At 44.1% G+C, this 72,089-nt stretch overlaps 2 protein-coding genes across 7 annotated transcripts; both read right to left on the bottom strand.

The window, feature by feature from the left end:
• Positions 1 to 33,203: 33,203 nt before the first annotated feature.
• On the bottom strand, positions 33,204 to 48,642 carry ZNF653 (zinc finger protein 653). Of its 4 annotated transcripts, none has more exons than XM_075859052.1 (9): positions 48,349 to 48,642; positions 47,803 to 47,846; positions 47,382 to 47,579; positions 46,745 to 47,164; positions 44,902 to 45,073; positions 44,340 to 44,448; positions 43,149 to 43,263; positions 42,973 to 43,072; positions 33,204 to 38,030 (listed from the first exon to the last, which is right to left on the bottom strand). In XM_075859052.1, exons 1-9 carry the CDS (start codon positions 48,627 to 48,629, stop codon positions 37,853 to 37,855), a joined length of 1,617 nt encoding a protein of 538 aa, XP_075715167.1. In that variant the 5' UTR covers positions 48,630 to 48,642; the 3' UTR covers positions 33,204 to 37,852. The 4 variants fall into 4 exon arrangements, with proteins under 4 accessions (XP_075715167.1, XP_075715168.1, XP_075715169.1 ...); XM_075859053.1 differs by having other exon boundaries at positions 48,496 to 48,642; XM_075859054.1 differs by having other exon boundaries at positions 48,525 to 48,642.
• A 5,360-nt stretch (positions 48,643 to 54,002) lies between these two features.
• On the bottom strand, positions 54,003 to 64,174 carry ECSIT (ECSIT signaling integrator). Of its 3 annotated transcripts, none has more exons than XM_075855466.1 (8): positions 64,087 to 64,174; positions 59,004 to 59,107; positions 58,114 to 58,486; positions 57,411 to 57,634; positions 56,104 to 56,161; positions 55,656 to 55,801; positions 55,472 to 55,571; positions 54,003 to 55,084 (listed from the first exon to the last, which is right to left on the bottom strand). In XM_075855466.1, the coding sequence occupies exons 2-8, from the start codon at positions 59,088 to 59,090 to the stop codon at positions 54,846 to 54,848; spliced, it is 1,227 nt and encodes a 408-aa protein (XP_075711581.1). In that variant the 5' UTR covers positions 59,091 to 59,107; positions 64,087 to 64,174; the 3' UTR covers positions 54,003 to 54,845. The 3 variants fall into 3 exon arrangements, with proteins under 3 accessions (XP_075711581.1, XP_075711580.1, XP_075711579.1); XM_075855465.1 differs by lacking the exon at positions 64,087 to 64,174 and adding an exon at positions 62,443 to 62,534; XM_075855464.1 differs by lacking the exon at positions 64,087 to 64,174 and adding an exon at positions 62,381 to 62,487.
• Between the last annotated feature and the right edge of the window lie 7,915 nt (positions 64,175 to 72,089).

The raw sequence follows: 72,089 nt of genomic DNA, 5'->3' as shown, positions 1-72,089 counted from the left end.
AGCATAGAAGAATCACAGGCAAAGGAGGAACAGGAAAGGCAGGTATAAATAGACAGTGGGCGGGAGCTAGCTCCATCTGGCCAGGCTGTGATAGGCTCTCCCACTCCTAAGCCTGCCATCCTGAGTGGTGGAAGATGGAGTAAGTCTCACAGACATAGGGGCAGGTGCAGACTGATTGCCCACGGGTGTCGACACAGAAGCTGTGTCTGGCAAATCCTTTACAGTATGATAGTGGTTATATTCTTGAACATAGAAGACAGTATTATAGTAGTTATATTCTTGTATATATGGGACAGCATTATAGTAGTTATAATCCTGTACATAGGAGCAGTATTATAGTAGTTATATTCTTGTTCATAGGGTGGCAGTATTATAGTAGTTATACTCTTGTACATAGGGGCAGTATTATAGTAGTTATATTCTTGTACATAGGGGCAGTATTATAGTAGTTATATTCTTGTACATAAGAGGCAGTGTTATAGTAGTTATATTCTTGTACATAGAGGGTAGTATTATAGTACCTATATTCTTGTACATAGGGGGCAGTATTATACTGGTTATATTCTTGTATATAGGAGCAGTATTATAGTAGTTATATTCTTGTATATAGGGGGAAGTATTATAGTAGCTATATTCTTGTATATAGGGGCAGTATTATAGTAGTTATATTCTTGTATATAGGGAGCAGTATTATAGTAGTTATATTCTTGTATATAGGGAGCAGTATTATAGTAGTTATATTATTGTACATAGGAGGCAGTACTATAGTAATTATATTCTTGTATATAGGGGCAGTATTATAGTAGTTATATTCTTGTACATAGGGGGCAGTATTATAATAGTTATATTCTTGTATATATGTAAGCGCAGGAAGGAGGTGAAGGGAAAGTGAGCCCTAATCTACCCACCGCCCTGTCCCTGCCTACTTGCAACGACCCACCCTAGGCGACGAGGTACAACTGGGCGGCGGTCCCTACGCTGTCTAAGTGCACAGGAAGACAAACAGGGAACACGCAAGGGAAGGGGCAGTAGCCACGGAACGCCACGAGGAAACGGAGCGGCGAACGAACAGTCAGGACCAGGACGAAGTGAGTACACCCGAGCGGGCACGGAGACAGAAGCAAGCCAGGGGCAAAGCAAAGCAGGACAAGCAGAACTGCAGCAAGGCAGAAGCACGGCAGAAGCAGGCTGGAGCAAGCAGCAGTGGGGCCAGGAATCCAAAAGAATTACAAGCACTGAGGGAGAGAACAGGGCAGGTAATAAAGGGCAGGGGGCGGAGCTAACTCCGACAGACCAGGCCGCGATAGGCTCTCCCACTCCTGAGCCTGCCACCCTGGTTGGTGGGAGATGGTGTCAGTCGAACAGGTCTGGCCTCAGGTGTGGATTGATTAATCCCAGGAGTATACCTAGATGAAGTACCTGGCAGATCCCTAACAGTACTCCCCCTTTTATGAGGGGCCACCGGACCCTTACTAAGGGGACCCGGTTTAGTGGGGAAGAGAAGGTGGAACCTCCTGATCAATACCCCAGCGTGAACATCACGGGCAGGTACCCAAGTCCTCTCCTCCGGCCCGTATCCTCTCCAATGGACCAGGTACTGGAGGGAGCCCTGGACCATCCTACTGTCCATAATCTTGGCCACCTCGAATTCCACCCCCTCAGGGGTGAGAACGGGAACAGGAGGTATCCTCAAGGGGGACCAGGACGGGGAGCAGCGTTTAAGGAGGGAGGCATGGAAGACGTCATGTATGCGAAAGGATGGGGGGAGCTCCAGACGGAAGGATACAGGGTTGAGGACTTCAATGATCTTATAAGGTCCAATAAATCGGGGAGCAAACTTCCTGGACGGGACCTTAAGGCGCAAGTTCCTGGACGACAACCAGACCAAATCCCCGACGACAAACCGGGGGTTAGCAGAACGTCTACTATCCGCCTGAATCTTTTGTGCGCTCTGGGACGCCTCTAGGTTCTTCTGAACCTGGGCCCAGACAGTGCACAGTTCCCGATGAACCTCCTCTACCTCAGGATTATTGGAACAACCAGGGGAGACGGAGGAGAACCTTGGGTTAAACCCGAAATTACAGAAAAACGGGGAGACCCCTGACGAGTTACTGACCCGGTTATTCAGGGAAAATTCAGCAAGGGGAAGGAATGAGACCCAATCGAATTGACAGTCAGAGATGAAACACCTTAAATATTGTTCCAGGGATTGGTTGGTCCTTTCCGTTTGGCCATTAGTTTCGGGATGGAAGGCGGAGGAGAAGGACAGATCAATCTCCAACTTTTTACAAAAAGCTCTCCAAAATAAGGAAACAAATTGTACCCCTCTGTCAGAAACGATATTGACTGGGGCCCCATGGAGACGCAGGATGTGTTTCACAAACAAAGAAGCTAACGTCTTGGCGTTAGGTAGCTTCTTAAGGGGCACAAAGTGGCACATCTGGCTGAAGGGGTCGACTACCACCCACACCACCGACTTGCCCTGAGATGGAGGCAAATTGGTGATAAAATCCATGGAGATATGGGTCCAAGGTCTCTGGGGAATGGGCAAGGAACGTAGTAGCCCCGCAGGTCGGGACCTAGGGGTTTTGGACCTAGCGCAAACCTCACAAGCGGCGACGTAAGCCCTAACATCTTTAGGCAACCCAGGCCACCAATAGTTTCTGGTAATGAGGTGTTTGGTGCCCAAGATGCCAGGATGACCAGATAGAGCGGAGTCATGGTTTTCCCTGAGTACCCTCAGCCGGTATTGCAGGGGAACAAACAGTTTGTCCCCAGGGACGTTCCCGGGAGCTGCACCCTGATCAGCCGCGATATCTGAAGCTAAATCAGAATCCGTGGCAGAGACGATTATACCAGGGGGTAAAATACAAGCAGGATCCTTCTCGGAAGGAGGATTGGCCATGAAACTACGTGACAGAGCATCAGCCTTAATATTCTTGGACCCAGCCCTATAGGTAACCAAGAAATTAAATCTGGTAAAGAATAGTGCCCACCGAGCTTGTCTAGGATTAAGCCTCCGGGCCGATTCTAGGAAAACCAGATTCTTGTGATCCGTAAGGACCGTTACCTGGTGTCTGGCCCCCTCCAGGAAGTGCCGCCACTCCTCAAAAGCCCATTTAATGGCTAGAAGTTCGCGGTTGCCAATATCATAGTTACTCTCCGTGGGCGAAAACTTCCTAGAGAAGTAAGCACAGGGGCGGAGATGGGTGAGGGAGCTGGTACCCTGGGACAAGACGGCCCCCACTCCCACCTCGGAAGCGTCAACCTCCACAATAAATGGCTCCTCTTGGTTGGGCTGAATCAGCACGGGGGCCGAGATAAAGCACTTCTTGAGAGTCTCAAAGGCCTGGACGGCCTCAGGGGGCCAATGGAGGACATCAGCACCCTTGCGGGTAAGGTCCGTAAGAGGCTTAGCGACGACCGAGAAGTTGGCGATAAATCTCCTGTAATAGTTGGCGAACCCTAAAAAACACTGTAACGCCTTAAGGGAGGCAGGTTGGACCCATTCCGCCACAGCTTGAACCTTGGCAGGGTCCATGCGGAATTCATGAGGAGTGAGGATTTGCCCTAAAAATGGTATCTCCTGTACCCCAAAGACACATTTTTCAGTCTTAGCAAACAGATTATTCTCCCGAAGGACCTGGAGCACCTTCCTGACATGCTCCACGTGGGAGGACCAGTCCTTGGAAAACACCAGTATGTCATCAAGGTACACAACAAGAAAATTACCCAGGTACTCTCTCAGGATTTCATTAATAAAATTCTGGAAGACAGCAGGGGCATTACACAACCCAAAGGGCATGACCAGGTATTCGAAATGACCCTCGGGTGTGTTGAACGCAGTTTTCCACTCATCCCCCTCTTTGATGCGGATAAGGTTATATGCCCCCCGTAGATCGAACTTAGAAAACCATTGGGCTCCCTGAACCTGATTAAAAAGATCCGGAATCAAAGGAAGTGGGTACTGGTTCCTTACGGTGACCTTATTCAGGTTACGATAATCAATGCACGGCCTAAGACCACCATCCTTCTTCCCCACGAAGAAGAAGCCAGCACCTACAGGAGAAGTCGAGGGGCGAATGAAACCCTTGGCCAGGCATTCTTGGATATACACCCTCATCGCTTCACGTTCAGGACATGAAAGATTAAATATCCTACCCTTAGGAAGCTTGGCACCAGGCACCAAATCGATAGCGCAATCGTAATCTCTATGGGGGGGCAACACCTCGGAGGCCTCCTTGGAAAACACATCGGCGAAGTCCTGAACAAACTCAGGAAGCGTGTTTACCTCCTCCCGGGGAGAAATAGAGTTAACAGAAAGACATGACATAAGACATTCATTACCCCATTTGGTGAGATCCCCAGTATTCCAATCAAACATGGGATTATGCAACTGCAACCAGGGAAGGCCTAAAACCAGATCAGACGATAATCCCTGCATCACCAGTACAGAGCACTGCTCCAAATGCATGGAGCCAACCAGGAGTTCAAAAACAGGAGTATGCTGAGTAAAATAACCATTAGCAAGGGGGGTTGAGTCGATTCCTACTACAGGGATAGGATAAGGTAAATCAATACAAGGCATCTTTAGAGACATAGCAAATTCCACAGACATGATATTAGCAGATGAGCCAGAATCCACGAAAGCACTGCCCGTGGCAGACCGGCCAGCAAACGAGACCTGAAAGGGAAGCAAAATTTTATTGCGTTTCACATTAACGGGAAATACCTGTGCGCCCAAGTGACCTCCCCGATGATCACTTAGGCGCGGAAGTTTTCCGGCTTCTTATTCTTGCGCCTGGGACAGGTGTTCAGTAGATGCTTGTCGTCCCCACAGTAGAAGCAGAGACCATTCATTCTGCGAAACTCCCTACGTTGTCGAGGGGACATGGAGGCCCCGAGTTGCATAGGTACCTCCGAGTCCTCCGTGGAGGGGCGAGGAGACGGGACCTCGGGGGGGATCGCAGAAAAGTCAGAGGGGAGCACACTGAAGCGTTCTAGCTGACGTTCCCTGAGACGTCGGTCAAGTCGTACTGCTAGGGCCATAACCTGGTCAAGGGAGTCAGGCGAGGGGTAGCTAACCAGCAGATCCTTCAGGGCGTCAGATAATCCTAACCTAAACTGGCACCTTAGGGCCGGATCGTTCCACTGAGAAGCTACGCACCACTTCAGAACAGTATTCCTCAATCGGTCTCCTACCCTGACGTAAGGTCACCAGCTGACTCTCGGCTAAAGCAGTCCTGTCAGTCTCGTCGTAAATGAGTCCGAGGGCAGAGAAAAAACGATCAACAGAGGAAAGTTCAGGGGCGTCAGGAGCCAAGGAGAAGGCCCACTCTTGGGGCCCTTCCTGGAGTCGGGATATGATGATACCCACTCGCTGGTTCTCGGAACCTGAGGAGTGGGGCTTTAGGCGGAAATACAGTCTGCAACTCTCCCGGAAGGAGAGAAACGTCTTACGGTCCCCTGAAAACCGGTCAGGTAACTTGAGGTCGGGTTCTAGAGGTGAGGTGAGGGGTACTACTAAAGCAGCGTCACCCTGATTGACCCTTTGGGCCAGGGCCTGGACCTGTAGGGAGAGGCCCTGCATCTGCTGGGTCAGGGTCTCAAGGGGGTCCATGATAGCGTCAGCGTAGGAGAAATGGTAGACTAGGTAACGGCTTGTAATTATGTAAGCGCAGGAAGGAGGTGAAGGGAAAGTGAGCCCTAATCTACCCACCGCCCTGTCCCTGCCTACTTGCAACGACCCGCCCTAGGCGACGAGGTACAACTGGGCGGCGGTCCCTACGCTGTCTAAGTGCACAGGAAGACAAACAGGGAACACGCAAGGGAAGGGGCAGTAGCCACGGAACGCCACGAGGAAACGGAGCGGCGAACGAACAGTCAGGACCAGGACGAAGTGAGTACACCCGAGCGGGCACGGAGACAGAAGCAAGCCAGGGGCAAAGCAAAGCAGGACAAGCAGAACTGCAGCAAGGCAGAAGCACGGCAGAAGCAGGCTGGAGCAAGCAGCAGTGGGGCCAGGAATCCAAAAGAATTACAAGCACTGAGGGAGAGAACAGGGCAGGTAATAAAGGGCAGGGGGCGGAGCTAACTCCGACAGACCAGGCCGCGATAGGCTCTCCCACTCCTGAGCCTGCCACCCTGGTTGGTGGGAGATGGTGTCAGTCGAACAGGTCTGGCCTCAGGTGTGGATTGATTAATCCCAGGAGTATACCTAGATGAAGTACCTGGCAGATCCCTAACAATATAGGAGGCAGTATTATAGTAGTTATATTCTTGTATATAGGGGCAGTATTATAGTAGTTATATTTTTGTACATAGGGGGCAGTATTAAAGTAGTTATATTCTTGTACATAGGAGCAGTATTATAGTGGTTATATTCCTGTATATAGGAGCAGTATTATAGTGGTTATATTCTTGTACATAGGAGCAGTTTTATAGTGGTTATATTCTTGGTCATAGAGGGCAGTATTATAGTAGTTATATTCTTGTATATAGGAGCAGTATTATAGTAGTTATATTCTTGTACATAGTGGGCAGTTTTATAGTAGTCATATTCTTGTATATAGGGGCAGTATTATAGTAGTTATATTCTTGTATATAGGGAGCAGTATTATAGTAGTTATATTCTTGTACATAGTGGCCAGTTTTATAGTAGTCATATTCTTGTATATAGGGGCAGTATTATAGTAGTTATATTCTTGTATATAGGGAGCAGTATTATAGTAGTTATATTCTTGTACATAGGGGCAGTATTATAGTAGCTATATTCTTGTATATAGGGAGCAGTATTATAGTAGTTATATTCTTGTACATAGGAGCAGTATTATCGTGGTTATATTCTTGTACATAGGGGGCAGTAATATAGTAGTTAAAAACCAAAAGTAGATGGTTCATACCGGTCACTGTTGCTAGGTCCCTACAATAAAGACACTCATGTAGTTGCTGCATTAGGAAGGGCCTCTGTCTATGTTCATATATTAACTCCCAGATAGAAATCCAATCTTAGGTTGAGTTACTGTAAATCTTCCTGAACCATTTGTCTGGGGTTCCAAGGTATAAGAAATCTGAGAGGAAAATAATAGAGGTCATTACATAAATCTATTACCCATTGCATGGTTGCCAAGCCAATAATATTTTTACCCATAATGTTATGGAATCGCAAGTGTCAGTGTATCATTATCCTGTATCCCAAGTGTCAGTGTGCCATTGTTTTGTACCCCAAGTGTCAGAGTGCCATTGTTCTACACTCCAAGTACAAGTGTTCTAGATAGATAGATAGATAGATAGATAGATAGATAGATAGATAGATAGATAGATAGATAGATAGATAGATTAGATAGATAGAAAATCATGTAACAATATATATCCTAAATCCTAACCCCTCTGTGTAAAGTATTGCCTCAATAGAAAACTATTGCAATGTTTTAAAAAAAGTTAATGTTTTATCATCGTCGCTTAGAATCAAAACGGCAACGTTTTCTATTTTAGGATTTTAATTCCGCAACCAAATACGCTGGGATTATAAGAGATGACAACTTGTGGGTTAATAATGTTCCCCTGAGTAACCCTGTCACTACTGAGCCAAGACAGAGGCCACCAAGCAAACTGGGAAGTCAGAGGATCCTCCGGGGGTGCGATCAGGTGGGTATAAAGTGAATCAAGTAACAACTACTACAATAGCAATACAGTCATCGTCTTCGGTGCTGGCAAAGTTACTTTTAGAATATTTGTGTACATTTTAATTTCTATATAATTGTATATATATTTTTTTAGCCTAACTGATTATTGCACACTTCAGGCCACACTGTAACCCTGTCTGTTTCATCATGTGTTTTACTCAAAGTATTTTACGGTTGCCATCTGTCAGGAAATGTACCAAAATTCATTAAAAATTCAGTGAACAATTATTACAAAATCTTCACCCTATCCTTTCTTTGAAATCCAAAATTTGTACGAATAAAAAAAACTTAGAAATAATATTTATCTTTTTTTCACTATACAAATTGTTGATTTTAGAGGTTGGATGGTGCAAAGATAATTTGAATAGATGGGTGGATAAATAGCTATAAAAATATATCTTTGTAATATTTTATTGAAGCTGGTAAATCTAAAAAACATTTTAGAAATTTTACAACTATGCAATGAAAAAAGAGGGAAAAAAAGAAAACAATTATATATTCAAGGTTAAAATATCATAACATTTTTGATAAATATGGAAAAATATAAAATGAAATACAAAAAAATATAAAAAAGAGATAAAAAATTATATAGAATTACACATGTAAAAATTTGCTACAGTTTAATTTTATTTTCTCTAATTTCCGCAGCTGGTTTGCTTAGGTTATGATTCGATATATAAAGTTGGACATAGCATTAGTCAGTGTGTAATCTGATTAGTCGTACAGAACAGATCCCTGTATCTACTGTATGGGTGCCTGATTGTGGTCACAGTAAGGGTTTCGTCCTCTCGTCTTCTATGGGATCAGATGGCCGGGTCTTGCCCACACCCCTTACAAGGTTGTGGTTAGAACCATATGCCACTAATTACCTATAGTTCCTTACATCTGTCAACCCAGCCCCCTGCCTCTCCATCTTCTGCAATCTGCCCACCCTGAACAACTCCCTGAGACCAGAGGGCTGAGGAGGAACTGTGTAAAAAATCAGTATAAAACAAAAATAAAAAGATTCAAAAATAAAAAAACAAACAAATCTAGAAAGTATAAAATGTAAAAGAAATTCATATTTTTTTTTACCACAATTAAGTTTCATAATTTTGTCTTTGTCTATCAAAAAGACAAAAAACAGAAAAATAAGGAAAAAAAATATGTAAATAACAGACGAAATTTCATCTCCACATATAGACAAAGTTTCACAATTTTAAAGATTGCCTTACAAGTTACTTAATTAAAAATAATATAACATTTTCGTTTTTTCCTCTAGCTTCTATAAAAAAATAGAATTAAACACCAAATTTATTTAAATGATCAAATATTAGATATTGATGGAATTGTAAAAATTATATTGTGTTGCCCTTAAAAGTAATTATCAGTAATGCTATGTATTAATATTTTCCTCTACATTAAAGGCGATGTCCAGCTTTAAATTGACTTTTTTCTAATGGAATCCATGTTTTTTGTGTTTTTAATCACTTTTATAAATTGCTTTTATTCAACTTTTTTTACTTTTTACGATACAGCGTCTATGTATCCTGAACAAATAGACGCTGTATCGTTCTCTTTCAGCCAATTCCGTCAGTTCAGCTGAATTGATGGCTGGGCTGAGAGCGGGTCCTGTGTGTCTCTGATACACAGAATCCAGCTAATATCGATTATATCTAAGTTGATGTACTGTACATGTGATCAATATTAGGTGGATTCTGTGTGTCAGAGACACACAGGACTAGCTCATAGCTGAGCCATCAGTTCAGCTGAACTGACAGAATTGGCTGAGAGAATGATACAGCTTCTATGTATACAGGATACATAAAGTCAATTAAAGTCAATTAGAAAATGGATTAAAAACACAAAAAACATTGACTTAATGAAAAAAAAATGCTTACAAAGGTGTACATTGCCTTTCAATAACTTTTTTATTTCTTAAAACTTTACAAATATATTATCAATCTTTCATAATTTAAAAAATTAAAATGAAAATAGATCCGTCATTAAGGCCCCCATTGTATTAACCAGAGAGGAGAATGGCTACAAAGAAAGTCTCTATCTCTGTAGGACCTGGTATGTCCATGCATTACAAGGAAAAATTTCCCCTGTGGTGGTGCTGTAGGGAAATTGAACACTTTCTGCTTGGATCCACCACAGATAACTGATGATCACTGGGGGTCTCAGCAGTGGGACATCCTGTGATCAGCTTCTTGTCAGGAGACCCTTCTAACAAAAGGGTATTGGCCAAACAGGAGTTTGGACAATCCCTACATATAGGAGGAATGGGAACAAATGAAAGTTGACAGACACAGAGATATGAGTGATGCTAACAGTTTGAGACATCCGCCAATCAGATCTTTCCTCATACAGAAGTGAAGAGATTTACCAACGTATAACACAGTATCAAGTGTCTCCATCTCCCTGTACATAGTCCCAATACTCACCGTTGTAATGAGAACCATGTGGGGGTCTGGCATTCCAAATACAAAAAGTTAACAAGGCAGTCCCCCTATTACCATTGTTCAGGGGTGCCAAGCGACAGGGATGCTAAGTGTCAGTGTGTCATTACCCTGTACCCCAAGTGTCAGTGTATCATTATACTGTGCCCCAAGTGTCAGTGTATCATTATCATGTACCCCAAGTGTCAGTGTATCATTATCATGTACCTCAAGTGTCAGTGTACCACTGTTACATCAATCACAGTTTGATCTTTCTTGCTCCCTGGACATCTGGGCTCCTGGGAATAATGGTCATTTGGTGGTTTCCTCCTGTCTAAATTCTGCTGCAGAGATAACTTGACATGATGTTCCCTCCCGAGTCCTTGTGGCCTTGGCAGATGTCTGGAGGTCAGAGGTGACCGGCTCCGGCATCTGTATTTGTTAGTGTCTATATGCAAATGTGAATTAGTGCTGAGACGTAACAGATTTCTAATGGGAGAGATAAGAGGATAAGAGAAGCAGAGGTGTCGGTGTGTGTGATGGGAGAACGCTAGTCACAGCTTCCTGAGGATAAAGACCCCAAATATAAATAAAAGCCGCACCCTGAGCTGACCAACGTGCACATCCAAACTGCAAAATTAGTAGGACCACATGGTATGAAATCTAGATTAATGACATACAAAGGAAGCACAGAGATGATACAAGAACATCTTAGGCTTCGTTCACATCTGCGCTAGAGCTCCGTTCCAAAGTTCCATCCGAGCTTTCCGTCGGAACGGAGCCCTGACAGACACAAACGGAAACCATAGGTTTCCGTTTGCATCCCCATTGCTTTTAATGGTGACGGATCTGGTGCCAATGGTTTCCGTTTGTCTCCATTGTGCAAGGGTTCAATTGTTTTCACAGAATCAATACCGTAGTCGACTACGCTATACGACGGAACCCTTACACAGCAGAGACAAACGAAAACCATTAGCATCGGATCCGTTACCATAGAAATCAATGGTGATACAAACGAAAACCTATAGTTTCCGATTGTGTCTGTCAGGGCTCCGTTCTGACGGAAAGCTCAGACGGAACGTTGGAACGGAGCCCTAGCGCAGGTGTGAACGAAGCCTAAGATGTCTAATATCTGTACTGAACCTTGGGCAATATGCAGAGACAGCAGAAGAAATGTCATTTCCAAAGACAAAACTTAAAGCTGCTGGGCACTAGTACCAAGTTTTCCAAGTCAAGTGTGTGGTTGAATAAGGGCCCCACACTGACTCATTGCCCATATATAAATTATGCCAGTCCTGCCATCCAAACTACCTATGACTTTATACACACCGCATACACTGTTCAGCCATGACATTATATATTTTTTTTTATTATCTCATTACAATGGCGCCTGACAAGGGGGAGGGGGGATATATTAGGCAGAAAGTGATCAATTAGTTCTTGAAGTTGATGTGTTGGAAGCAGAAAAGAAGAGCAAGTGTAAGAATCTGAGCAACTGAGGCCAAATTGTGATGACTAGACGATTGGGTCAGAGCGTCTCAAAAACAGCAGGTCTTGTGGGGTATTCCCGGCATGTAGTTGTTAGTACCGAAGTGGTCCGATGAAGGACAACCGGCGACATGGTCATAAGTGCCCAAGGCTTATTGATACGTGTCGGGAGTGAATGCTAGCCCGTCTGAATAGATACTGTAGCACAAATTGCTAAAAAAAAGTTACTACTGGCTATATTCGAAAGAGGTCAGAACATCGCAGTTTGCTGCATTTAGGGCCGCATAGCCGCAGACCGGTCAGAGAGCTAATGCCAATACTAACCCATGTCCACCGCCAAAAGCGCCTACAATGGGCACGTGAGCACCAGAGCTGTGGAGGCAATGTGATGCTCTGAGCAATATTCTGCTGGTAAGTCTTGGGTTTTCCTGACATTCACGTGGATGTTACTTTGACACGTACCACCTACCTAAACGTTGCTGCAGACAAGTACCCCCTTCATGGCAATGGTATTTCCTAATGTTAGTTCCCTCTTTCAGCAGGATAATGCCCCCGCCACACTGCAAACATTGTTCAGGACTGGTTTGAGGAACACGACAATTAGATCACGGTGTTGACTTGTCCCCAAATTCCCCAGATCTCAATCCGATCGATCATCTGTGGGATGTGCTGGAAAAAAAAGTCCGATCCATGGAGGCCCCACCTACAATCTGAAGTGAAAGACTCTGTGCCAAATACCACAGGACACCTTCAGAGGTCTTGTTGAGTCCATGCCTTGAATGTTTAGGGTATGTTCACACGCACTAATTACGGACGTAATTCGGGCGTTTTTGCCCCGAATTACGTCCGAAAATAGCGCCTCAATAGCGTTGACAAACATCTGCCCATTGAAAGCAATGGGCAGACGTTTTTCTGTTCAAACGAGGCGTATATTTACGCGCCGCTGTCAAATGACGGCGCGTAAATAGACGCCCGCGTCAAAGAAGTGACCTGTCACTTCTTTGGCCGTAATTGGAGCCGTTATTCATTGACTCCAATGAATAGCAGCGCCAATTACGTCCGTAATGGACGCGGCGTTCAAGTGCCTGCACATGCCGTTACGGCTGATATTACGGAGATGTTTTCAGGCGGAAACATCCCCGTAATTTCAGCCGTTACGGACGCCCTCGTGTGAACATACCCTTAGAGCTGCTTTGGCGGCACATGGGGTCTGCACAATATTAGGCAGGTGGTTATTATTTTATGGCTGAACAATGTATGTTACAAATACATCATTGTACGGTAAGTATGATGTCCTCACAAATTTGCTCCACCTACTAAAAGCACCAGAGTCTCAGGGTATGTTCACACGCAAACTCAAAAACGTCTCGAAATACGGAGCTGTTTTCAAGGGAAAACAGCTCCTGATTTTCAGACGTTTTTTAGCAACTTGAGTTTTTTGCGGCGTTTTCACAGCGTTTTTTACGTCCGTTTTTGGAGCTGTTTTCAATAGAGTCTATGAAAAACGGCTCCAAAAACGGCCCAAGAAGTGTCCTGCACTTCTTTTGACGAGCCGTCATTTTACGCGCCGTATTTTGACAGCGACGCGTAAAATTAAGCCTCATGGGAACAGAACACCATAAGACCTATTGAAAGCAATGGGCAGATGTTTGTAGGCGTATTAGGGGCGTTTTTTCAGGCGTACTTCAAGGCGTAAAATGCCCGAATTACGTCTGAAAACACTGCGTGTGAACATACCCTTAGTGTGCTGAGGTGGGGAACCAAGACTTTTAGGTGCAGTTGCAACTACTACTAACTCAGTAACCCCGTACTTACCTAAACTGAAATCCCAAATAGTGTTTTATTTGTATGCACCACCCTGTTCCTCCTGGGAATGCCCCCAAAACGGACAGAATCAGCCCTCTGTATCACACATGGCGGTCAATTTGCAGTTTTTGCTGTGATTTTTGCAAAGTGTTGGAGTCAGCAGTTCAGCTGCTGCTCCGTGGTGGGGAGGGACAAAGATGTATTTTCAGGGACTCAAATGAAAGGAACGGAGTAATGATTTAAAAAGCAAAAATTTTTGATAATTTGTCAAAACTTCAAAAATTTCCAATTTTTATAAAAAAAATTGTCTTTGCCCTATTTTTCCAGATTTCCTGCATCCCGGCTGTGAATTTCGACAAATTTTAAATTTGAAGAACAAAATGTATGTCCTAAGGGTGCATATTATTATAACAGGAAGTGATTGGTTGATATTGGCAACAACACTGAAACTCAGGAAGCAACAAAGGGTTAAGTCGTCTCATAGTCTTGATCAATCAATCAATGGATTGATCAAACTGAGTGCAGCAGATACTGCTCCCACCCACCCACCCACCAGCAGGGTCATTCATTATTGATCACAGCTAATGGCTGGTAATTGAGAGCGGAGCAGAGGTGGATACATTAATTATTTATGGAAAAGTGCAAAGAACTGATTTTTCTCCTCTACTACGCTGAGTGTATATAGACTTCCCAAAAATAATGACACCCTATGTTCTTTTACAATACTGTCATCAGATAACAAGTCCGGCGTATAAACTTACAGCGGAGAACTATTGGGTTGTTCATAATATGAGTGCCGATCATATGGGAAACAAACACTCTCATCATTCAAGTAGATGGGGGTTATGTAATAGACATGGACCAAGTGTCCCAACCCAGGAACAGATTACTGACAAGGCAATAGAGGCAGGTTCTATAAGACCTCCAGGCATAGGGAGTCTGACAGCAGGAACCTCTGTACTGACCTTCTGGTGTATAGCTATATATTAACAGTTGGTATAAGTTATATATCTTCTTGTATATAGTGATATGGAGCATGCTGGTATAACCTGGGTATCTTCTGTATATAATTATATATGTACAGCAGGTATAAGTTATACATCTTGTATATAGTGATATGGACCATGCTGGTATATACTGGACATCTGCGGTATATATTTATATATGTACAGCTGGTATAAGTTATACATCTTCTTGTATATAGTGATATGGAGCATGCTGGTATAACCTGGGTATCTTCTGTATATAATTATATATGTACAGCTGGTATAAGTTATACATCTTCTTGTATATTGTGATATGGAGCATGCTGGTATAACCTGGGTATCTTCTGTATATAATTATATATGTACAGCAGGTATAAGTTATAGTTCTTCCTGTATATAGTGATATGGAGCATGCTGGTATAACCTGGGCATCTTCTGTATATAATTATATATGTACAGCTGGTATAAGTTATACATCTTCTTGTATATAGTGATATGGAGCATGCTGGTATAACCTGGGTATATTCTGTATATAATTATATATGTACAGCTGGTATAAGTTATACATCTTCTTGTATATAATGATATGGAGCATGCTGGTATAACCTGGGTATATTCTGTATATAATTATATATGTACAGCTGGTATAAGTTATACATCTTCTTTTATATAGTGATATGGAGCATGCTGGTATAACCTGGGTATATTCTGTATATAATTATATATGTACAGCTGGTATAAGTTATACATCTTCTTTTATATAGTGATATGGAGCATGCTGGTATAACCTGGGCATCTTCTGTATATAATTATATATGTATAGCGGGTATAAGTTATACATCTTCTTGGATATAGTGATATGGAGCATGCTGGTATAACCTGGGTATCTTCTGTATAGAATTATATATGTACAGCTGGTATAAGTTATACATCTTCTTGTATATAGTGATATGGAGCATGCTGGTATAACCTGGGCATCTTCTGTATATAATTATATATGTATAGCGGGTATAAGTTATACATCTTCTAGTATATAGTGATATGGAGCATGCTGGTATAACCTGGGCATCTTCTGTATATAATTATATATGTATAGCGGGTATAAGTTATACATCTTCTTGTATATAGTGATATGGAGCATGCTGGTATAACCTGGGTATCTTCTGTATATAATTATATATGTACATCCGGTATAAGTTATAGTTCTTCCTGTATATAGTGATATGGAGCATGCTGGTATAACCTGGGCATCTTCTGTATATAATTATATATGTATAGCGGGTATAAGTTATACATCTTCTTGTATATAGTGATATGGAGCATGCTGGTATTACCTGGGTATCTTCTGTATATAATTATATATGTATAGCGGGTATAAGTTATACATCTTCTTGTATATAGTGATATGGAGCATGCTGGTATAACCTGGGTATCTTCTGTATATAATTATATATGTACATCCGGTATACGTTATACATCTTCTTGTATATAGTGATATGGAGCATGCTGGTATAACCTGGGCATCTTCTGTATAGAATTATATATGTGCAGCTGGTATAAATTATATATCTTCTTGTATATAGTGCTATGGAGCATGCTGGTATAACCTGGGTATCCTCTGTATATAATTATATATGAACAGCTGGTATAAGTTATACATCTTCTTGTATATAGTGATATGGAGCATGCTGGTATAACCTGGGTATCTTCTGTATATAATTATATATGTACAGCTGGTATAAGTTATACATCTTCTTGTATATAGTGATATGAAGCATGCTGGTATAATCTGGGCATCTTCTGTATATAATTATATATGAACAGCTGGTATAAGTTATGCATCTTCTTGTATATAGTGATATGGACCATGTTAGTATAACCTGGGTATCTTCTGTATATAACTATATATGAACAGCTGGTACGTTATACATCTTCTTGTATGTAGTGATATGGAGCATGCTGGTATAACCTGGGTATATTCTGTATATAATTATATATGTACAGCTGGTATAAGTTATACATCTTCTTGTATATAATGATATGGAGCATGCTGGTATAACCTGGGTATATTCTGTATATAATTATATATGTACAGCTGGTATAAGTTATACATCTTCTTTTATATAGTGATATGGAGCATGCTGGTATAACCTGGGTATATTCTGTATATAATTATATATGTACAGCTGGTATAAGTTATACATCTTCTTTTATATAGTGATATGGAGCATGCTGGTATAACCTGGGCATCTTCTGTATATAATTATATATGTATAGCGGGTATAAGTTATACATCTTCTTGGATATAGTGATATGGAGCATGCTGGTATAACCTGGGTATCTTCTGTATAGAATTATATATGTACAGCTGGTATAAGTTATACATCTTCTTGTATATAGTGATATGGAGCATGCTGGTATAACCTGGGCATCTTCTGTATATAATTATATATGTATAGCGGGTATAAGTTATACATCTTCTAGTATATAGTGATATGGAGCATGCTGGTATAACCTGGGCATCTTCTGTATATAATTATATATGTATAGCGGGTATAAGTTATACATCTTCTTGTATATAGTGATATGGAGCATGCTGGTATAACCTGGGTATCTTCTGTATATAATTATATATGTACATCCGGAATAAGTTATAGTTCTTCCTGTATATAGTGATATGGAGCATGCTGGTATAACCTGGGCATCTTCTGTATATAATTATATATGTATAGCGGGTATAAGTTATACATCTTCTTGTATATAGTGATATGGAGCATGCTGGTATTACCTGGGTATCTTCTGTATATAATTATATATGTATAGCGGGTATAAGTTATACATCTTCTTGTATATAGTGATATGGAGCATGCTGGTATAACCTGGGTATCTTCTGTATATAATTATATATGTACATCCGGTATACGTTATACATCTTCTTGTATATAGTGATATGGAGCATGCTGGTATAACCTGGGCATCTTCTGTATAGAATTATATATGTGCAGCTGGTATAAATTATACATCTTCTTGTATATAGTGATATGGAGCATGCCGGTATAACCTGGGTATCTTCTGTATGTAATTATATATGTACAGCTGGTATAAGTTATACATATTCTTGTATATAGTGATATGGAGCATGCCGGTGTAACCTGGGCATCTTCTGTATATAATTATATACAGTGAAGGAAACAAGTATTTGATCCCTTGCTGATTTTGTAAGTTTGCCCACTGTCAAAGTCATGAACAGTCTAGAATTTTTAGGCTAGGTTAATTTTACCAGTGAGAGATAGATTATATATAAAAAAAAACAGAAAATCACATAGTCAAAATGATATATATTTATTTGCATTGTGCACAGAGAAATAAGTATTAGATCCCCTACCAACCATTAAGAGTTCAGCCTCCTCCAGGCCAGTTACACGCTCCAAATCAACTTGGTGCCTGCATTAAAGACAGCTCTTACATGGTCACCTGTATAAAAGACTCCTGTCCACAGACTCAATTAATCAGTCTGACTCTAACCTCTACAACATGGGCAAGACCAAAGAGCTTTCTAAGGATGTCAGGGACAAGATCATAGACCTGCACAAGGCTGGAATGGGCTACAAAACCATAAGTAAGACGCTGGGTGAGAAGGAGACAACTGTTGGTGCAATAGTAAGAAAATGGAAGACATACAAAATGACTGTCAATCGACATCGATCTGGGGCTCCATGCAAAATCTCACCTCGTGGGGTATCCTTGATCCTGAGGAAGGTGAGAGCTCAGCCGAAAACTACACGAGGGGGAACTTGTTAATGATCTCAAGGCAGCTGGGACCACAGTCACCAAGAAAACCATTGGTAACACATTACGCCGTAATGGATTAAAATCCTGCAGTGCCCGCAAGGTCCCCCTGCTCAAGAAGGCACATGTACAGGCCCGTCTGAAGTTTGCAAATGAACATCTGGATGATTCTGAGAGTGATTGGGAGAAGGTGCTGTGGTCAGATGAGACTAAAATTGAGCTCTTTGGCATTAACTCAACTCGCCGTGTTTGGAGGAAGAGAAATGCTGCCTATGACCCAAAGAACACCGTCCCCACTGTCAAGCATGGAGGTGGAAACATTATGTTTTGGGGGTGTTTCTCTGCTAAGGGCACAGGACTACTTCGCCGCATCAATGGGAGAATGGATGGAGCCATGTACCGTCAAATCCTGAGTGACAACCTCCTTCCCTCCACCAGGACATTAAAAATGGCTCGTGGCTGGGTCTTCCAGCACGACAATGACCCGAAACATACAGCCAAGGCAACAAAGGAGTGGCTCAAAAAGAAGCACATTAAGGTCATGGAGTGGCCTAGCCAGTCTCCAGACCTTAATCCCATCGAAAACTTATGGAGGGAGCTGAAGATCTGAGTTGCCAAGCGACAGCCTCGAAATCTTACTGATTTACAGATGATCTGCAAAGAGGAGTGGGCCAAAATTCCATCTAACATGTGTGCAAACCTCATCATCAACTACAAAAAACGTCTGACTGCTGTGTTTGCCAACAAGGGTTTTGCCACCAAGTATTAAGTCTTGTTTGCCAAAGGGATCAAATACTTATTTCTTTGTGCACAATGCAAATAAATATATATAATTTTGACAATGTGATTTTCTTTATTTTTTTTTATATAATCTATCTCTCACTGGTAAAATTAACCTAGCCTAAAAATTCTAGACTGTTCATGTCTTTGACAGTGGGCAAACTTACAAAATCAGCAAGGGATCAAATACTTATTTCCTTCACTGTATGTACAGCTGGTATAAGTTATATATCTTCTTGTATATAGTGATATGGAGCATGCTGGTATAACCTGGGCATCTTCTGTATATAATTATATATGTACAGCTGGTATAAATTATACATCTTCTTGTATATAGTTATATGGACCATGCTGGTATAACCTGGGCATCTTCTGTATATAATTATACATGTACAGCTGGTATAAGTTATACATCTTCTTGTATATAGTTATATGGAGCATGCTGGTATAATCTGGGTATCTTCTGTATATAATTATATATGTACAGCTGGTATGAGTTATACATCTTCTTGTATATAGTGATATGGAGCATGCTGGTATAACCTGGGTATCTTCTGTATATAATTATATATGTACAGCTGGTATAAGTTATACATCTCCTTGTATATAGTGATATGGAGCATGCTGGTATAACCTGGGTATCTTCTGTATATAATTATATATGTACAGCTGGTATAAGTTATATATCTTCTTGTATATAGTTATTGTAGCGCCCATGGCCGCGGGCCGTCGGGTCCACTCACCTCCCGACGCCCGCAGCCATGGATCTGTGAGCGCTGGCCTCCGTCTCCCTCCTAGGAGATGCCAGCGCTCACTTCCGCTCCGTCCGGCCGGGTCCCGTAGGGTGCGCGCGCACGCTCGCGCCCGCTCTTAAAGGGCCAGCGTGCGTACATGAAATCAATGATTAATTAACCCACGTGATTCCCTGCTCTATAAGAATGCTCCAGCCCTTCTGATCCTTGCCTGAGCGTTGTTAGTCTTTCCCTGTCTGTCTCGCAAATGGTCCCTTAGTGTCTCCCGTTCCTGCTGTTACCCGTGCCCTGTTACCGTTCCTGCATTCCGCATTGTTCCTGTGCCTACCCGTGTTCAAGTGTTATCTGCCACGTCAAGTGCCATCTGCCACGTCAAGTGCCATCTGCCACGTCAAGTGTCATCTGCCACGCCAAGTGTCATCTGCCACATCAAGTGCCATCTGCCACGTCAAGTGTCATCTGCCACGTCAAGTGCCATAGGCTCATCGGATACTGCCCGCCACGTCTGGCGCCACTTTCCGCACCTGTCTCCATCCGTGCTGAGGCCACAGTCATCACCCGGACTATTGCAGGTACCTAAACATTACTGTCTGCTATCTCCTTTCACATAGACTGTGACCTGGTCAGCTGCCTCCCCGCTACGGCGGAGCGGCCTAGTGGGTCCACAAACCCAGTGTCCGTGACAGTACGCTCAGGCCATGGAACCCGCTGGCCAACCCAAGACCCCAGTACAGAAAATTCAGACGGAGATGCATGACCTACGCACTCGTCAGGATCAACTCCTTGAGGCGGTGAATTCTATTCTGGTCCGCCTGGATCTACTCGCTGTTCCACCCCCGGATCTTCCTCCAGAAGCTGTTGCCGTGCCACTGCCTGTTGCTCCCCCTGTTTGTTCCGGATCCTCAGTTCCTCTGCCTCTTCCTCCTCGCTATGACGGTGATCCCAGAGCATGCAGAGGATTTCTTAATCAATGCACGGTGCATTTTAGGCTACGGCCTCATCTCTTCCCCTCCGAGGAGGCTAAAGTAGCATTTATTATCTCCTTCCTCGCTGGCAAGGCCCTCGCATGGGCAAACCCAATCTTGGAGCAACAAGGAGCTGTATCCGCGGACCTAGCCTTGTTCCTGCAGTCCTTCCGTGCCGTGTTCGAGGAGCCGGGTCGAACATCCTCTGCCGCAGCCACTCTGTTTACCCTCAAGCAAGAAGGCTCCACAGTAGGGGAGTATGCGATCTCCTTCCGTACCCTAGCAGCCGAGCTGGCATGGAACAATGAGGCACTGGTGGCGACCTTCTGGCAGGGACTGTCCTCTCACATCAAGGACGAACTGGCAGCCCGTGACCTTCCTTCTACCTTGGATGCCCTCATCCTGTTAGCCACCCGGGTTGATATGAGGATCCGGGAGTGCTCTCAAGTGGTTCGTCATGAGAGCCGGGTCCACAGACCAGCACCCCCTGCCCAGAGACCACAATTGTTCACTCCTAGTGCGCTACCTGAGGAACTCATGCAGGTAGACAGAGTCCGGTTATCTGAACAGGAGAAGCAGCGCAGACGCTCCTCTGGACTTTGCATGTATTGCGGCCTCAAGAGTCATTTTGTGCGTCAATGCCCACAGAAACCGGGAAACTCCAGTACCTAGGGTTGGTTGGAGAGGCAACTCTAGGTGGAACGTCTCCAAACGTTAAAACCTCTTCCAAATTATCGATACCTGTGGCCATCGTCACCGGGCAGGCATCACATCCTTCCTCCGCCTATCTTGACTCTGGAGCGGCTGCTAATTTTATCCACCAAGATCTAGTGGATCGGTTTCAACTACCCACAGTCCGTCTGGAGAGACCCCTGGCAGTTGCCTCTGTGAATGGTCTACCGCTGCCTGATCCAATCATGCTCATCACTGAGCCGGTGACATTACGGGTCGGAGCTCTTCACTCAGAACAGATCTCCTTCCTGGTACTACCCAAGGCTATCAATCCTATCCTGCTGGGTCTGCCATGGCTCCGTCTACACGCCCCGACACTCGACTGGAGTTCTGGAGAGGTTCTTCAATGGGGTTCCAGATGCCATAGCCATTGCCTGTCACAAGTCCGTCCTGTTGTGCCCCCTCTGCCTCAGTCACTCTCCGATCTACCTTCTCAGTATGCCAGTTTTGCGGATGTCTTCTGCAAACGAGAGGCTGAGACGTTGCCTCCTCATCGGAGTTATGACTGTCCCATTGAACTGGTGCCCAATGCTTCTCTTCCCCGTGGACGAGTATATCCTCTCTCCTTGCCAGAGACATTATCTATGTCAGCCTATATCAAGGAGAACTTGGAGAGGGGTTTTATTCGAAAATCTTCCTCCCCGGCTGGGGCAGGATTCTTCTTCGTTAAAAAGAAAGATGGATCTCTCCGACCCTGCATTGACTACCGTGGTCTCAATCAGATCACGGTCAAGAACAAATACCCGTTGCCACTCATTTCCGAGCTGTTTGATCGCATACGAGGAGCCAAAATTTTTTCCAAGCTAGACCTGCGAGGGGCCTATAATCTAATCCGGATTCGCCGAGTGACGAATGGAAGACGGCATTTAACACCCGCGATGGGCACTACGAATACCGAGTGATGCCCTTCGGACTGTGTAACGCTCCCGCAGTATTTCAGGAGTTCGTTAATGACATCTTCCGAGATCTCCTCTATACATGTGTTGTAGTTTATCTCGATGATATTCTAATCTTCTCCCCAGATCTAATGACCCTTCGGAGGCACGTTCGTCAAGTTCCTCTGCGACTAAGAGAGAATCACTTGTATGCCAAGTTAGAGAAATGCACATTTGAAAAGAGGTCTCTGCCCTTCCTGGGCTATGTAATCTCGGATCAAAGCCTTAAGATGGACCCTGAGAAGCTAAAGTCTGTCCTGGAATGGCCACGTCCTCAAGGCCTAAGGGCCATACAGCGGTTCCTGGGTTTCGCCAATTTCTACCGGCAGTTTATTCCGAACTTTTCTTCTCTGACGGCCCCCATCTCTACCCTTACCAAGAAGGGTGTGAACGCCAAGGTGTGGACTCCGGAGGCAGAGTCCGCATTCATTAGCCTCAAGAAAGCCTTCACTTCAGCTTCGATCCTCCATCACCCTGACATATCTCGGCAGTTCTCACTGGAGGTGGACGCTTCCTCTGTTGGTGCAGGCGCACTTCTGTTCCAGAGGAGCTCCAAAGGAAAGGCAGTAGTGTGTGGATACTACTCAAGACTGTTTTCCTCTGCTGAGCGCAATTATTCCATTGGAGATCGGGAGCTACTGGCTATCAAATTGGCCCTGGAGGAGTGGAGACATCTCCTGGAGGGCGCTGCTCATCCCATCCTGATCTTCACCGACCACAAGAATCTCACTTACCTTCAGTCCCCTCAAAGACTGAACCCTCGTCAAGCCAGGTGGTCACTGTTCTTCACCCGTTTCCAATTTCTGCTCTACTACCGTCCCGCGGACAAGAACGTGAGGGCCGATGCCCTGTCCAGATCATTCGAAACGGAAGACACGGTGGAGTCCCTTCAGACGATCATAGACCCATCCTGCGTTGTCACCGCCAATCCTCTGCAGCTTAGAGATATTCCTCCAGGGAGAACTTTTGTTCGGTTGGCTGACAGAAAAAGAATTCTCCGCTGGGGACACAGTTCTAAACTGGCTGGGCACGCTGGTGTCAGTAAAACCCAAGACCTGGTCGCCCGTCACTTCTGGTGGCCCACGCTACCTAAAGATGTTCTGGACGGACTTTGTCTCTGCTTGCACGGTGTGTGCCTCTAACAAGGTGGCTCACAGCAAGCCTGCCGGCCTGCTTCAACCCCTGCCTGTACCCAGTGCCCCCTGGCAGCACATCGCTATGGACTTCGTCACGGACCTTCCTCTCTCAGCAGGATGCAACACCATCTGGGTGGTGGTGGACCGGTTCTCTAAGATGGCACATTTTATCCCGCTAACCGGCCTACCCTCTGCTCCTCGACTAGCAAGCTTCTTCATTCAGCACATCTTCCGCTTGCATGGCTTGCCTCTTCACATTGTGTCCGACCGGGGGGTTCAGTTTACCTCCAAGTTCTGGAGAGCCCTCTGTAAACTCCTGGATGTGAGTTTGGACTTTTCCTCTGCCTATCACCCCCAGTCCAATGGGCAAGTTGAGAGGATCAACCAGATCATGGAAAATTACCTCCGCCACTTCATCTCTTCACAGCACGATAACTGGGTACAGCTTCTTCCATGGGCGGAGTTTTCATATAACAACCACACAAGTGAGTCCACCACCTCCACTCCGTTTCACATCGTGTACAGTCAACATCCCAGAGTTCCTCTTCCAGTGTCGACTTCATCTCAGGTACCCGCTGCTGACTCTGCATATGGGTACTTCCTGCAAATCTGGCAACAGACCCGGTCCTCTATTTTGCAGGCGGTCGAACGCATGAAGCGTAAGGCAGATACCAAAAGAAGAGAGCCGCCTCAGTATCTTCCTGGGACTAAAGTCTGGCTGTCCTCTCGAAACATTCGCTTGAGGGTGCCTTCATACAAGTTTGCTCCCAGGTTCCTTGGTCCCTTCGAGATCCTGCAACAGATTAACCCTGTTTCCTATAAGCTGCGGCTGCCCCCTACCCTCAGAATCCCTAACTCCTTCCATGTGTCCCTCCTGAAACCAGTGGTCCTGAACCGCTACAGCAAGACCTCTAGTTCCACAGTTGCTTCCAGCGGCCCTTCTGATGTATTCGAGGTAAAGGAGATCCTGGACCGCAAGAGGGTAGGAGGAAGGACTTTCTATCTGGTGGACTGGAGAGGGTTTGGTCCTGAGGAGAGGTCCTGGGAGCCAGAAGAGAACCTCAGTGCTCCTGCTCTTATTAAAAAGTTCCTCTCTCACTCTGGCCCCAAGAAGAGGGGGTGTAAGAGGGGGGATACTGTAGCGCCCATGGCCGCGGGCCGTCGGGTCCACTCACCTCCCGACGCCCGCAGCCATGGATCTGTGAGCGTTGGCCTCCGTCTCCCTCCTAGGAGATGCCAGCGCTCACTTCCGCTCCGTCCGTCCGCGTCCCGTAGGGTGCGCGCGCACGCTCGCGCCCGCACTTAAAGGGCCAGCGTGCGCACATGAAATCAATGATTAATTAACCCACGTGATTCCCTGCTCTATAAGAATGCCCCAGCCCTTCTGATCCTTGCCTGAGCGTTGTTAGTCTTTCCCTGTCTGTCTCGTAAATGGTCCCTTAGTGTCTCCCGTTCCTGCTGTTACCCGTGCCCTGTTACCGTTCCTGCATTCCGCATTGTTCCTGTGCCTACCCGTGTTCAAGTGCCATCTGCCACGTCAAGTGCCATCTGCCACGTCAAGTGTCATCTGCCACGTCAAGTGCCATCTGCCACGTCAAGTGCCATAGGCTCATCGGATACTGCCCGCCACGTCTGGCGCCACTTTCCGCACCTGTCTCCATCCGTGCTGAGGCCACAGTCATCACCCGGACTATTGCAGGTACCTAAACATTACTGTCTGCTATCTCCTTTCACATAGACTGTGACCTGGTCAGCTGCCTCCCCGCTACGGCGGAGCGGCCTATTGGGTCCACAAACCCAGTGTCCGTGACAGTTATATGGACCATGCTGGTATAACCTGGGCATCTTCTGTATATAATTATACATGTACAGCGGGTATAAGTTATACATCTTCTTGTATATTGTGATATGGAGCATGCTGGTATAACCTGGGCATCTTCTGTATATAACTATATATGTTCAGCTGGTATAAGTTATATATCTTCTTGTATATAGTGCTATGGAGCATGCTGGTATAACCTGGGTATCCTCTGTATATAATTATATATGAACAGCTGGTATAAGTTATACATCTTCTTGTATATAGTGATATGGAGCATGCTGGTATAACCTGGGTATCTTCTGTATATAATTATATATGTACAGCTGGTATAAGTTATACATCTTCTTGTATATAGTGATATGAAGCATGCTGGTATAATCTGGGCATCTTCTGTATATAATTATATATGAACAGCTGGTATAAGTTATGCATCTTCTTGTATATAGTGATATGGACCATGTTAGTATAACCTGGGTATCTTCTGTATATAACTATATATGAACAGCTGGTACGTTATACATCTTCTTGTATGTAGTGATATGGAGCATGCTGGTATAACCTGGGTATCTTCTGTTAATAATTATATATGTACAGCTGGTATAAGTTATACATCTTCTTGTATATAGTGATGTGGACCATGCTGGTATAACCTGGGTATCTTCTGTTAATAATTATATATGAACAGCTGGTATAAGTTATACATCTTCTTGTATATAGTGATCTGGAGCATGCTGGTATAACCTGGGTATCTTCTGTATATAATTATATATGTACAGCTGGTATAAGTTATATATCTTCTTGTATATAGTGATGTGGACCATGCTGGTATAATCTGGGTATCTTCTGTATATAACTATATATGTTCAGCTGGTATAAGTTATATATCTTCTTGTATATAGTGATATGGAGCATGCCGGTATAACCTGGGTATCTTCTGTATATAATTATATATGTACAGCTGGTATAAGTTATACATCTTCTTGTATATAGTGATATGGAGCATGCTGGTATAATCTGGGCATCATCTGATATATAATTATATATGTACAGCTGGTATAAGTTATACATCTTCTTGTATATAGTGATATGGATCATGCTGGTATAACCTGGGTATCCTCTGTATATAATTATATATGTCCAGCCGGTGTATATTATACATCTTCTTGTATATAGTGATATGGAGCATGCTGGTATAACCTGGGTATCTTCTGTATATAATTATATATGTACAGCTGGTATAAGTTATACATCTTCTTGTATATAGTGATGTGGACCATGCTGGTATAACCTGGGTATCTTCTGTTAATAATTATATATGAACAGCTGGTATAAGTTATACATCTTCTTGTATATAGTGATCTGGAGCATGCTGGTATAACCTGGGTATCTTCTGTATATAATTATATATGTACAGCTGGTATAAGTTATATATCTTCTTGTATATAATGATATGGACCATGCTGGTATAACCTGGGTATCTTCTGTTAATAATTATATATGAACAGCTGGTATAAGTTATACATCTTCTTGTATATAGTGATATGGACCATGCTGGTATAATCTGGGCATCTTCTGTATATAATTATGTATGTACAGCTGGTATAAGTTATATATCTTCTTGTATATAGTGATATGGAGCATGCTGGTATAACCTGGGTATCTCCTGTATATAATTATATATGAACAGCTGGTACATGTTATACATCTTCTTGTATATAGTGATATGGAGCATGCTGGTATAACCTGGGCATCTTCTGAGATTAAAAAACAGTTGAAAATTAGGAGCTGATTCCGCTTGAAAACAGCTCCGTATTTTCAGCCGTATTTTGTTAAGCGTGTGAACATGCCCTTAGATGTCAGGTCTTCTCAAATAAACCTATGGAAAAACTTAATGTGTGATTCTGTCTCTAGGAAACTAAGTAACTCATTTATAAGAAAAAGTAATTGTATTGGTACAAGCCAGAGAGAAGACTTGAACTAAGGAGACAATTGAATGATAAAGATTTGGGACGGGGGACGGCAGGAGTAATAAGGAAAGGCTGGGAGTATACAGTGTGGGAAGGAGAGAGAAGTCTTTAAGAATGCCCTTGGCTGCAGGGAATTCTGGGAGTAGCTCAGTTGCGCCGTTTTCATCCCCCTCCATTTCCGTCTTCCTTGCATTATTAATAATGCTAAATTATTTATACTGATTATTCAATCTCTGCTATTTAAAGAGACGGCTGAGATGGGGAGTGGCAGCAGGGGGTGGGTAACAAAGTGGTTAAGGACCAGCAGCTATTGGGCTTGAAACTTGTATAAAAAAGCTGCCACACATATTGAAGGTGTTTAATGATTTAATATGGAGTAAAGCAGTGCATGAGATGTATTCTGGTTAGAGGGACATTGGACGCTGTGCCTTTAAGAACATCAAAAACTAATATTTATTGATTAGTATATCTATTATTTAACAATGAATCCTTGTCCCGAAACGGTCAAGGGTTAATCTAAAATTACTGCCATCCTTGTCTACAACTACGTGTTCTCTATGACTTTATCAACAAATGGTTTCGACTCTACTGGCTCAGTGGTTAAATGTTCCCACAGTGACATATTGACCTCAGCAGGTTTTTAATTTGTCTGAGGTCCCCCATCTGCTTGTGCCCCAGCTCTTAGACGTTGAATTGGAAGCTCAGAAGGACAGAGTTCTCCTTGCATCTGCTTGAACCTCCTTTTGTATCGAGGTGGAGACAATGACGCGCTTCGCAAATTTTCCATTGACTTGGCTTAGAAGGTAAATAAACAGCAGAAATACAAACACTACGATTCACGGCTTCCCTGAAGGAGGATACGCAATGAGAATAGGGCTTACAATCAAGTGGAGCAGCTGCCACCCCAATGGTTAGTGGCTCTGCAGGCCCTCAAGAATATGTAGGTGCATGTACTATGGAAACAGCACCTTCTATGGAGATGGGATAACCTAGATGACCCCATGAACAAAGCCTGAAATTATCTTGCTGTATACCCAGGCGGGTGCCTGGGCGTCTTTGTCTAAGGGAAGTTGTGACCAAAAACTTGGCGAGTCTTGCCTTGCCACCCAACATTACTGGGAAGGGAAGACGTATCTTCTCAGGTCATCCAGGCCAACATGTCTGCTGCTGGATTGATAAAAATAATCTACCGTATTTTTGGGTCATCTTGGCTATGGGCACATTACTTCTGTGGGATCGATGGGACGACCCATCACGTTTTTGGGTTATCTGAACCCCCAAAGTCAACATCACTGGAATAAGACCTACTATGTTCTGAGGTTAATCAGACCTCCTCACAATTTACCTAGGCAGGTACCTGGGCAACTTTGTCTTAGTTATGTTGTGCCCATGGGCAGGATGATCTGAATACTTTGACCTAATTAAAATAGCCATGATGGCCCACCATGTTTTGCTGGTATAACCTGGGTATCTTCTGTTAATAATTATATATGAACAGCTGGTATAAGTTATACATCTTCTTGTATATAGTGATATGGACCATGCTGGTATAATCTGGGCATCTTCTGTATATAATTATGTATGTACAGCTGGTATAAGTTATATATCTTCTTGTATATAGTGATATGGAGCATGCTGGTATAACCTGGGTATCTCCTGTATATAATTATATATGAACAGCTGGTACATGTTATACATCTTCTTGTATATAGTGATATGGAGCATGCTGGTATAACCTGGGCATCTTCTGAGATTAAAAAACAGTTGAAAATTAGGAGCTGATTCCGCTTGAAAACAGCTCCGTATTTTCAGCCGTATTTTGTTAAGCGTGTGAACATGCCCTTAGATGTCAGGTCTTCTCAAATAAACCTATGGAAAAACTTAATGTGTGATTCTGTCTCTAGGAAACTAAGTAACTCATTTATAAGAAAAAGTAATTGTATTGGTACAAGCCAGAGAGAAGACTTGAACTAAGGAGACAATTGAATGATAAAGATTTGGGACGGGGGACGGCAGGAGTAATAAGGAAAGGCTGGGAGTATACAGTGTGGGAAGGAGAGAGAAGTCTTTAAGAATGCCCTTGGCTGCAGGGAATTCTGGGAGTAGCTCAGTTGCGCCGTTTTCATCCCCCTCCATTTCCGTCTTCCTTGCATTATTAATAATGCTAAATTATTTATACTGATTATTCAATCTCTGCTATTTAAAGAGACGGCTGAGATGGGGAGTGGCAGCAGGGGGTGGGTAACAAAGTGGTTAAGGACCAGCAGCTATTGGGCTTGAAACTTGTATAAAAAAGCTGCCACACATATTGAAGGTGTTTAATGATTTAATATGGAGTAAAGCAGTGCATGAGATGTATTCTGGTTAGAGGGACATTGGACGCTGTGCCTTTAAGAACATCAAAAACTAATATTTATTGATTAGTATATCTATTATTTAACAATGAATCCTTGTCCCGAAACGGTCAAGGGTTAATCTAAAATTACTGCCATCCTTGTCTACAACTACGTGTTCTCTATGACTTTATCAACAAATGGTTTCGACTCTACTGGCTCAGTGGTTAAATGTTCCCACAGTGACATATTGACCTCAGCAGGTTTTTAATTTGTCTGAGGTCCCCCATCTGCTTGTGCCCCAGCTCTTAGACGTTGAATTGGAAGCTCAGAAGGACAGAGTTCTCCTTGCATCTGCTTGAACCTCCTTTTGTATCGAGGTGGAGACAATGACGCGCTTCGCAAATTTTCCATTGACTTGGCTTAGAAGGTAAATAAACAGCAGAAATACAAACACTACGATTCACGGCTTCCCTGAAGGAGGATACGCAATGAGAATAGGGCTTACAATCAAGTGGAGCAGCTGCCACCCCAATGGTTAGTGGCTCTGCAGGCCCTCAAGAATATGTAGGTGCATGTACTATGGAAACAGCACCTTCTATGGAGATGGGATAACCTAGATGACCCCATGAACAAAGCCTGAAATTATCTTGCTGTATACCCAGGCGGGTGCCTGGGCGTCTTTGTCTAAGGGAAGTTGTGACCAAAAACTTGGCGAGTCTTGCCTTGCCACCCAACATTACTGGGAAGGGAAGACGTATCTTCTCAGGTCATCCAGGCCAACATGTCTGCTGCTGGATTGATAAAAATAATCTACCGTATTTTTGGGTCATCTTGGCTATGGGCACATTACTTCTGTGGGATCGATGGGACGACCCATCACGTTTTTGGGTTATCTGAACCCCCAAAGTCAACATCACTGGAATAAGACCTACTATGTTCTGAGGTTAATCAGACCTCCTCACAATTTACCTAGGCAGGTACCTGGGCAACTTTGTCTTAGTTATGTTGTGCCCATGGGCAGGATGATCTGAATACTTTGACCTAATTAAAATAGCCATGATGGCCCACCATGTTTTGGGTTATCTTGTCCCAAAAAGTGAAAGTGATAAGAAAACCTACTATATTCTCAGGTCATCGAGGCCACAGGGTGAATTCACTATATATCTACCTCATTTTTGGGTCATCTCTTTCTGCTTTTGCTGGATTTATGGGATGTCCCACCAAGTTTTTGGGTTATCTAGTCCTCCAAAGTCAACATCGCTGGCATGAGTAGACCTACTATGTTCTGAAGTCATCCAGGCCACAGGGGGCAATATCTCTGCTGCTGTATTGGTAAAATAAGCTACCATTTTTTTGGGTCATCTTGCCTATAGGCCCAGCATTGCTTCTGTTTGTATTGGTGGCATGACCCTCTATGTTTTTGGGTTACCTGGTCTGCAAATTCAAGATCAGTGTGATGAGTAGACCTACTATGTTCTCTGGTCATGCAGACCATGGAGAAAACATCTCTACTGCTGAATTGACGCGACACGCTACCGTGTTTTTAGGTCATCTTATCGGCTTTTGCTGGTTGATGGGATGACCCACCATGTTTTTTTTTAGATGTTCTGGCACAACACTGCTACGCCAAAGTTACCCATGTATCAAAGGTGCAGCCGTCAAACACGTTCTGAACACTTCTGGATCCGGCAATTTAGGGGCTTACGCATTACTACTTTTAGCAATTTGCTGCCGTCCAGACATCGCTGAGGCATGGAATACTTTTGTGCCTCATGCCTCAGTGCTGCTAGTGGCTCCTATTGACGTTACACTATAATCAAGAGTAGATCAAGCGACGCAATGGCTGCCTCTAGCGCACGCATCAAATGGCAATGGCTTAAAGAAAAAGTAACACGTCAGGGACCATATACCTCAATACAAATACTCAATATCCTACGTATGTTCTAGGTAATTTACAGTGCGACTACAAAGAAACTGAGGTTTATGAAATCCTATATTCCAATACGGAAATGTGTCACCGATAGGCAAACCAATGAGAGAACGAGAAGAACGGCACGGCTCCTTCTTTTCTTTGTCTTTTGTTACCTGACCCTTTGTATGTTATCGATGCAATGCTGACATGAGTTCTTGTAGAGTTACAGCACCCTCCACTGGATGACATATATAACTGCAATAAGAGATTGGATCCTGACACTGGGAATAAGGAAAAGCCCTTCCATTTCAGCTTGAATTACAAATTAGAAAGAGTTGTGGCTGAAAAAACAACTAACTTGCTAAGTTAAAGCTCAATTTTGAATACCCTATTAGTGAATTATAAGTTAATAGAAGAGGGGTGTTTTTCCCGTTTAGGACCCTTATTCATTATCCAGAGTGGAGAGTAGCTTCAAAGAGTGTTCTTAACTCTGGAGGACCTGAGTTTAATGGGCACTGTGTAATGCTTAATTTCTCCTGTGGTGGCACTGCAGGTAAATTGTACACTTGCTGCTGATTCACCCATAGATCACAGCTGATCAGAACACCCAGTCGTCAGCTTATCTAAATTAAATGAGTTTTCAAACCCAATGACATTTTTTTTACAAGTTGACAATGGTATAAAACAACTAAAGGCGTGATACTCACCTGACCAATCCACTCTGGTGCCGATGCTTCCCTGGTCCCCCACTGGTGTTTTTTTCACCTGGCTCCAGCGATGCTGTGTCACCAGTGAACAAAGTCTAGTGGGGGACTAGGGTAGCATCGGAGCAGGGGATTGGTAAGGTGAGTTCTTGCCTATCCAGGGGAGATGTCAAACAATGCTGGTCTATGGAAAAAGGATGAATTTTCCGTGTATCATGTGTTGAGGGATCACAGCACTGCCATCAGAGCTTCACTACATTTTCACAGGCAACATCTATCTATCTGTAAAATAGGTTTTACTATGCTGATGGCTTTGTGCTGTGATCTCCCCATACAGGACTGTGATTTCAGAGTCACAGATATACACACTTGTCCAGCCCTCTTAGAATATAGGATTTAGCAGCTGATTGGTTGACCAAGTCACCTGACAATCTACTGATTCTGATTGGTCATAGCCCTCATGGCCAGATCACATCTATCAGAAGCTAGTTACATAAATTATTCCAAATTGTGAGCAAGATCCTGGAGAGACACAGGAGAGGCAGCTGACTGCACTTTGTGCAGCAGCATGCATGTCACAGGCAGTGTGCAAACTCCAGTAAATTGCAGGGAAAGGCAAAGATGATTAAGTAAGTCTTACGTAATCTACAGGAACAAGAATCAACCTGAAGATCCATTACCAGCCACAAAATACACAGATTAAGGCCCTATTCACACGTGCCTGTTCTGATTTTGGCTTACAAATACAGATGAAGAAGTGGAACCTACAGAGGAAAAAAAAAGTATAATGCAAAGATTGGCACCTCTTTAGTGTTTTGGACGAACTTGTGGATTTGGCTTACAAAAACAGATGCAAAATATAAGCCTAAATATGCAAGTGTGAATAAGGCTTTATGCGAATTCACACAAGAAACTAGTGGTACACAAACATTGTCCAGATCATGTGTGGCATCCTGAAGACAATTCATAGAAAACACCAATGCCAAGGTACAATAAATAAAGTATCTTTTAATAGAAAGAATGCAGTAAGCACGCGCTCAGAAGTGTGGAAACACCAGAGTAATGTCCCTCTGGCAACACTTCCTGCAAGTTAGGAGAGCTGAAGCCAAGGATACATTTATTGGCTTTGATGTAACAGATGAAGACACATTTAAGGTCCTAAAGAACTACAATGGACTTGAAAGAGAATGGAGGTGCAAATTTAAGGAAAAGTGCTAAAATAAAATAAATGTATGCAAAATTGTTACTTTTTTTTTTCCTAATTTCTAAATGCATTCAGGAGGAGGGTAGGTCTACTCTTAACAGATTGAGAAAGGGAAAATCAGCATAAAGGTTTTTGATGGAGGGCAGCATGAGGGCGAGGGTGAGCTTGAATTCATGTCGAATCTAATTAAAGGGGCTGTGGAGCTTTAAAGGGCTACTGAATTAGAGAAACATGGCTGCCTTCTTCCAGAAACACTGCCACACCTGTCCATGGGTTGTGCTTGGTATTGCAGCTCAGCTCGATAGAAGTGAATGGGGATGAGATGCAATACCACACACAACCTGTGGACATGGGTGGCAGTGTTTCTGGAAGAGAGCAGCCATTTTTTTGTAATCCTATACAAACGCTAAGCTTAATTTATCGTGTTGAACTACGGCTCAGGGTTAGAGACAAATATTTGGCAGCGAAAGTGGATCGGATCCAGTCATGGCAAAACAGTGACGGAAACTAATCCCAAACTAGCTTTAAACAAAGTAGGACATTTTGTGACAATTCTTGAGCTACAGCACTATTGATTTCATGCTGAACTTTCCCTTTAAATTTACATCCAGTTCCACATTTCTGCTATTTCTACTGCGGAAATGAGATTTTACAGATTTGCAAGAAAAAGTAGAAGTTATTACAAGTAAATTCAACACTGGATCTAAAAGGGCCCTCAGGAGCAGATATTAAATCAATGTCTGCATGGATTGATTAGTAATGCCTTACATGTGATATGCAATATATTAGTCCTTTTCAATGAATTAGAATATCATCAAAAAGTTGACTCTGGACTGGATATAACACAGTGGACCAACACCGCTGCTCAGTGTCCACAGTCCTGTTCTCAGATGAAAGTAAATTTTGCATTTCATTGGGAAATCTCAGTCCCAGAGTCTGGAGGAAGAGCGGAGAGGAGTCAATCCAAGTGTCTTGTGGTCCAGTGTGAAGTTTCCACAGTCAGTGATGGTTTGGAGAGCAGTGTCATCTGCTGGTGTTCGTCCACTGTGTTATATCAAGTCCAGAGTCAGCGCAGCGTCTAGCAGGACATTTCCCGGCACTTCATGCTTCCCTCTGCTGACAAGCTTTATGGAGATGCTGATTTCATGTTTCAGCAGGACTTGGCACCTGCCCACACTGCCAAAAGTACCAATACCTGGTGTAATAACCACAGTATCACTGAGCTTGATTGGCCAGCAAACTCGCCTGACCTAAACCCCATAGAGAATCTATAGGGTATTGTCAAGAGGAAGAGGAGACACCAGACCCAACAATGCAGACGAGCTGAAGGCCGATATCAAAGCAACCTGGGCTTCCATAACACCTCAGCAGTGCCACAGGCTGATCGCCTCCATGCCACAACACATTGATAACACCTCAGCAGTGCCACAGGCTGATCGCCTCCATGCCACGCCGCATTGATCACACCTCAGCAGTGCCACAGGCTGATCGCCTTCATGCCACGCCGCATTGATAACACCTCAGCAGTACCATAGGCTGATCACCTCCATGCCATGTTGCATTGATAACACTTCAGCAGTGCCACAGGCTGATCGCCTCCATGCCACGCCGCATCGATAACACCTCAGCAGTGCCACAGGCTGATCACCTCCATGCCACGCCACATTGATAACACCTCAGCAGTGCCACAGGCTGATCGCCTCCATGCCACGCCGCATCGATAACACCTCAGCAGTGCCACAGGCTGATCGCCTCCATGCCACCTGCATTGATAACACCTCAGCAGTGCCACAGGCTGATCGCCTTCATGCCACGCCGCATTGATAACACCTCAGCAGTACCATAGGCTGATCACCTCCATGCCATGTTGCATTGATAACACTTCAGCAGTGCCACAGGCTGATCGCCTCCATGCCACACCGTATTGATAACACCTCAGCAGTGCCACAGGCTGATCGCCTCCATGCCACGCCGCATTGATAACACCTCAGCAGTGCCACAGGCTGATCGCCTCCATGCCACGCCACATCGATAACACCTCAGCAGTGCCACAGGGTGATCGCCTCCATGCCACGCCGCATTGATAACACCTCAGCACTGCCACAGGCTGATCGCCTCCATACCACGCCGCATCGATAACACCTCAGCAGTGCCAAGGGTGATCGCCTCCATGCCACGCCGCATCGATAACACCTCAGCAGTGCCACAGGGTGATCGCCTCCATGCCACGCCACATTGATAACACCTCAGCAGTGCCACAGGCTGATCGCCTCCATGCCACCTGCATCGATAACACCTCAGCAGTGCCACAGGCTGATCGCCTCCATGCCACCTGCATTGATAACACCTCAGCAGTGCCACAGGCTGATCGCCTCCATACCACGCCGCATTGATAACACCTCAGCAGTGCCACAGGCTGATCGCCTTCATGCCACGCCGCATTGATAACACCTCAGCAGTACCATAGGCTGATCACCTCCATGCCATGTTGCATTGATAACACTTCAGCAGTGCCACAGGCTGATCGCCTCCATGCCACACCGTATTGATAACACCTCAGCAGTGCCACAGGCTGATCGCCTCCATGCCACGCCGCATTGATAACACCTCAGCAGTGCCACAGGCTGATCGCCTCCATGCCACGCCACATCGATAACACCTCAGCAGTGCCACAGGGTGATCGCCTCCATGCCACGCCGCATTGATAACACCTCAGCACTGCCACAGGCTGATCGCCTCCATACCACGCCGCATCGATAACACCTCAGCAGTGCCAAGGGTGATCGCCTCCATGCCACGCCGCATCGATAACACCTCAGCAGTGCCACAGGCTGATCACCTCCATGCCACGCCACATTGATAACACCTCAGCAGTGCCACAGGCTGATCGCCTCCATGCCACGCCGCATCGATAACACCTCAGCAGTGCCACAGGCTGATCGCCTCCATGCCACCTGCATTGATAACACCTCAGCAGTGCCACAGGCTGATCGCCTCCATACCACGCCGCATTGATAACACCTCAGCAGTGCCACAGGCTGATCGCCTCCATGCCACCTGCATTGATAACACCTCAGCAGTGCCGCAGGCTGATCGCCTCCATGCCACGCCGCATTGATGCAGTAATTCATGCGGAGCCCGACCATGTATTGAGGGCAGATACTGGACATACTTTTCAGTAGAACAACATTTCGGTATAAAAAAATCTTTTTTGAAATTGGGCTTCTATAATATTCAAATTTTCTGAGACACTAAATTTTGGGTTTTCATTAACTGTTCCCATAATCACCAACATTAATAGAGAAAAATGCTGGAAATCGATCCCTCTGTGTGTAATGAATCTATAGAATATATCAGTTTCACTTTTTGAATTGAATTACTGAAATAAATTTACTTTTTGATGATATTCTAATTTATTGAGGACTAGTATATATATATATCTATCTCTTATAAGCCAAGCCCTACCAGCCAATACCAAATTCTAATGTAAAATGGACATCATGGAGCTCAGGATCCCCCTCTATTGGCCAGGGCAGAGTCTTTAAGAAAGCGTAGCTCCCACTACAACGGATTCAGACCAGGCTGTGCGTTCATTTGCAGGTCCGTCGCCGTGTAATACTACATATGTCCTGTAGGGATGCTGTGTGACCGACCACAACATCCTCCGAAATCCCCAGCTGATCCCCGGGCAGCTCCCTTTTAAAAAGGGGTTGCTGTGTTGAGACATCCTCTTTAAAAGGAACCGTTTGTTGCCATAATTCGCATAAAATGTTCAGTATGACAGGAAGATAATCTGAAAAGGGGGCACATACTTTAAGGCCCTGTTCACACAGTTTTTTGCAGGTGGGAAAATCTGCCTCGAAATTTCTTCAGGAACCTTAAAGGCAGATTTTGACCTGCTGGCAGAACTTTGCACTGCGAAAACCACTTTCTCTGCCTCCCATTGATGTCAATGCGAGGTCAGAGACTGAAACACCCGGAGGGCATATCGCTTCTTTTTTCCACGGTTTTTACTGCTTGCAGGAAAAAAAAAACCTCCGCCTCACATTGAAATCAACAGGAGGCGATTTCGGAAGTTTTTCGCGCTATTTCTGATGTGGTTTCTGCATCAAAACCAGCACCTAAAAACTCTGTGTGAACTAGCGCTTACGTATCGCTAATATTATGCGGCCGATACTGTACATCTTTTTTTATGCCGTACTTATCGTGAAATAAGGGGCCCTATAGCTCACTATACAGAAAGCAGCGTTCTGACTAGTGTTTATATACCGAGAGAGCGATTCTCCCTGTCCTATTGTGCGGAATCCTGGAAAATATAGCAATCTTGGCTCCCGGGGCCCCACGCGTGGCTGGTGTTATCTAAGACTCTGGACATCAGACTATCCACTAGTACTTATAAATCGGCCATGTGACCTGGGCGCCCCCACCCTCCCTCACGTGGCTCTCCCTTCCGGGTGACTCTTCAGCTTGTGGAATTTGACGCTCTCCCGTTTCTCAAAGAGTTTCCCGCACTGTTCACAGGAAAAGCTGTACTGGATCTCAGAGCCGTGCTTCTTCATGTGCCAGTTCAGAGATGCCCGCTGCCTGCACTGGAAACCGCAAACCTCACACCTGTTGGAACAGAAGACAAGAGGGGTCAATGTCGGGAGAGTAATAGAAATAAAACTCAACAGAGGTGGACTGGTATACATGCATGAGGTAATAGAGGGGGGTCCACTGTTCAGGATCCTCATCTCTTGGGCAGAGTCGTGAGAGGTTAGAAAGAGCGTCTCTCGCTCTGGAGGACCTGTCCTGTATTACACAGACAACCCGCTGATATGAATGGACACTGTGTAATGCATCATTTCCCCTGTGTTGGCGCTGCAGGGAAATTTTACACTTACTGCCAGGTTAATCCATAGGTAACAGGTGATCGCTGGTGGTCCCAGGAGGGGCACACATTTTGACCAGCACAACATTAAGGGACCTTTCTAACAAGTAGGGATTGTCCAAAGCGAAGTACCCCTTTAAACTCCCCTAGTGATTATCCCGAGCTGTGCTCGTTCAGGAGGAAAAGGACAATACTTTTTGAACGAGCACAGCTTGGGGCAACCGTGAGACTGCACATGGAGCCTACTAAAGGCTAGAACCTCGACCTAGCCCAAGCTAGAGCAGTTTATAGCGGGAGGGGAACTGCTGTCACCAGTCGAGGACCTGCTGACAGCAGTGCAGGGGGAGGAGGATCTGTGATCTTCCTCCTGTCCCTGTATGGTTTCAGATGACCCAAGGGGAGGGTTAACATGAACTTTTGTTCATGTTATCATCCCCCCCTTATCAACCAGAGTATACTTGCTCTCTGAATATCACATTGTATATATATTTTTCTGAATCAATTCTATGCGCCTAATTAGGCTGTTAACAACCCGGCCAAATAAGTCAATAATGTGAAATATATATAAAATGAAATATATTTTTTTGAATTTTTTTTCCCTAAGGCCCCATGCACACGACCGTGCTAGCAATTGCGGGCACGGCCGGCCGCTGACTGACAGCCGCATTTTCGGGCCGTGCTGTCAGTCAGTATGGGAGCACGGCCCACAAAATGCGAAAGAACAGACATGTTCCATAATTCCCGGAACATTTCCACGGCACTGACACCCTTCCGTAGTGCTACGGAAAGGTGTCAGTGTTCAATGAAAGTGAATGGCTCCATTTTTGCGGTCGTGTGCATGGGGCCTTATGCAAGGTTTTCTTATTGTAAAAAACAAACAAAAAAAAACAACAACATTAGCAAAGCAGTAACAACCTGTACTAACAAATGTAAAGTCTCTTTATCTCGCATGGTAACCCGTAAAAAAAAAACAAAAAAAAAAAAAACACAACAAATGCCAGAATAGCCGTTTTCTCTTCATCTTTTCTCCCAAAAACAGGACTAAAAAGTGATCACAGAGTCGTATGTACCACAAAATGTCTTTAGTGTGGAAAAGTAGAAAATGTTTTATTTTGGTATCGCCGTAATCATAACTACACGTAAAATAAAGTTTGCTTGTCATTTTATACCGCACGATGAACGCTGTAAAAACAAATCCCAAAAAACAACGGCGAAATTGCATTTATTTTTTCTGTTTCGCAAAAATATTTATAAAAAAAAAAAAGTTATTCCAAACATTATATGTTCCTATAAAAACGATAACGAACGCCACAAACTAAAAAGGACGTTTTTTGGTTTTATGTTAATAAAGCTTAACCCGTTAGTGACCGGCCCATCGTGTTTCTACGTCGGTCACTAACGGGCCTTATTCCGATGCCATAGACTTTTCACGGCGCGGCATCGGAATAAGTAAACAGAGCAGGGAGCTGTCAAATCTCCCTGCTCTCAGCTGCCAGAGGCAGCTGGGGGCGTCCCTGCTCTGCCGGGTGAGATCGATATTAGTATCGATCTCACCCGTTTAACCCCTCAGATGCAGTGCACAATCTGAGTGGTTTTGGAGAGAGGGAGGGAGTTCCCTCTCATCTCACTGACACCCGGCGATACGATCGCCGAGTGTCTGTGTCCCCAATGGCAGCCGGGGGCCTAATAAAGGCCCGCAGGCTGCCTGGAGCGAATGCCCGCTAGATCATGCCGGAGGCATGACCTAGCAGATGCCTGTCCGTGTTAAACGGACAGGCAGTAATACACTGCAATACAAAAGTATTGCAGTGTATTATAAATGCGATCGGAGAATCGCATATTAAAGCCCCCTAGTGGGACTAGTAAAAAAGTGAAAAAAAAGTTTAATAAAGTTAATAAAAAAATAATGTGAAAAAAAATGAAAAACCCACTTTTTCCCTCACAAACTGCTTTACTATTAAAAAAACAAAAGTTAAAAAGTTACACATATTTGGTATCGCCGCGTCCGTAACGACCCCGACTATAAATGTATTACATTATTTAACTGAATTGGATGAATGTAGAGATGGTCCAAGCTAAATTAAATAAAATAAATGTACACAAGGCCCCGGGACCAGATGGGTTACACCCTAGAATTCTTAAGGAGCTTAGTTCAGTTATTTCTGTCCCCCTCTTCATAATATTTAGAGAGTCTCTCATGAGTGGTATAGTGCCAAGGGACTGGCGCAGGGCAAATGTGGTGCCTATTTTCAAAAAGGGCTCTAGGTCTTCCCCGGGTAATTATAGACCAGTAAGCTTAACATCCATCGTGGGGAAAATGTTTGAGGGGCTATTGAGGGACTATATACAGGATTATGTGACAATAAATAGCATTATAAGTGACAGCCAGCACGGTTTTACTAAGGACAGAAGTTGTCAAACCAACCTAATCTGTTTTTATGAAGAGGTGAGCAGAAGTCTAGACAGAGGGGCCGCTGTGGATATAGTGTTTTTGGACTTTGCAAAGGCATTTGACACTGTCCCCCATAGACGCCTAATGGGTAAATTAAGGACTATAGGTTTAGAAAATATAGTTTGTAATTGGATTGAGAATTGGCTCAAGGACCGTATCCAGAGAGTTGTGGTCAATGATTCCTACTCTGAATGGTCCCCGGTTATAAGTGGTGTACCCCAGGGTTCAGTGCTGGGACCACTATTATTCAACTTATTTATTAATGATATAGAGGATGGGATTAATAGAACTATTTCTATTTTTGCAGATGACACCAAGCGATGTAATATAGTTCAGACTATGGAAGATGTTCATGAATTACAGGCAGATTTAGACAAACTAAGTGTTTGGGCGTCCACTTGGCAGATGAAGTTTAATGTAGATAAATGTAAAGTTATGCATCTGGGTACCAACAACCTGCATGCATCATATGTCCTAGGGGGCGCTACACTGGCGGATTCACTTGTTGAGAAGGATCTGGGTGTACTTGTAAATCATAAACTCAATAACAGCATGCAGTGTCAATCAGCTGCTTCAAAGGCCAGCAGGATATTGTCGTGTATTAAAAGAGGCATGGACTCGCGGGACAGGGATGTAATATTACCACTTTACAAAGCATTAGTGAGGCCCCATCTAGAATATGCAGTCCAGTTCTGGGCTCCAGTTCATAGAAAGGATGCCCTGGAGTTGGAAAAAATACAAAGAAGAGCAACGAAGCTAATAAGGGGCATGGAGAATCTAAGTTATAAGGAAAGATTGAAAGAATTAAACCTATTTAGCCTTGAAAAAAGACGACTAAGGGGGGACATGATTAACTTATATAAATATATGAATGGCACATACAAAAAATATGGTGAAATCCTGTTCCTTGTAAAACCCCCTCAAAAAACAAGGGGGCACTCCCTCCGTCTGGAGAAAAAAAGGTTCAACCTGCAGAGGCGACAAGCCTTCTTTACTGTGAGAACTGTGAATCTATGGAATAGTCACCGCAGGAGCCGTCACAGCAGGGACAGGAGATGGCTTTAAAAAAGGGTTAGATAATTTCCTAGAACAAAAAAATATTAGCTCCTATGTGTAGAAATTTTTCCTTCCCTTTTCCCATCCCTTGGTTGAACTTGATGGACATGTGTCTTTTTTCAGCCGTACTAACTATGTAACCCGCATGGTGAACGCCGTAAAAAATTAAATCAAAAACGACGGAAAAATTGCTGTTTTCTGTGAATCCTGACTTTAAAAAAATGTGATAAAAAGTGATCAAAAAGTCGCATCTACACCAAACTGGTACCAATAAAAACTACAAGTCTTCCCGCAAAAAAAAAAGCCCTCATACAACCGCATCGGCGAAAAAATAAAACCGTTACGGCTCTTCAAATATGGAGAGACAAAAACAAATAATTTTGAAAAAAAAGCGTTTTTACTGTGTATAAGTAGTAAAACATACAAAAGCTATACAAATTTGGTATCGTTGCAATCGTAACAACCCGCTGAATAAAGTTATTGTGTTATTTATATCACACAGTAAACGGCGTAGATTTAAGACGCGAAAAAGAGTGGCGAAATTTCAGATATTTTTCTATTCCCCCCCAAAAAAAAGTTAATAAAAGTTAATGAATAAATAATATGTACCTAAAAATGGTGCTAATAAAAAATACAACTTGTCCCGCAAAAAACAAGCCCTTATACAGCCATGTCGACGCAAAAATAAAAAAGGTTATAGCTCTTGGAATGCGACGATGGAAAAACGTAAAAAATGGCTTGGTCATTAAGGTCTAAAATAGGCTGGTCATTAAGGGGTTAAAGGAGCACTCCACTTTATTCATTTTTTATTGCATCTTGTCGGTTTTCGGGTGCAGCGCCGCTCACGTGATCTTCATTCTGATCTGGATTCGCTGCTTTTCAGGCTCTCAATGCATTCCTATGGAGCCTCGTTCTGGCCTCGTTCTGGCTCCCATAGGAATGCATTGAGAGACACTCACTGCACTTTCTGCCCTTTGTTGCGGATCTGGCTAACAGCAGCCGTATTGGGCGCCACGTGTCATGCGCACTGACCAATGGCAATAGGCGGCACTGCTGTGACCCACTTATATGGCATTGGGCCATGTGTTCCATGGGCTTATTAACCACACACAACGCTCACTGATCCCAGGTAACGCTGCAGGTCTGAACTATGCCCAGGGAGAAAGGCTTCTTACTGTAAGGGGGTCTCCCCGGTGTGTGTTCTCCGGTGGACTTCCAAGTGACTTTTCCTTTTGAACGATTTGCCGCAAGTCTCGCAGATGAATTCTCGGACGCCTTTGTGGAGGGAGAGAGAAGTCAGATCAGGGGGCTCGTCTGCTCCAGCCTCTCCCTGCCCCGTAGCAGCACTTACCCGTGTGTATGATCATGTGACGGCGCAAGTGATTGGACAGGTAGAACTTCTTCCCGCAGCCGGCCTCCGGACACACTTTGGTTTTGCCTTTTCTGTGAACTAAATTCACGTGGTTCTGAGGAGAGACACAAAATCAGCACCAGCCATTGCGCCAGGCGTGGAGACGTCATCTTGGCATCAGATTAATACAAGTTTAACCTGTTCAGGGCCGGGCTGTTTTGAGCCTTCGAGGACCAGACTCCGTTTTGCCATTTTTAGCACATGTTAAACGTTATAACTTTATTTATGGGGCTAGCGACGTGATTTTTGCGACTTTTTTTTTTATACACATCCCTTTTGCTATTTTTGAATTTTTAAGCTTATACTTTGAAAATAATAGTAAAAAAAAAAATTATACTTTTTTTTTTAACTTTTCAGCTATTTGTTTCTGGTAATCTAGTTTTACCCTAAAATAGACCTTTTATTCGTGATCGTCATTGTCTACCGTAAATGTTGATATATTACATGTGTATTTTAGGGTACATGGTTACACCTGTATTTGGGGGTAACAATGTTTTTTTTTTCAATTACGATTTTATTTGTTCGTGTCCAAAACGTAAAAAAATGTTGTGAAAGCAAAAAGGGTTTATTCGCCTTCATCAAATTCAAGCTTATTCTTTTTTGTAATAAAACGCTGTACAATTTTCCAAATTACTTTCTGTATCAATTCCTCAGTTTTCAAGATCACTGCTTGCTGTCAACCAAAATAAACTTTCACGGATTACTTCCAGCGGCGAAAATCTGTCTGGCTCGTTACAGTCGATCAGAGCCAACGATCCCAGCACCTGTGATATCACATGACCAGTGCAGATTTTCATCCCCTGGAAGTAAACAACGAAAGTTCCTATTGATTGACAGCAAGCAGAGATCTTAAACTATGAGAAATCGATACCGAATGTAAATTGTAAAACCGTATAACTTTTTATTATACAAACCTTAGAAATGGCTTAGATTAGGAATCCGCCACCAAACCAATGTGTATGCGGGGGGGACGGGACCTAAAACATGTCCTAATACCTGTGGAACTAAATAAATGACCGGTGTGGACTAGACATTCATACTGGATCGGGCTGGAAGGGATCAGTACCACTGGGGGGGCAACGAGAGGAGAAATGAGCGTCCGTTTTATTCTGGACCAGAGAGCGTACGTACCTGGAAGCTGTTGAGCGCAGTATACACCTGAGCGCACCCCTCATACGGACAGTGGAACATCTCCGGGACCCCATCAGCATCTGCCACCCGAGAGCGTCGATTCCTCTTTCTGTAATAACACAAAAAGGAAAAAAAAAAAGTTACAATTATTCTCCAACAATTTTTTAATTTTTATTTTAATTAGAAAAATCTGATTAATAGTGCAGGATGAGATTCAGCTGTGATTAGTGGTCATGTGACACAGACTGGTTGCTATGGACACGGCCTAACAACTACAACCTTTTCTATAGTGTTGTCTAGTAGCGCGCTCCTCGCAATCAGCCGCTCTTACAACCCGCAGATCTTCAGCTAAGGGTTAAGGAGGCCGGACAGCGCTCGGGACCAGGATTTCAGGTGGAGCACCCATTTTATTGCTTTACCCTACACCTACACTGTGTTTGGGTAGGGGAAACCCCATGCAGGAGATAGGTGCGGGTCCCAGAAGTGTCTAAAGATGGGAATACCCCTTTAAGAAACCGATTTCCCCAAGCAGTAGCATGTCCAGGCAGCGTTGCACACTTACTTCTCCGGTTCCTTGGCGACTTGCTGCACATGGCACTTCCCACCCTCCAGGGCCACTCGTCCAACCGGTCCCTCCATGGAAGTGGGCACAGGTATCGGGGTAGCTAGTATTACTCCCTGGTCTTCCACCAGCTCAGACTGCTCTGCTTGCAGGGTGTAGAGCACGTTCTCCTCTAGATGGAAGTACAGAGGGACAAACTCACTGAGTCTACCCAACATACATGACTGTCACCTGCGCTGAGAGGAACAGACAATTACATATCTCGCTCCTGGTCGTGTCAATCTGGAACGAGAGGAGGATATTTCAGATTGCATATTGTCCCATTGTCTGTATCTTTAAAGGGGGGAATCCACTTGTGACGCTATCAGCGAGCGCCTGTGAGCTTACACCTAAAGGGTGACTGTAAAGTGTCCCATCCACTTTGGAGCTAGATAGATCTGAAATCTCACAACCCCCTGCTTGATCAGTGTCTGCACAGAGCTGGTTCTGGCGATTTGCATTCTGGGAAGTGTAGTCTTTACACCAGGCACTGTACAGTATTCTGATATGACAAAAGGGAATAATAATGATATGATAAAAGGAATGACAAAAGCTCCGCTCAGCTGTTAGGGGTGACAGGGTTTTTGACAGTTTCCAATGACAACTAGCAGAATAGTGAGTGCAGCTCTGGAGTATAATACAGGCTGTAACTCAGGATCAGTACAGGATAAGTAATGTATGTACACAGTGACTCCACCAGCAGAATAGTGAGTGCAGCTCTGGAGTATAATACAGGCTGTAACTCAGGATCAGTACAGGATAAGTAATGTAATATATGTACACAGTGACTTCACCAGCAGAATAGTGAGTGCAGCTCTGGAGTATAATACAGGATGTAAGTCTGGATCAGTACAGGATAAGTAATGTAATGTTTGTACACAGTGACTCCAGCAGTATAGTGAGTGCAGCTCTGGAGTATAATACAGGCTGTAACTCTGGATCAGTACAGGATAAGTAATGTATGTACACAGTCACTCCACCAGCAGAATAGTGAGTGCAGCTCTGGAGTATAATACAGGATATAATTCAGGATCAGTACAGGAGAAGTAATGTAAGTACATAGTGACTCCACCAGCAGAACAGTGAGTGCAGCTCTGGAGTATAATACAGGATGTAACTCGGGATCAGTACAGGATAAGTAATGTATTGTATGTACACAGTGACTCCACCAGCAGAATAGTGAGTGCAGCTCTGGATTATAATACAGGATGTACAGGACAAGTAATGTATATATGCCACTCCATTAGGACAACCCCTGTAAATACGTCCTATTACGGTTTAAAGACGTCATGTATGGTGGGTCTTATGTTCGGGACCCATTCTAGTTCTAGGCTTTGGATGACTCAGCGTGTCATGGCATTCCAAAGCTTCCTATCCTGATAACAGCAGGGCCTCAATTAGAAAAGGGGCAGCCCAGACAGGACAACTCCTTTCAATACCAGCTACAATACCTCCTTCAGATGTCCTTTTCTATCAAGTTATGCAAATTTAGTCCAGGCAATTCTTAGAAAAACCAAACACAACCACAAGACTGATCACCCAGCTTTCCAGCAGCCCTGAACATCATAACTTCACAACATGCAGCAAAACCTCTCCTGCTTAAATAGACTGATTTGCTATTTCAAAGTCTGGAAAAGCTGGGTGACTACCTCTGTGGCAGCCATAGTGATTGTCACCCAGCTATAACTAAGACAGCTGAGAACTATTCAAGGACTTAAAGGGGAAGTGCACTTTTTATTTTATTTTTTAAAGGGGGATATTACATATCCGGCTGGCTGCCCAATGTCTCTGTCCATATTGTTACCTGTCAGCACCCCATCACTGCTGTCTTCATCCTGGTCCATGGACACAGTCTGTGTGAATGCAGACACTGCCTCTAGTGTCGTACACGCACCGTCATCACCGCTAACATCTAGCCGGATTCCTTCCGCTGCCAATGCCTCGTATCCAGGCCCAGCGATGATAATGACCTGCGAGGGGCAGCTGGCAGCAGCCACCACCTGTCCCAGAGCTTCCTGGGTGACGCCTTCAAAGAGGCTTTCTGCTCCTGGCCCCACAGGGACACACACCACCGTCTCCTCCGTGCACTGCTCTTCTCCATCGGTCATGCTCTCGGAGTAAAGAGTGTGGATCGGCTGATCATTCTCATGACAGATCTCGGAAACATGGATCAAGGGTGCCGGTCTGGATAAGGAATCATCGGAGCTTACTTCATCTTCACACACTGTGAGGAAAGGTGGACAAATCACATGCTGATACAATCCGCTCATGCCTCCCCCATTCTTTACACTGCAGCTCTGCATGATCTTGAAATCAATGCCAGTTAGCACCAAGAGGCATAATCTGAGTCTCAGGTGCGACCCCAACCTCCGCACTCCCCTGGATGTATCCTATTGTCTTATCTAATAGTAGACACCTTGTATAATTTGCAGCTTTCTTACCTTTATGATTTAGAGTCTTCAAGGGACACCGAAGATCTTGAAAGAAGTGGTGCCCGGCCTGGCATTGCCACACGGCTGTGTTATACAGGGGGTGCCGGGTATCTAGCTCGGAGAGGGTGGGCTCATAAGGACAGTGGCTCTTGTGGTCATAATACCAGGTCACTAAGCTGAGCAGATTGTTCACACAGCGCTTCTGTCCTGGAAGAGAGGGAGGCCGTGAGCTGCCAGTGCAGGGGGGCACTTGTCCATTGTGGTGGGGTGTGGGGTGCCCAGCAGTGGAACTAAACCTCAAAACCCCACTAATAGCCCATATAAGCTTATATTAGAAGGGCAGGTGACAACTACAGATCTCAATATCCTGCTATAAGGCATGCTGGGAGCTGTAGTTCTACAGGTGAGGATGAGAGAGATAGTCACGTACTTGTCCGGTGCGGTGGGTTCAGCTGGAGATCACCGTCCGGCTTCCTGCAACACACGAGAGGGGTCCACAGTGTAAGTAACATCACTGATCCGTTATTATGAGAAGTCTTAAGCAGAATCATTATTACTATAGTATATTCTGCAGCAATGACTTTGTAATGCTATGCTTGCTGATATTTTGCAGTGTGTGTGTCTCTTTTAGACCAACATCCACCAGTCACCACTAGAGGGAGCTCATGAGTTTACGGAATATTGTTTTCTTATGGAGTTCAATGTACAAATCGTTCGCACTAAGCGCCCTCTAGTGGTGACTGAAAGTGAACCAGCAAATTATCTCGTGTGTCTGGCGCCCCAATGGACCAGCACATTGGGAACAAAACCCCCACTGTGTACAGGTCTGTAGAGAATAACTCTGGAACCTGTAGCTCATTGTGAAACTACAAATCCCAGCATACCCTGACAGCCTAAACCTACCAGGGCATGCTGGGAGTTGTAGTTTCCCAGCAGCCTATGGCGAGATAAGACAGAAAGAGAAGCGCAGCCTCACCCTTGGCACCCCGTCTCTAAGGACAGTAGATGGGCAGCCAACCGGGCATCGCTCCAGGCCTCTCCGGTGCTGTCCCCGCCGCCTCTGTCCCTCCTCAGCACCCAGGCCCCATGCGCCTCTCCCAGGTACACTCTCCGGCAGTCATACTTCTTCCGGGACTCCAACCGCCGCCTCACCCGGTCCATATCATTAAGCCGCGGCCTGCCCCGCACCTTCTTCCCGAGGTCGTCATCTTCTTCTTCTTCTTCCGACCCGGGAGTCTCTATCGCAGGGGCCGCCATCTTACCGCTGCTTACGTCACCGCCGAGCTACAGCAAACTTTATTGACACGGACAGCGCTGCCCAGTACACACACCAACCTCGGGAAGCATGTCTGTAATGAAATATCCACCTCATATCTATCTATAATCTCTCTTATATCCTCTATATTTATCTACCATCTATCTAATATCTATCTCTTATCTTCTATCTACTCACAGCGGCAGTAAAACGTCACTTTTTTCCCCATAAAAACATTAGGCCCCGTTTTTTACCCTCATATAGAAGTTAGGCCCCCAGTTTGTACCCCCATAAATTTAGTTCCCTCTGTAGACAGTGCCACACAGTGCCACAGTCCTGGTTAGAGCGCTACTAGCACTCTGCCTGGGACACTGCTCTGCCCCTGACATCACTGTCCATATATGGACAGTGATGTCAGGGGCTTCCCCAGAGACTGAGTTCCAGAGCAGAGCTGCTTGTAGCGTTCTGCCTGGGACGCCTTCTGTCCTCCTGACATCACCCCGGGTGCTGACGCCAGCCCTGTCACCTCAAAAACATCTCCAGAATCGGCCCTTTTTTTACTGTGGAAACAGCCAAAACTCTCATTGTTGCTCCGATTCCCTCTCGTCTCTTTCCCCATGCACGAGATCGCGCCCATAATCACGGTCCGTAATTACGGGCACGCCTGGCTGCCTGCATTCGTGGGCCATGCTCCCATTATAAAGTGGTAGGGCTGTTGAGCAGTGTAATATTGATGTGATGTGAATGACTGACAGATCTCATACATGGGTAGTGCAATGTATTAGAAAAAAAATCTGGCAGTTGGACCTTCAAGTCCCCTAGTGGGACTAAAGGAAAGTGTAAAAAAAAACAAAAAAAAAAAGTGAAAAATATAATATAAGTTTCAAGTAATAAAATAAAAAACAATCGCACTTTTCCCTGATCAAGTCCTATATTATTGGAAAAAAAACAAACAAAAACATACATATTGGGTATCGCCACGACCTAAACTATAAACATATGTTATTTATTCCACGCGGTGACCGGCGTAAGAAAATAACCCATAAAAAACAATGCCAGAATTTCGAGTTTTTGGTCACTTTGCCCTACAAAAATTTAAATAAAAAGTGGCAAATGGTACCTATAAAAACTATAGGTTCGTCTCGTCTCGCAAAAAACAGCCCTCATACCACTACGTCTATGAAAAAATACAATTAGTTATGGCTCCAATAAGTCAGGAAATAAAAAATATGCAGTTGTGCCCGAGGGGAACATTTCTTCTGTTTCAAGAGGCAAATTATCAAGGCCCTAAAATTAGGGAGGGGAGGGACCACCATTTATCAATGCAACACTGGCCTGTGCAGAAAGGATTGCCTCACAGCGTAACACACATCTATGGATTATTTTACCCCATTATTATACCACCTGACTATGCCCCTGGTGTACTCTGCCCAGCTCACATGTACCCCCACATTATAAACTGAAATACCAGTAATACTCAAAACCAAACTACTACCAAGCAAAATCCACGCTCCAAAAGCCAAGTGGCGCTCCCTCCCTTCTGAGCCCTACAGTGTGCCCAAACAGCAATTTACTTCCACATATATGGCATCGTCATACCCGGGAGAACCCTTTTAACAATTTTTGGGGTGTGTGTCTCCAGTAGGCCTCAATTTCACATGGTGCTCTTTCACTCCTGAGCCTGGTCGAATGTCCAGACAAAAGATTAGTGCCCCATGTAGGGTGTTTCTACAACCGGGAAACACAGCATAATAATTAGGGTATGTGCACACACACTAATTACGTCCGTAATTGACAGACGTATTTCGGCCGCAAGTCCCGGACCGAACACAGTGCAGGGAGCCGGGCTCCTAGCATCATACTTATGTACGACGCTAGGAGTCCCTGCCTTGCTGCAGGACAACTGTCCCGTAGTATAATCATGTTTACAGTACGGGACAGTTGTCCTGCAGCGAGGCAGGGACTTCTAGCATCGTACATAAGTATGATGCTAGGAGCCCGGCTCCTTGCACTGTGTTCGGTCCGGGACTTGCGGCCGAAATACGTCCGTCAATTACGGACGTAATTAGTGTGCACATACCCTTAGAGAGCAGTCTTGTTATGGTGGCACAAGCTGGGTACCACATATTGGCATATCTATGGAAAAAAATCCCATTTTCACTCTACATCGAGTGCACACACCTGCAGGGTTAGACCTCATGCACACGACCGTAGCCATGTGCATGGCTGTGATTTTCAGGTCGGCCGGGCGTGGAGTGTCAGCCGCAAGCCGCGCACTTAGCCGCGGCCATTATTTGCTATGAGCCTGGACCGCTGAACAAGGCCGTAATAAGACATGCCCGTTCTTTCTGCGTTCCGGGCTCCTGGGCCATGCACGGAACGCGGAAACCACGGTCGTGGGCATGGTCCCATAGGAATGAATGGGGCCGCAATTCTCTAGTGGATTTTCGGGGGAATTGCAGCCGCAAAAGCATGTTCGTGTGCATTGGGCCTTAAAGGAACAGTGTCATCACAAATTATTTTTTTATATGTTAAAGATGTTAGTGCTTTATTAAAAACGTTTATATATATTTGTGTGTTTGTGTTTTACTTTTTCTTATTTTTACACTTTTTCTCCCCTATGGGGGCTGCCATTTTTTGTTCCATTTCTGTATGTGTCGATTAACGACACATACAGACATGGAATACGGCAGCTACAGTCCCATAGGGACTGCGAACGGCTCCCGTCCCATTCACTTGTGTGTACGGCGTCTGTGTGGGAACTGCGCATGCGCCGCTCCCACACAGTCCAATTTGAAATTGGCGCCGTCCGGCGCCATTTTCCTGTGGACCGGAAGTCGCGGCCGGACAGTAATATTACTACTTCCGGTCGCGGCTTCCGGACTTGTGCACTTGGACCAGCGGCAGCAGACGGAGCGGACGGGCCGGAGGGAGCCACGGCGGCAGGAGCAGGTAAGAGATTTCAATGTATGTTCCGTGTTTGTGTGTGTTTACTACTGTATGTAAACCTACTACACTGTGTGTTAGCTCAAAAAATGGCGACACACAGTGTAGGAGGTTACACCGTTCAAACCCCTCGTTTATCCCGGCACTAGCCAGGATAAAGGAGGGGGGGGATGCTGAGAGCTCACTAGAGCGAGGGCTTTTCACCCAATTTTGCAATGCTGCAATTTTGGGAATAGCTCCATCTAGTGACCAGAAATGGGAAATATTATAAATTAGAATTAATTTATAATATTACCTGACTCGTGAAAAAAAAAAAAATATTTGAACAATGTTTAATCACCCACACACTAAATGTTTAATTAAAAAAAAACAAAACATGTTTTTCTGGCAACACATTCGCTTTAACATGCTCACTACACACCTAGGTGAATACCTTGGGGGTGTAGTTTCCAAATGGGGTCACTTCTGGGGGGTTTCCACTGCTTTGGTCCCACAGGGGCTTTGCAAAGGCGACATAGCGCTCGGAAGCCAATCCAGCAAAATCTGCTCCAAAAGCCAAATGGCGCTCCTTCCCTTCTGAGCCCTACTGTGTGCCCAAACAGCAGTTTATGACCACATATGGGGTATTTCCGTACTCCAGAGAAGTTGCTTTACAAACATTGTGGTGCTTTTTTTCCTTTATTTGTTGAGAAAATGAAACATTTGGAGCTAAAGCTACGTCTTATTGAAGAAAAAGGATTGTTTTTATTTTCACTGCCCAATTCTAATAAATTCTATGAAACATCTGTTGGGTCAAAATGCTCACTACACCCCTAGATGAATTCCTCAATGGGTGTAGGTTCCTAAATGGAGTAACTTTTTTGGCGTTTTCACTGTTTTGTCCCCTCAGGGGCTTTGTAAATGTGACATGGCCTCCGCAAACCATTCCTGCTAAATGTGATCTCCAAAAGCCAAATGGCGCTCCTTCCCTTCTGAGCCCTGCCGTGTGTCCAAACAGCCGTTTATGACCACATGTGGGGTATTGTTTTACTCGGGAGAAATTGCTTTACAGATTTTGTGGTGCTTTTTCTCCTTTTAGTCCTTGTAGAAATGAGAAAAAATTAGCTAAACCTACATTTTCTTTGAAAAAATGTAGATTTCCATTTGCACGGCCTAATTCCAATAATTTCTGCAATAAACCTGTAGGGTCAAAATGCTCACTATACCCCTAGATAATTTCCTAGAGGGGTGTAGTTTCCCAAATGGGGTCACTTTTGGGGGTTTCCACTGTTTTGGCACCACAAGAGCCCTTCAAACCTGACATGGTGCCCAAAATATATTCAATAAAAATAAGGCCCCAAAATCCACTAGGTGCTCCTTTGCTTCTGAGGCCGGTGTTTCAGTCCAGTAGCACACTAGGGCCACATGTGGGATATCTCCTAAAACTGCAGAAACTGGGCAACAAATATTGAGTTGCATTTCTCTGGTAAAACTTTCTGTGGCACAGAAAAAATGGATTAAAAATGAATTTCTGCAAAAAAAAATAAAAATATGAAATTTGTCAATTTCACCTCTACTTTGGTTTCATTCTTGTGAAACGTCTAAAGGGTTAAGAAACTTTCTAAATGCTGTTTTGAATACTTTGAGGGGTGACGTATTTTAAATGGGGTGACTTATAAGAGGTTTCCAATATATAAGGCCCTCAAATCCACTTCACAACTGAACTGGCCCCTGTAAAAATAGCCTTTTGAAGTTTTCTTGAAAAAGTGAGAAATTGCTCACGCTATGTACGACGCTAGGAGTCCCTGCCTCTCCGTGGAACTACTGTCCTGTACTGAAAACATGATTACAGTACGGGACAGTTGTCCTGCAGCGAGGAAGGGACTCCTAGCGTCGTACATAACTATGATGCTAGGAGCCCGGCTCCCTGCAGTGTGTTCGGTCCGGGACTTGCGGCCGAAATACGTTCCGTCCTTTACGGACCGAACACGCTCGTGTGAATCCAGCCTTACAGTAACAAAGTGCAATCTGTCACGAGAAAACAATCTCAGAATCGCTTGGATAGGTAAAAGCATTCCAGGGTTATTACCACATAAAGTAAAACGTCAGATTTGAAAAATGAGGCTCTGTCAGGAAGGTCAAAAATGGCCAAAGCGGGAAGGGGTTAATATTAGTCGCTCACAAAAGTTACTATTGGCTGCTAATTTCTCCTACAGCGGCCCCTACCGTGGAAACAGAGTATTACAATTGAATGACTGTCCAAGTAGTATATAGATGGACTGTGTACGCCAGTGCAAGGGCAACTGTTAGGGACTCCCCGCCCCGGCTCATACTGACCGAGCATTTGGCGGCAGCTTTATCATGTGTAAGGCAGACATTACTTTTCGGAATATCCGATGCTGCTGATCCTTCCAGAATCCATCCAGAAACACTATAACTATATACGTAGGTCATTTCCATAAACATTTATTGCAGCATGTTCAGTGACGACCGCTCCTATATGAGAACGGAGCTGTACTCGTGATCGGTCATTGATTAGTAGGACTCACAGAGCATTTTCCCCCTTAAAAGAAATTGCCGGTCAATATCAAGTCCTTGAGTCGTCCTCTTCACTTTCTTAGTTTTCTGTTTCTGGGAAAGCAGGATATTAAAAAGCATGGCTACCATTACAGCTCCCACAGGGGTTGTCATCCAGCTTTTCCACTCCCCTGAAGGGCAGATCTGCCTGGTACTGCTACAGTTATATCTGTTTGTGGACAATCGGCTTTGCCAGACCCCTGAATGACATATCTGTGCAATGTTATATAGGGCATGCTCTTCTCTCTCGTATATTACAGTGACAGCATCTTGTGGGAACATTCGTTACTTTTCAGCTCTACTTAGTTATCGGCAGCTCAGCTCCAATAAAGTGAATAGGGCTGAGCCGCAATACCGCATACAACCTGTCGACTTGTGTGTCACTGTTTTCGGAAGAAAGCAGCCATGGTTTTCTAATCCTGTACAATCCGTTTAATGGATCATGTGACCTCTGCAGACTCTGCTGAATGGCTGAAAACTCAGAGGGGAGGGGCATATGACGTTATAGTCAAGCCGGCTAATTAGAATATTGGGAAGTCATTTAGTGGATTTAATTGCTCATTGGTATTCAGGAGTCTAAAAAATACCCGGATATGAAAGAAGCGGACCCTTTAAATGCCATTGGCTCCATGATCCCTGTACGGGGATCGGTACAACGACCAGTCCTGTGATTGCAGACATGAGGCTGGACCGGTCTCTCTCCCACCATGGCGTCACTACAGCTCCATTCTACGATGCGGTCTAGTCTCCCCTTCCTCCTCCGTTGAGCGTCTTGCTTCCTCTTCCTTGGGCGATTCGGCCTCTTGCACTTCCCGCGGGCCTGAGGTCAGTCGGAAAAGGACCGGCAGCTGCCCAAGAACCGGGTTGGTTTCTTGCAGACACTGAATCCATTTTCCCAGTGCCCTCTCATCTCCAGAACCCGACATGCACATGGCATAGATTTGACCTTCCTCCACTGCAAACAGGAGAAAAAATTGAGTCTGAAAAGAAGTCAAGATTTAAAGGGGGGATCTAATAGAGGGGGGGCAAATTCCCCCATGGCAGAACACGCATGTTATTTTAATAGTGCATGGGGTCAGATCGGCGGCAGATCCCATCAAATTCATCATATCAGGAGAATGTGCCCATCGTCCCCTCCCAGCCTAACACGGATGATAACAGGGAGCAATAGACTGTATCCAAACTACATAGGTCTAATGTCCCTCTATGCTGGCTACATTCAGCCTAAATCTATGCAGTTGAATGCAATCAATTGTTCCCTGTTATCAGCCATCATGCTTCCTCCCCTTGATCTCACACCCACGGGTGGCATAAGACAAAAGCCACAACATTTCCTTCTTACCTTCATCCACATCGAAGCTCAAGTCGTCACCCAGATCTCTGTCCAAGTCCAGGTCCATTTGCAGAGGGTAATAGAAAGATCTCTCAGGGTCGATTTCCTCCTGTATAACGAACAGACAATTAACGACCGCCCCCTTATCAATGAGGAGACCAGGGTGACACCACAGCGGGTACCGTATACCCACCACCTTCTTAGCGGCTGGCTCTGCACGGAGGACATAGTAGTGGATACAGGTCTTCTTCAGCCAGAGGGGGAACGGTCCGTCAACTATTACAGGGAAACTGGCATCATGTTCAGCCAGGAGAGCCATCTGAGCCGGAGACTGGATACCTACAGATAAACCAGACGTAGTGCGTAATTATCCATCCTACCACCAGGTGGCAGCGGTTTGTTTATTGGCCGATCCTGCTGATTTCATCGTGGTCCGCCGACAAATGTAGTGTGTATAGTGACTGGCTGAGTGAAGCCTATCCGGTCCTTTATTCTCCTCAAAGATAAGCGGCACCAGATGTACCCTTGACTCCTCTTAGCCAGTCCCGTTTCTTCTTTCCCTGGGACAGCAGATATGGAGGTTTGGGCCTCCCCCGATACACATCATAAAATCAGAAGTTATCTTATGCATATATACATACCTACAAGGTGAGAGTGCTCCTGGACCGTCCCATCCTCACGCACCTCGGATGACGGCAACTGTATATAAACCAAAACACATCGACATTTACAAATATGTACAATCAAAAACATCAAAGTCCCCGAGACGTCCTCGAGTTTTACTCTAATAAAGGAGTTTTCTGACAAATAATGTAACTACTAAAGTGAGAGTCCGACTGCTAGGACTGAGAATGGGGTGGATAAGCGGCGCCCCATGCATGGTCATTGGGACAGGTATAGACCAGATCCACCTGTTCTCCCAGTGTTCAGACCCCCACCAATCAGACTAGTAAATATGCCATAAGAGTCAGAATCTGTCAGGAAACCCCTTAAAGGGGTTGTCCAGGTTGGGGGCTGTTTTTCATACGGATTACCTATCCCCACAGGTGTCGGACCCCCACCGATCATATACTGGTGACCGATCCTGTGGATAGGTCATCAGTATAAAAAACAGCCCCAACCTGGACAACCCCTTTAAGGCCATTTATCAGTTAATTCGGCCTCTACTTGTGTTACATACTGTGTGTGCATATATACATACGTGACACTTATGAACTCTACATCCTGAACTTTTATTATAAAGCGGGCTCGGGCTCGGCTTGGGTCAGACGTTTAGCCACAAACACGACTTGTTATGCAATTTTTACATAACGTTTTTGATGCAAAGTTGCATGAAGGTGCAGAAATGACTGTAAAGTGATGGGTGGCAACGTTACAATGTGTATGGTGTCCTCGTTCGTAAAACATATAAATAGAGGTATGACTTTTCTCTTTTAGGATTTATTTATATATGTCAAAAGTGTGAAAATAGTCGCGGCAGCGGAAGGGTTAAACTACGTCCCTGACCTGCCCGTTGAGCATGACCTGCTGATGGCTGATCCGAATCGTACGCGTATGATCACCGTTACTTGTCTTCATTCATCATTTTTGCTTCAAGGAGACCGACCAGAAGATCGTTTAGTGTATATTAAAAATGTGAAAATCAGGCCTAAAGCCTGAGGCTGCACTACTGAGACACTCTGGTGACAACATGTCCCCTTCTGAGTTGTGTCAGGTGCGGCGTTGCCATGGAGATCTACATCCTCCCTGACTTGAATACCAGCAATGTGTGGACATCGAAGGCGCATACCGACAGAAATCCGAAGAGGACATGTTATCAGAATCTAGCAGTAGTGCAGCCTCAGGCTTTGGAGCTGTAACTTCTAGAGATCACATCTCAGCATAGAATACATGAAATATAGAACTCTCCTCCCTATAAGTCACATATAATGGATCTCTGAGTAGTCACCTGGTGCACGGTCACTTGTGCATCTCTGTCTGCAGATATCCGCTCCAGGCAAACCTTTGACAGGGCAACAGGATCGGCTTCTAGGTGAGCGGGCACAGGGTAAGGGTTGGCATGCTTAAAACGGGGGAACCAATACATCAACCGCTGGAACTTCTTCACAGGATGGCTGAGTTTTCCAAAAGTTTGTACCAAGAGGAAGTAGCTGTGCTTGTTAGGGGTGACACCTGTAAAGAAGGAAAACGGTTACTGTCTGATGTGGAGGACTGTATGTCTTAGCTCCTCCCCCTGTCTGTGTCACCCTGTGGTGGGAGGAGCAGACTCCATGTAATATAGCTCCTCCCCTTGTCTGTTTCACTGTTGTGGGAGGAGCTGACTCCATGTAACATAGCGCCTCCCCCTTCTGTCACCCTGTGGTGGGAGAAGCAAACCATGTAACATTGCTCCGCCCTGTCTGTCATCCTGTGGTGGGAGGAGCAGACTGTCACATTGCCCCTCCCTGTCTGTATCACCCTGTGGTGGGAGGAGAAGACTCCATGTCACATAGCCCCTCCCTGTCTGTATCACCCTGTGATGGGAGGAGCAGACTCCATGTCACATAGCTCCTCCCACTCTAGGTCACCCTGTGGTGGGAGGAGCAGACTCCAGGTCACATAGACCCTCCCTGTCTGTATCACCCCGTGGTGGAAGTATATAATATACATACCATAGAACTCCATTTGATCCAGAACTCTGATGGCACACTCCTGCTGACGGGGGTAATGGAGGAACAAGGTCTGGATGAAGTTTTTGGGGACGAAGACCTCCTTAGGGAACACATCGAGCAGTTTGTTGTAAACCTCTAGGTCTTTCTCCAATCCAAACTGAGGCATCCACCTGAGCGCAGCCTCGATCATCTCAACGTGTCCTCTCCTCCTCACATCTCGGCCGCAGAACAAGTCCAGCACCTGGACAAATGAAGCTTTATCCCGCTGGTTCTTGGCGAATGCGTCATCAAACGGAGCCACGATATTGGATGGTGGGGTAGTCACTTGAGGGCCGGGTGAAGACGAGGTGTGGACGGCACGGAGCAACAGTGACTGTAGGATGGGGAACAGAATATGGAGAGATCACATTTCAGGATCATATATCCAAATTTGTGCTCAGCACAGCAGCCAATGTAAGCAAGTAGAGCTGTTGCAGTGTAAAGCATGGGGGAGTGACAGATGATGTGGACTTCTGCCTCCAGTAGGCTCTTATATACAGTGTAGTTGAACTGAAATCGCATATTATGGAGTAACGCACAGGTGCTCTAAGTTTTACCCACATTCAATAGTGGAGCATATTGATACCCACTGCCAGCACACCCAGTCCAATGCCCGAGAGGTGGCAGAACCAGGATGGTTGAGAAGTGGAAGCTCTCGTTTTTGCTATGCTTCCATCAATCCAGCATCTGATAATCCAGAAACTCTGACACAAGTGAGTTTTACATACTTTCCTATGACCGTCTTATAAACCAGAATATTAGTTGTCATCGGGTCCCAGATTCCGGATTAAAGGAATTTTGCAATATCGATCTGAATCCTGACTCGGACATAGGTGTGGATTGAGGCTCACCTTTGTTCCGTGTGGTTCCACCGCTGGCATCGGCCTGAGCCTGGCACATAGCTTGTGGGCCGCAATCAACAAGCGCAGGCTCCTCATCCTCAATTATTTATCAACTGCAACAATAAGAATATCGAAGGGTTAAATATGACTGCCAATCGGAGCGCAGTGCGGGTTTATGGGCCGCATTTGAAACCAGTTTCTATAGATTTCAATTCCACAATTCCAAGATCTCTGCTTGCCGTCAGTGAATGGGAACCTTCTTGGTTATATTTCTAATACTTCTCACAGCTAAGGGTTGGCTACAATTGTATAAATGTACAGCACTGTGTAGGGAGGGGTTAAAGAGGTAGTCCTAGCAGGGCAACTCCTCTCTATGGGTCCTATGGATGGCATATAGTGGGTCCCCCGCTCTAAGAGTCGGACAAGTAACATCTCGCTCTGGCAGGCGGCAGCTGTATTACATGGACATCCATTCATCTGAATTCCTGGCTGGCTGCGGCTGCCCCTGATAAGATCAGCTGACCAGCCACAATCAGCTACGAAACGAAGAGGAAAAAAAAACTTTAACGGTCAGCAAGCAGAGATCTTGAAAATGGCGATGAATTGAAACACAAAGTATTATAAGAAAGTTGCAAAACTCCTCCAGAACTATAATGGCTGCCCAGCACGGTTATGGGGACATGATTATTGGGACATTGTGTCTGGATGCCGCCATTATGGGGATTTTCTAGCTCTCTGGCACTCTTATGGGGGCAATATGGCTAAATAGAATGGATATGGGAGAACTCTGTTACTGAGAACTGTCTAAATGAGGGGCACTGTCTAAATGGAACTTATAGGGGACATTGTGCCTTAATAAAACTAATGCGGGGGCACTGTGTCCAAACAAAACTAATGCGGGGGCACTGTGTCCAAACAAAACTAATGCGGGGGCACTGTGTCCAAACAAAACTAATGCGGGGGCACTGTGTCCAAACAAAACTAATGCGGGGGCACTGTGTCCAAACAAAACTAATGCGGGGGCACTGTGTCCAAACAAAACTAATGCGGGGGCACTGTGTCCAAACAAAACTAATGCGGGGGCACTGTGTCCAAACAAAACTAATGCGGGGGCACTGTGTCCAAACAAAACTAATGCGGGGGCACTGTGTCCAAACAAAACTAATGCGGGGGCACTGTGTCCAAACAAAACTAATGCGGGGGCACTGTGTCCAAACAAAACTAATGCGGGGGCACTGTGTCCAAACAAAACTAATGCGGGGGCACTGTGTCCAAACAAAACTAATGCGGGGGCACTGTGTCCAAACAAAACTAATGCGGGGGCACTGTGTCCAAACAAAACTAATGCGGGGGCACTGTGTCCAAACAAAACTAATGCGGGGGCACTGTGTCCAAACAAAACTAATGCGGGGGCACTGTGTCCAAACAAAACTAATGCGGGGGCACTGTGTCCAAACAAAACTAATGCGGGGGCACTGTGTCCAAACAAAACTAATGCGGGGGCACTGTGTCCAAACTAAACTAATGCGGGGGCACTGTGTCCAAACAAAACTAATGCGGGGGCACTGTGTCCAAACAAAACTAATGCGGGGGCACTGTGTCCAAACAAAACTAATGCGGGGGCACTGTGTCCAAACAAAACTAATGCGGGGGCACTGTGTCCAAACAAAACTAATGCGGGGGCACTGTGTCCAAACAAAACTAATGCGGGGGCACTGTGTCCAAACAAAACGAATGCGGGGGCACTGTGTCCAAACAAAACGAATGCGGGGGCACTGTGTCCAAACAAAACGAATGCGGGGGCACGGTGTCCAAACAAAACTAATGCGGGGGCACTGTGTCCAAACAAAACGAATGCGGGGGCACTGTGTCCAAACAAAACGAATGCGGGGGCACTGTGTCCAAACAAAACGAATGCGGGGGCACGGTGTCCAAACAAAACGAATGCGGGGGCACTGTGTCCAAACAAAACGAATGCGGGGGCACTGTGTCCAAACAAAACTAATGGGGAGGCACTGTGTCCAAACAAAACTAATGGGGGGGCACTGTGTCCAAACAAAACTAATGGGGGGGGCACTGTGTCCAAACAAAACTAATGGGGGGGCACTGTGTCCAAACAAAACTAATGGGGGGGCACTGTGTCCAAACAAAACTAATGGGGGGGCACGGTGTCCAAACTAAACTAATGGGGGGGCACTGTGTCCAAACAAAACTAATGGGGGGGCACTGTGTCCAAACAAAACTAATGCGGGGGCACTGTGTCCAAACTAAACTAATGCGGGGGCACTGTGTCCAAACAAAACTAATGCGGGGGCACTGTGTCCAAACTAAACTGATGCGGGGGCACTGTGTCCAAACTAAACTAATGCGGGGGCACTGTGTCCAAACTAAACTAATGCGGGGGCACTGTGTCCAAACTAAACTAATGCGGGGGCACTGTGTCCAAACTAAACTAATGCGGGGGCACTGTGTCCAAACTAAACTAATGCGGGGGCACTGTGTCCAAACAAAACTAATGCGGGGGCACTGTGTCCAAACTAAACTAATGCGGGGGCACTGTGTCCAAACTAAACTAATGCGGGGGCACTGTGTCCAAACTAAACTAATGCGGGGGGACTGTGTCCAAACTAAACTAATGCGGGGGCACTGTGTCCAAACTAAACTAATGGGGGGGCACTGTGTCCAAACAAAACTAATGGGGGGCACTGTGTCCAAACAAAACTAATGCGGGGGCACTGTGTCCAAACTAAACTAATGCGGGGGCACTGTGTCCAAACTAAACTAATGCGGGGGCACTGTGTCCAAACTAAACTAATGCGGGGGCACTGTGTCCAAACTAAACTAATGCGGGGGCACTGTGTCCAAACTAAACTAATGCGGGGGCACTGTGTCCAAACTAAACTAATGCGGGGGCACTGTGTCCAAACTAAACTAATGCGGGGGCACTGTGTCCAAACTAAACTAATGCGGGGGCACTGTGTCCAAACTAAACTAATGCGGGGGCACTGTGTCCAAACTAAACTAATGCGGGGGCACTGTGTCCAAACTAAACTAATGCGGGGGCACTGTGTCCAAACTAAACTAATGCGGGGGCACTGTGTCCAAACTAAACTAATGCGGGGGCACTGTTTCTAAATGGGACGAATACAGGGGCACTTTGCCTAAAAGGATCTGTTAAAGGGGTATTCTGATGACTAACAATATTGGCATATGCCACCACTATTCCCCTTTAAAGGGCAAGGTGGCTGGACACCTGGAAAGGGGCATCCTGTACCCATCAATGCCAGTAGGGGGGGTGGGACTGGTGGTTTGAATGTAACATATAAACAGGATCTCCATATCGTCTCCAGAGGACAAACCCCTGTATGTGGTGTCCGTCCACTCACGTGTCATCACCACATACACAGAGGACGCCGCCATCACCTCCATCCGCGCACACAACCTCTACCTGCACAGCAGCCTCAGTGTCACTTTACTTCTATGGGCGCCGCCATCTTGGAGGATGTAAAACCCCTACCCGCGTACAGCAGTCTCTTGTAACTAGAGGCATACAGTTTGCAATAGTCTATTTTCTTGTGGGCGGCGCCATTTTGCTGGGTACAACTGGTTCACTATAAAGCATTCCAGACCATGACAAAATGGCGGCCGAGGAAAGTAATTGACTGTCCGGGCTGGCGTTATGTGTCTGTTCCGGGTGTTTATCACTAAAGTTTATGGCTAGGTCGGTTCGACATTTCCCCCTAAAAAAACTAACATTAAAGGCGACCATATTAGTTGTCACCCAGCTTTTCCACACTCCTGAATGAATATTTGTCCTTGGCATGCACGGATATATCTCTGGTTTCTGTATTGCTGCAAAACCGATCAGATTTACCAATCGGGGACCTGGAGAAGCTGAATAACAATTCCCTTCCCTCCGCAGCCATTTTTCATTTTTTTATTTTCGCTTTTTCCTCCCCACTTTGCTATAACTTTTTTATTTTTCCGTTGATATAGCGTTATTCTTATTTTCTTATTTTTTGCGGGACGAGTTGTCGTTTTTGACAGCACCATTTCTTGTACCTTATAATGTACTGGGAAACTAAAAAATTCTATGTGGGTTAGAATGGGGGAAAAAACAGCGATTCCTCCATTTTTTGGGGGTTTTTTATTTTTACGGAATTCACCATGAGGTAAAAAAACGACCACATTTATATAATTTTTTTATGTAAAGTGTTAAAATAAAATTTGTCGTGTCGCCGTATTCTGAGCCAGAACGTTTTTATTTTCCTGTCCATTGAGCGGTGTGAGGGCGTTTTTTTTCAGGGCGAGCTGTGGTTCCTATTGGTACCATGGGGCACATGAGACTTTCAACTCACTTTTTATTCCAGATTTTTTTGGCATTTTTAAATGTTTTTTTTTTTTTTACCACCGTGCGAGTTAAATAAAGTTATATTGTAATACTTCCGACGTTTATGGACGTGGCGATACCAATTATGTAAATATTTTTTTTTTACATTGCTTTAGGGGGAAAATGAGAAAAAAGGTTTTTTTTTTACTTATTTTTTTTTGTATATATAAAAACTTCCTTTCGTCAGTCTCCCTCCGGGATTTGAACCAGCGGTCGTTAAATCGCTTGCACAATATACTGCGATACTAATAGATTGCAGAATGTCATGATTTTCTACCGGCTCCTAATAAGGGCCTGATAGGACTACAAATATGGCAGAATTGGAGGCCTTCATAAGGCCCCCAGGCTGCCATGACAACCATAGGCACCCTGCGATTGGGGTAAGGGGGGGTGATGAGACTTCAGAGGGTGAACTGTATCTGGGAAAACTGAGTGACAATCCAGTCACCCAGCTTTCCCCAATCCTGAATGGTAATTTTACCTCAGTATGCAATGATATATCCCTGGCCCATGTACTGCTGTATACTCTAAGGCCCGGTTCCCACGGGTCAAATTCGCTACATAAAAACGACGCAGCGTATCCGATCTGGAACACGAACACATTCCGTCCGAAAAGCCGCACCACATGCGTTTTTTTTGTCCGGAATTTCCGCTGTGGGAAGCAGCGTAGAAAAAAAAACCAACAAAAACGTTCATACTTACCCCGGCCATTGTCATGATGACATGTCGTCCCTCCTTTGCCGTCCAGTCCGGCCTCCTGGGATGACGCTGCAGCCCATGTGACCGCTGCAGCCTGTGATTGGCTGCAGCGGTCACATGGGATGAAACGTCATCCCAGGAGGCCGGACTGGAGGAAGAAGCAGGGAGTTCTGGGTAAGAATGAACTTTTATTTTTTTCTGAGTTGCGACTTTTTCGGGCGTGAGATTTTCTAAATCTCATTCATTTTGCTGCCACTGTAAATGCTGCGGAATTTCCGCACAGAATTCCGTTGTGGAAATTCCGCAGCGTTTATGGCACGTGGGAACCCGGCCTAACTGCTCAGCTATGCTAGTCCATACTTAACCCCTTAGTGACCAGCCTATTTTAAACCTTAACGACCAAGCTATTTTTTTCGTATTTTTCATCGTCCCATTCCAAGAGCTATAACTTTTTTATTTTTGCGTCGACATAGCCTATAAGGTCTTGTTTTGTGCGGGAGAATTTGTATTTTTTAATAGCACCATTTTGGGCTACGTATAATTTATTGATTAACATTTATTAACTTTTTTTGAGGAGGGGGGGTAAAAAAAACAGCAATTCCGCCACACTTTTTTGCGTCCTAAATTTACGCCGTTTACCGTATGGTATTACAATAACTTTATTCAGCGGGTTGTTATGATTGCAATACCAAATTTTTATGTTTTACTACTTTTACCCTTTTTTTTCAAAATTATTTGTTTTTGTGTCTCCATATTTGAAGAGCCGTAACTTTTTTATTTTTTCGCCGATGCGGTTGTGTGAGGGCTTTTTTTTTTGCGAGACGACTTGTAGTTTTTATCGGTACCATTTTGGAGTAGATGCGACTTTTTGATCACCTTTTATCACATTCTTTTAAGGCTGATTCACAGATAACAGCAATTTTTGCATTGTTTTTTATTTTATTTTTTATTGCGTTCACCGTGGGGGGGGGGGTTAAATAATGTAAAAGTTTTATAGTTGGGGTCGTTATGGACGCGGCGATACCAAACTTTTTTATTGTTTTCTTAATAATAAAGCATTTTTTAAGGGGAAAAAGTGTGGGTTTTTAATTTATTTTTTCACTTTTTTTTTTTTAATTAACTTATTAAACTTTTTTTTTACTTTTTTACTATTGCCGCTAGGAGACTTCACTATGCGATCGTCCGATCGCTTTTATAATACACTGTGATACTTCTGTATCGCAGTGTATTAGGCCATGCCAGAGGCCCCATAGAAACCACCGACACCTTGCGATCTTATCGCCGGGTGCCGGTGGGGTGAGAGGGAGCTCCTCCCTCTCTCCAAAACCACTCAGATATGGCGCTCGCTATTGAGCGCTGCATCAGAGGGGTTAAATTGGCGAGATCGATACTGATCTCGATCTTGCCCGTCCGAGCAGAGCTGCCCCCAGGCTCCCTGCTCTATTTATTCATTCCGCTGCAGCGCCGTGAAAAGGAGTATGCATCGGAATAAATCCCATTAGTGGTCGCTGTGGAAAGGCGTATGGGTGGTCGATAACGGGTGAAGTCCAGAAAACTAACTTTTCACAGCTGCGGGTTTGTTACAATTGTTTGCAGTCCTCCGTGAGGCTGTGGTTTTTCAGGAGCTGTCTCTATTCGCTGCCCTCCTCTGCCAGGTCTGTCTCTTCCTCTTGTAATTCACCTCCTCCCCTTGGATGTGATGCGGAGAAGAAAGTTTTGGGTGTTTTCCCAGCCAGACCTGTTGATCCTGTTCATGTAAGGGCCTGTGTTATGTAAGATATCGCCCTCCTGTCCATATCTGCGCGCTTCACCTTCTCTCGCATGGCAGGAGACAATTATAGATATATCTAGATGAAGTTTAGTTAACCCCTTCCTAACATTTGGCGTACAGTCACATTGCAACTGTCTAAGGGGGGAGTATGGAGCCGGCTCACAGGCTGAGCCCACGTCATACACTGCGGATGTCGACTGTATGTTACAGCCGACATCGCTCTCTTTATTTATTTGTGTTTTTGTACTTTTTTCTTTCTTTTACTTCTCTACGGGGGCTGCCATTTTTTTTTTTCATCTCTGTAATTGTCGATTAACGACACATACAGAGATGGAATACGGCACATACATCCCCATAGTGAATGCGAACGGGAGCCGTTCCATTCACTATAGCGTACGCCGTCTGTGTGGGAACGTCGCATGCGCCGCTCCCACACAGTCCAAAAGGAAGGTCTTCGGCCAAGCGACATCCGGCGCCATTTTCATGTGGACCGGAAGTCGCGGCCGGACAGTAAGATGACGACTTCCGGTCGCGGCTTCCATTCATATGTTCAGAAGCAAGGACTAGGAGCGGAGGCAGCGGCGGCGGCAGGAGCAGGTAAGTTATGTTTGTGTATGTTCGTGTTATACTGTGTATTTACCACTGTATCTAATCCTCCTACACTGTGCATTCGCTCAAAAAATGGCAGCACACAGTGTAGGAGGTTTGAACATTCAATCCCCTCCTTTCTCCGGGCACTAGCCAGGATAAAGGAGGGGGGATTGTGTGATGACACTAGAGCGAGTGTGTCTTCTCCAATTTTGCAGCATAAAGCAATGAGGTTGCTTTACCACATGCCAATGCTGCAATTTTGGGAATTGCTCCATCTAGTGACCAGCACTGGGAAATGTTATAAATTAGAATCTAATTTGTAATATTTCCTGACTTGTGAAAAAATTAAAAAAATTAGAACAATGTGTAATCACTTATATACTAACTGTTTAACAAAAAAATAATAATTTCTAGTGCCACATTCCCTTTAAAACCAGCCCTGAGGAGAGGACTCCCCCACACTGTACTTTATTCTTGTCCTCGTCTTCCTCATGTAACCTCTCCTGGATATTGTTGAGTGTTGATCCTTCCTCTGGATTATGGGAATATCTCTGCACATTGAATCTTTAATCTGCTTTTTTAAAGCCACGATCCCTTCCACGCTGCCTCTGCTCAGTCCTCTAATCTCAGAACAAATGAGTGATTCTGGAAAAAGAATGAGACCTTCATGGGATACAGCCAAGAAAATTAAGTCATAGCCAAAAATTATCTAAGGAACCTACAATAACAACATTTACAAAAGGATAAAAAATGTCCAGCATCGGCAACGGTGAAAGATTAGCGCTCCTCAGTGGTCCTGCCAATATGTATGCCCATGCTCTGCAAGTACCCTATCACATATGACAGATGATAACACTGTGGAAGTGCACTATGCAAAGTGAGACTCGTCACGTAACGCAACCCCACTCCGGAGGAAAACTCTGCTTTTATACTAGAATTTCCATCGATCTAATCAAAATCAACATCAAACTTAAGTAAGTAAATCCTAGGTTTTATTAATCTTGCTCTGATCCTCAGTTACATATATTCTTCTCCATAGCAGCTCCAATGCTAAATTCAGAATTCTGTTGTTCTCCCGTTACCAAAGAGCAGTGGATTGTGGGACCACAGATGAGAGTTACACAGTAAGCGGTTAGGTCACATGTCTGACAGCGGGCTAGGGCTAAACTGCTGCCGGTTTCTAAGGACAACCAGCAGGATTAAAAAAAAAGAATGTACGTGACTGCAGAAGGTAGCATGCAGTAACTCAAGACCAGTACAAAAACCGTATAGCAAACAAAATGTAAGGGTATGTTCACACACTTACTAAAAAACGGCTGAAAATACAGAGTTGTTTTCAAGGGAAAACAGCTCCTGATTTTCAGTCGGTTTTTTTAGCAACTCGCGTTTTTCGCAGCGTTTTTTTACAGCCGTTTTTGTAGCTGTTTTTCTATAGAGTTAATGAAAAACGGCTCAAGAAGTGACATGCACTTCTTTTTCGAAGCCGTTTTTTTATGCAGCCATTTTTCAAAATGGCCGCGTTAAGAAAAGGCTCGTCGGAACGGAACGCCGTTTTTCCCATTGAAATCAATGGGCAGATGTTTGGAGGCGTTCTGCTTCTGATTTTTTTTCCGTTTACGGCCCGAAAAATAACCGAAAATAAGCCGTGTGAACATACCCTAAATGTTCACACTGGTAATGGTACAATACTGATTGAGTGTGTTGGAATGGAATTTATTATCCACTTATATTTATTGCTTAATTTACAAGAATATAACTACTATAATACTGCCTCCTATATACAAGAATATAACTACTATAATACTGACCCCTATATACAAGAATATAACTACTATAATACTGCCCCCTATGTACAAGAATATAACTACTATAATACTGCCCCTATATACAAGAATATAACTACTATAATACTGCCCCCTATATACAAGAATATAACTATACTATAATACTTCTCCCTATATACAAGAATATAACCACTATAATACTGCTCCTATATACAAGAATATAACTACTATAATACTGCTCCTATATACAAGAATATAACTACTATAATACTGCTCCTATATACAAGAATATAACTACTATAATACTGCCCCCAATATACAAGAATATAACTACTATAATACTGCCCCCTATATACAAGAATATAACTACTATAATACTGCTCCTATATACAAGAATATAACTACTATAATACTGTCCCTATATACAAGAATATAACTACTATAATACTGCCCCTATATACAAGAATATAACTACTATAATACTGCTCCCTATATACAAGAATATAACTACTATAATACTGCTCCTATATACAAGAATATAACTACTATAATACTGCTCCTATATATAAGAATATAACTAATATAATACTGTCCCTATATACAAGAATATAACTACTATAATACTGACCCCTATATACAAGAATATAACTACTATAATACTGCTCCCTATATACAAGAATATAACTACTATAATACTGTCCCTATATACAAGAATATAACTGCTATAATACTGCCGCAATATACAAGAATATAACTAATACTGCCCCTATATACAAGAATATAACTATTATAATACTGCCCCTATATACAAGAATATAACTACTATAATGCTGCCCCCTATGTACAATAATATAACTACTATAATACTGCTCCTATATACAAGAATATAACTACTATAATACTGCCCCTATATACAAGAATATAACTACTATAATACTGCTCCTATGTACAAGAATATAACTACTATAATACTGCCCCTATATACAAGAATATACCTACTATAATACTGCTCCCTATATACAAGAATATAACTACTATAATACTGCCCCCTATGTACAAGAATATAACTACTATAATACTGCCCCCTATATACAAGAATATAACTACTATAATACTGCCCCTATATACAAGAATATAACTACTATAATACTGCCCCTATATACAAGAATATAACTATTATAATACTGCCTCCTATGTACAAGAATATAACTACTATAATACTGCTACTATGTACAAGAATATAACTACTATAATACTGCCCCTATATACAAGAATATAACTACTATAATACTGCTCCCTATATACAAGAATATAACTACTATAATACTGCCCCTATATACAAGAATATAACTACTATAATACTGCCCCTATATACAAGAATATAACTACTATAATACTGCTCCTATGTATAAGAATATAACTACTATAATACTGCCCCTATATACAAGAATATAACTATTATAATACTGCCTCCTATGTACAAGAATATAACTACTATAATACTCTGCCCCTATATACAAGAATATAACTACTATAATACTGCCCCTATATACAAGAATATAACTACTATAATACTGCCCCTATATACAAGAATATAACTACTATAATGCTGTCCCCTATATACAAGAATATAACTACTATAATACTGCTCCTATGTACAAGAATCTAATTACTATAATACTCTGCCCGTATATACAAGAATATAACTACTATAATACTGGCCCTATATACAAGAATATAACTATTATAATACTGCTCCTATGTACAAGAATATAACTACTATAATACTACTCCTATATACAAGAATATAACTACTATAATACTCTGCCCCTATATACAAGAATATAACTACTATAATACTGCCCCTATGTACAAGAATATAACTACTATAATACTGCTCCTATGTACAAGAATATAACTACTATAATACTCTGCCCCTATATACAAGAATATAACTACTATAATACTGGCCCTATATACAAGAATATAACTACTATAATGCTGCCTCCTATATACAAGAATATAACTACTATAATACTGCTCCTATGTACAAGAATATAACACTATAATACTGCTCCTATATACAAGAATATAACTACTATAATACTCTGCCCCTATATACAAGAATATAACTACTATAATACTGGCCCTATATACAAGAATATAACTACTATAATGCTGCCTCCTATGTACAAGAATATAACTGTCACGATGCAGGGTGTGGAACCACTGGGCCATACCGCGTAGCGGGATGGCAACTGGCCAAAAACAGGTATAGTACAGAGTCTACACCGCATTCCAAATTATTATGCAAATGTTATTTTTCGCTGATTTTCCTAAATAGTCGATGTAAATGACAGTTAGTATAATCTTCAAGCCATCAACCATTGGAGTATAATGTGAATTTTATTGAACAAATCTCCTAATGATAACATATTTTTTTTTAGAAGTAAAAAAATGGTAATTTGTTGAATTTGCAGTATCAGGAGGTCATATTTACAGAAATCAAAAACTCATTCAATCAAAAAAAACTTAACAGGCCAAGTTACATGTTAACATAGGACCCCTTCTTTGATATCACATTCACAATTCTTGCATCCATTGAATTTGTGAGTATTTGGACAGTTTCTGCTTGAATATCTTTGCAGGATGTCAGAATAACCTCCTAGAGCTTCTGTTTTGATGTGAACTGCCTCCCACCCTCATAGATATTTTGCTCGAGGATGCTCCAAAGGTTCTCAATAGGGTTGAGGTCAGGGGAACATGGGGGCCACACCATGAGTTTCTCTCCTTTTATGCCCATAGCAGCCAATGACACAGAGGTATTCTTTGCAGCATGAGATGGTGCATTGTCATGCATGAAGATAATTTTGCTACGGAAGGCACGGTTCTTCTTTTTGTACCACGGAAGAAAGTGGTCAGTCATAAACTCTACATACTTAGCAGAAGTCATTTTCACACCGTCAGGGACCCTAAAGGGGCCTACCAGCTCTCTCCCCATTATTCCAGCCCAAAACATGACTCCACCACCTCCTTGCTGACGTCGCAGCCTTGGTGGGACATGGTGGCCATTCACCAACCATCCACTACTCCATCCATCTGGACCATCCAGGGTTGCACGGCACTCATCAGTAAACAACACGGTTTGAAAATTAGTCTTCATGTATTTCTGCGCCCACTGTAACCGTTTCTGCTTGTGAGCATTGTTTAGGGGTGGCCGAATAATAGCTTTATGCACACTTGCAAACCTCTTCAGGATCCTACACCTTGAGGTTCGCGGGACTCCAGAGGCACCAGCGGCTTCAAATACCTGTTTGCTGCTTTGCAATGGCATTTTAGCAGCTGCTCTCCTAATCCTATTAATTTGTCTGGCAGAAACCTTCCTCATTATGCCTTTATCTGAACGAACCCGTCTGTGCTCTGAATCAGCCACAAATCTTTTCACAGTACGATGATCACGCTTAAGTTTTCTTGAAATATCCAATGTTTTCATACCTTGTCCAAGGTATTGCACTATTTCACGCTTTTCGGCAGCAGAGAGATCCTTTTTCTTTCCCATATTGCTTGAAACCTGTGGCCTGCTTAATAATGTGGAACGTCCTTCTTAAGTAGTTTTCCTTTGATTGGGCACACCTGGCAAACTAATTATCCCAGGTGTCTGAGATTGATTACAATGATCCAAAGAGCCCTAAGACACAATACCATCCATGAGTTTAATTGAAAAACTAATAATTAAATGTTTATGACACTTAAATCCAATGTGCATAATAATTTGGAACACGGTGTATCGTCCAGAAAGGGTACCTGTGGCAACTCGGACAGTAGCAAGGCAGGCTCGGCTGGGAACAGGCAGCAGGTAG

Source organism: Rhinoderma darwinii, chromosome 3 (genome assembly GCF_050947455.1).
Source record: "Rhinoderma darwinii isolate aRhiDar2 chromosome 3, aRhiDar2.hap1, whole genome shotgun sequence".
Lineage (NCBI taxonomy): Eukaryota > Metazoa > Chordata > Amphibia > Anura > Rhinodermatidae > Rhinoderma > Rhinoderma darwinii.
This window is presented reverse-complemented; position numbering and strand designations above follow the sequence as displayed.

Excerpts from the sequence above, each read along its gene's own strand:
- ZNF653 (XM_075859052.1), bottom strand. The coding sequence starts at position 48,629 with ATGGCGGCCCCTGCGATAGAGACTCCCGGGTCGGAAGAAGAAGAAGAA. Across the intron at positions 45,074-46,744 it reads CAGTGATGGGGTGCTGACAG|AGGAGAACGTGCTCTACACC; the intron begins GTAACAATATGG and ends ACTTCCATCTAG. Across the intron at positions 43,073-43,148 it reads TCACATGATCATACACACGG|GCGTCCGAGAATTCATCTGC; the intron begins GTAAGTGCTGCT and ends CCCTCCACAAAG.
- ECSIT (XM_075855466.1), bottom strand. The coding sequence starts at position 59,090 with ATGAGGAGCCTGCGCTTGTTGATTGCGGCCCACAAGCTATGTGCCAGG. Across the intron at positions 55,802-56,103 it reads GGAGCACTCTCACCTTGTAG|GTATCCAGTCTCCGGCTCAG; the intron begins GTATGTATATAT and ends GTTTATCTGTAG. Across the intron at positions 55,572-55,655 it reads AGCCAGCCGCTAAGAAGGTG|GAGGAAATCGACCCTGAGAG; the intron begins GTGGGTATACGG and ends TTCGTTATACAG.